The sequence below is a fragment of the Aquarana catesbeiana genome, linkage group LG03, assembly GCF_042186555.1.
Source record: "Aquarana catesbeiana isolate 2022-GZ linkage group LG03, ASM4218655v1, whole genome shotgun sequence".
NCBI lineage: Eukaryota > Metazoa > Chordata > Amphibia > Anura > Ranidae > Aquarana > Aquarana catesbeiana.
The window spans coordinates 372,005,918-372,078,006 of NC_133326.1; the positions used below are offsets into that span (position 1 = coordinate 372,005,918).

The window sequence follows — 72,089 nt, forward strand, 5'->3', positions numbered from 1 at the left end:
ACTGTGAAATGCTTTCACTTTTATCCTTATTAATTTCAATGTGGTAATTTTTGATATATATCTGTATTGCAATTTGTAACAGTGAAGAAAATGAATAAAGAGTATAAAGTTTAAAAAAAATCTTCTGATTATGGTGAGTAAAAAATATGGAATTTTTTGATGAATAAGCTAGAGCTAGATAAGCTAGAGAAAGCAAGCTAGAGTTTAAAGATGTGCCTTTTTTATCCAGTCACGTATTGGAATATATGTATAATGAATGTTTACAGGCCAATACACAGATTGACAGTGCACAAATTACAAAAAAAATAAATAAATAATGTTAGAGAAGAAAAGTTAGTAAGAATATTTAATAAGATGATTATTAATGTTGACATACCTGCCAAATGTTTGTACGCTAAATCAGACAGACTGATAATGTACAGAACACAGGAATACATGAAAATGTGTCCCAAGATTATCTTAATTGTCCAAACTGAGATTTTTTGTAATTACATAGAGGATCCTGAAAAACAAATAGACTCTAAGACAAATGTTTTGTTAATGTTACAGAATGAGAGTAGACAGATTAGTGATAACAAAAGATGGCAAAAAGACTGAGTCCAAGTTAAAGCCACAATTTTTGTATATTCCTGAAAGTTCAGAAAGAGATGTTGATTCTGATGATGAAACAGAGATTAAACATAAAGACTTATTATAAATAACTGCAAAGCTAAAGTCGCAAATACACGATCAACTAATGAAAGTTTTAAAAGACTTTCCTGTTTATGACTTAAAGGCAAATGCATTTTCTAATGGAGATTTATTTGAGCTGTATGTTTTAGTTTAGTTTTACAGTGTCAAATGATCAACGCAATTTCATAATTCAGCTGTGGGTTCCTGTTAATTTTGTTAAACAAATTAAGTCACCTGTTATTGATGATTAAGGTCAGGAATGACATAGTGACATGACAGACAGACTGCGACAATTGCTGCTATGTACGACTGGTAAAGAAATAGCATAGAAGTCCATAGAAATACTAGAATTATTACAGACTACCGCAGAGTCCCTTTTGAGTTTAAAATTCAATTTTGTAAAGCATATAAAATGATATTTGGAGTAGACAATGGGGGAGATCCAGGTATGATAACGGCTTTTGTAAAGAAATTTAGGTACCTTGACCCAACTTCATTAGCCATAGCACAGGAACAACAACATTTGAATTGGTCAAAATTAGATAAGGCACCTCATCCCAATGATTAATTAGAAAAGGGAAGTAGAGGGGATGGGGATTATTGCTGTGCCAAACCGATTCAGTCAAAAAATATTAAAAAAAATCAATTTTATTACATGATATCAACAAACAAATAATATACAAAACAGATATTCAAATAAAAATAAAGGAGCACTTCTAGTTTACAATTGGCCAGAGTGGTATAGGCCTGTGTATTGTTATAGGTCAGGTCTTCCCTACATGTTTCGCCAAGTCATTGGCTTCCTAGGGGGAATAAGGCATGACCGATATTTAAGAACTAGCTCTATGAAAAGAAAAAAGAAGAGATAAGGGACATAGCATAAATTTGGTATTGCATAGATATAAAAAAGAGACATGCTGCGTGACATGGGAATGAAAACAACTTGGCATTAAAATCCAACCCACCCACAGGTAGAAAATCAACATCCCAATACCCAGAAAGATCCCAATACCTACCCCAGTATGCCGGACGGCAGAGTCGCATGGGGTCCGCCCCGAGGGTGGCAACCCGACACCACCGCAATAATCCCCATCCCCTCTACTTCCTTTTTCCAACAAAATTTGAATGATATAGTAAGCTTCATTGATAAAATTAGGAGACAATTGAAATAGAGCGATCTAACGTACGAGGTAGCTATATTTAATGTAACAAAAATAGTCAGGCAACAGACATGTCAGAAACTGTAGGTCTCAGCAAGAATGACAATGACAGGTGCAGGCAAGTGAAACAAGGAGAGTCTATCACGTTTTTACTGTTATCGACTTGGCCATATGAGAAAACATTGCTTTAAATCTAAAAGAGATTCACAAATAAAAAACTATAGATAGGGAGAACGAAAAAGCAGCTTCTCTACAACCTGCCTTGTTCTGTCAAGATAAAAGTTTGACTTCAGTGGCATCGGGCAATTCAGTCAAACAGATCAGTAATTTGACTGTTAACAGCAGTTCAGACAACATGGTGAAAAGTGCTATCACTGACAGAGATGGTTTATTACCATTGCTAAAATTAGAATCACATTGAGATTCATCCCTTATACCATTAAAATATGTTGCTCCAATTATATTGGATGAGAGTGGTAGACCATATATACAAGGTTTGCTAAATGGTAAAAAAAATAATCTTCTCATTGATAGCGGAGCTGAGATTATTCTAACTAGAAAACATATCCGTGAAACCTAATTCTCCTATTTGTAATATAGTGGGTTTTAATAATACAGGTAATTCCACTACTGCATAGGTGTCTAATGTAACATTTGAAGTACCTGGACTAGTAAAAACTAGCATTGACATTTGGTTTTGTCACGGTGCAGAGAATATATTTGGCATTGGTATAATCAATAAACAAAAGTGGGCTATTGATTTGGCTAACAAAAGTATTTGGAAAGATCCATCTAGGCCTAAATCAGTGCTAATTGATCCCTCTGTATACAGAAATGTCGGTTCTATTACTGATATGTCTACAGAATGAAGATGGTCTGATACTGATGGTAATTGTGCTTTAAAGGTAGTGGTACCAATCAATCAATTGCTCCACTTTCTGCCATTATTCAAGACTTACAACTTGGAATTTTAAAGAGAGCAAAATCAGTGGTAAATAACTGTATCGCCTATTTAAAAAGCTGATAATTCATATTCTTTATCAGTTGACTTAAGGACACTGAATAAACATGTCACAAATGACAGAGTCAGTCCTGATAAATCTAACATAAAGTTAAATTTGGATACCAAGGCCAAAGTTTTCTCTGTACTAGAAATCTTTACTAGTCATTTTTCCATCCCTTTAGCTAAAAGTTGTCAGTACAAACTTGCTTTTACATTCAGAAAAGAGACTTATAAGTTCAATCGATTAATATCTGACCTAGGTATTGGTGATGGTGTAGTTCATGAATCAATCTATAGCAAAAATACTGTCAAAGTGTCAGGTCACCTGAGGCCAGGTGACAGATGCACACCGCTGGGGTCAAAAGTGCACCGCTAAGGTATATAGAAAAAAATTCAATCTGGATGGCCGCACTCCAACAACGATTTCTTTATTGGTTAAAAACCATACAGCAAAAAGATGAAATCAACAGCTGACATGTTTCACACCGTAACTACTGGTGCTTACTCATAGCTGACTCTTTAGGCCAGTGGTTCTCAACTCCAGTCCTCAGGACCCACCAACAGGTCAGGTTTGCAAGATAGCTGAAATACACCACAGGTGATATCACTTGCTGCTCAAGTGATTGCAGTATTCTAGTCTGCAACTCCCCAAGGTAATACTTAAAATCTGGCCTGTTGGTGGGTCCCGAGGACTGGAGTTGAGAACCACTGCTTTAGGCAATAGACAGGAATTTATATGCACATGCCAATACAATTTTTACAGAGTGAACGAGATGGGCTTAATTGAATAATTGAAGAGCTGGTGGATTAGTGGATACTCACTACACATGAAAGATTGGCTCTGAATAAATCAATATCAGATCTGCCGACGCCCAGGTCTCACATGGTGTTCCCACTTTGATGCAACTTTAAACGATAAAGCCCAAATCGCTACTACAATATGTATACATTTCATGGTTTTTACCATTGCTAATGACAATTCTATACATCTAAAAACATAGATAGGAAGTAAAAACATAAAAAAAAAGCATGAAAACCAAATACATGTATTAAAATATGTATATAGTTTCATTATTGCTGTAGGAAAAACATGTTTATAGGAACACCTGCAAAAATTGGCATCAACGCCAAAGAATTCAATAGATATATATATATATATATATATATATATATTATATATACCGTATATACTCGAGTATAAGCCGAGTGCCCCCCTCGGCTTATACTCGAGTCAAGAAGCACTTTTCTGGTGCAAAGAATGACATTTTCCGAACCGACTTTGGGGCCCCGTATCTCCGGACCACTTGGTGCTAGGAACCCCAAATTTGGTGTGCCAACTCAGTGGAACTAGCACTACAACATATCCAAGCAGGAGTTCCTAGCACCAAGTGGCCCCGAGATATGAGGCCCCAAATTCGGTTCAGAAAATGTCATTCTCTGCTGCAAAAAAGTGCTTGATATTTTCTGAACTGACTTTGGGGCCCCGTATCTCGGAGGACCCCCAACTTTGGATGTGTTCTAGTGCTAGTTTCACTGGGTTTGCACACCAAATTTGGGGTTCCTAGCACCAAGTGGCCCCAAGATATGGGGCCCCAAAGTTGGTCAACTGTGTCCATCTGCAGCAATGTCATTTCGGGACCCTTTGGGGATATAAATGGTATCCTTTGTCGAACAGGGGGTATGCCAGCTCCCAGACAATTTTACCACCGGTTCCAATGTATGTGGGGCAATCATGGGGCTGGAGCTGGGAGTCTTTGCCTTCGTAGATCCGGAATGTGAACACATATCCAGTGGCTCGATCACATCATTTATTTAATTTCAGCCCATACCTGGCTCTCTTGCTTGGTATATACTGCTTGGAGTGCAGTCGGCCAGTGAAATGTATGAGGGACTCGTCCACACAAATTTTTTGGTCTAGGATAAAAACGTCTCTAAATCGCTGGGAAAAGGAATTGATTAGGGGGCGTATCTTGTACAATTTGTCATGGTTGGGATGATCTCGGGGAGGGCACTGTGAATTGTCACTGAAGTGGAGAAAACGCATAATCATGTCGTATCTTGTCCTGGACATGACAGCGGAATATATGGGCATGTGGTGGATGGGATTGGTGAACAAATATGCATGGACTTCGTTCTTTTTTGTAAGCCCCATATTAAACGTAAGGCCCAAAAACAATTTACATTTGTCCAGTGTTAGGCGTCACCACTGGAACATGCGGGCATAGGAAGAATTGGGGTTGGCAGCAATAAATTGTGATGCATACCGGTTAGTTTGATCCACCATATTCTGGGGGTGAGTTCTTGGGGTTGGGCGTGTGATTCCAGTACTTGTACTGGGCTCCTCTTCCTGGGGTCTGGCGCTGCTGATGGTGGGCAGATCTCCTGATCTTGGTCCTGATCTCGGTCCTGATCTCATTCTATTGGGAGGGACGGTTTCCTCCGAGGACTCAGACTCTGATCCACTATCCTCCACTGGCTCGCATTCCGAACCAGAATCGGATGATGGGAGCTCCCCGCTGCTCTCATCATCCGACATGGTAAGAAGGGCATATGCCTCCTCAGGTGTGTAAACCCTTTGCGACATTATGGTACTGCCTTCTGGCAGGCCTATGTAATGGTACTGCTGGTGGTAGTGGTGGTACCGACGTGGTATTAGTGGCAGGCCTGTGTGGAGGTACCGATGCCAGTACAGGTGGCGGTACGGGTGGTGGTGGTACCGATGACAGTACAGGTAGCGGTACGTGTGGTGGTGGCAGTACCGATGGTGGTACAGGTGGCGGTACTGGTAGCAGGTCTGTGTGGTGGGCCTGTGTGGTGGTATAGATGGTGGGCCTGATGGCGGTACAGATGGCGGGCCTGATGGTGGAAATGGCGGTGGGACCGATGGCGGTGCTGGTAGCCTGTGTGGTGGTACCAATGGCGGTGGGCCTGATGGCGGTACCGATGGTGGGCCTGATGGCAGGACTGGCGGTGGTAATGATGGCGGTACTGGTAGCCTGTGTGTCGGTACCAATGGCGGTACTGATAGTGGTGGGCCTGTGACAGATGATTGACAGATGGGCTGATTGATTGGCTGACTGACAAATGGGCTGATTGACAGATGGGCTGGGCTGTGTGACAGGTCCTCTTTATTGGGGGGGTCGTGTTGTGCACTGTGGTACAGATAACACACATAACAGACAATCTCACTGATCCCTGCTCTCTCCTCACACGATCGGAATTTCATTGGCTGTTTACCTTGATCGGGGAAGCGCTATGTCCAAGGGACACCCGCCTTCCTCGATCCCTGCCCTGCACTTCTCCGGCGGCGTGCACGATGCGCGCCGCTGTGTTTGTTATGAAATGTGATCGGCTGTGACGTTGACACAGCCGATCACGTGGTAAACGGCCATATTCACTGGCTGTTTACTTTGATCAGTGAAGCGCTGTGTCCGCGGGACACATGCCATCCCCGATCGCAGCGATGCGCGCCCCCGCAGGCGCGCGCTAGGGGGTTATCCTGCTGGACGTCATATAACGCCCAGTCAGGATAAAACAACCACCGCTCAGCCGTCATCTGCTATGGGCCGGGTGGGAAGTGGTTAAAGTGTTGAAAAAAAGATTTGCAGAATGCTCCAGGATTAAATACAATAGGCAGTTGTGAATCCCGCCTTTTTTTTAAACTCATGTGTTTGAGAAAGCAATCTCAGTAACGTCTCAATTAAAAGAGGGTAAGGTGAAAATAATTGCCTATTTCTCCAGAATTTTATCGTCAATGGAAAAAACTTTTGAGTCAGGTGTAAAGTAACTGCTTTGGTGTTTATTATGCAATCAAAGCATTAGAGAGCATAATGAAATCAAACAAGATCATTGTATAGACACATGACTGCTCACTAAAAGGTATTCTTGAAGAAGATGATTTAAGAAAATGTCGTGAAAAATCTCCTCAATGGTTTAGAACATTGTCATCCAAACATATTCAGGTAAATGTAACAGCAAGACATTTTCAGGAAAACACACCAGCATGTTTATACAGCTGTATCTGAGAAGTCTTTACCTAATTTTTTCAGCATGAGAACTGAGAAAAGTATTGAACCAGTACTTGTTACTGCAGAATAGTCCAACACTAGAATAAGAGCTTCAACACAGCAAACAGTTACGCATATTTCTAATTTTATAGAGATGAGAACAAAGGCACAGTCCATTGTCATATTTGGGGTGATAAAAAACCTTTCTTTGCTTGTGAAAACAAGGTTTTGTGTCATGACCAAAAGGAGGTGTTGCGTCCTATCATACTAAACTTCACAGTATGTTTGTATTATAGTTTAGGTCATCTTAGACAGGAGAAAGACGGTACATTGTCATTTAGCAGTTTTCTTTGAAGAAAAAGATAAAGTAGTATTATTTTCACAATTAGTTTTACAAATTCATTAAACTATTGTCCCATAATGTTTTAATATTTGTTGAAAAAAAAAGTTACAAGAATAACGTAAATTGTTTATGCCAAAGTATTGATACTGCATTTCTTTTACAGAAATGGCATCTAAAACCAAATAAATATGGAGGATAACAAGCTTCTAAGAAGATCAAAGATAATATCAAGAAATGCCAAGATAAAGAAGAGATCTTCTCGGGAAGTACATTGGACAAAAGTTTTATACTTTATGAATGTTTTATCTTATTCAACAAGGTTTTTCTAACCTATCAGAATTTAATAAAGAAGACATTTCATAGACATTTCATGAAGAAAGGATTCATCAGAAGATGCTATCTATTATTGATAAATAATTTAGGATAGAAACATTGTTATTTGTCCACATATACATTTTTGATTATCCACGTATTCTGATATTAATGCTCATATTAAGTTAGGACTATCATTATTATTATTTATTTTTCCTTTTTCATACATTGAATATTTTTAGGCTAAAACTTCACAATCATTCTAGTTAATAGAATATCTTTTATCAATAAATTAAGAAACATATAACTCTTAAAAAAGAACAACAGAAAGTTATGACACGTTTTACAATGTAAAGTATATTTCCACAGAAAAATATATTAATATAATATTATTATTATTATACTATAAGATTATTTAAACACAAATATGGAAATATAGTATTACATCATTTAGTTATTATTATTATAATATCATCAATATTTTATCCATTATATTTAAAATCTATATTATTATTAGGAATTTGTATAGATAGATACAAAAGAAAGGTGAAAAGGGTTTAGGAGAGTTATTTCTGTCTGGTTCAGTTCTGAATAATATGTCCCAACATTTGATACAAGGCTGTGTGTATGAGATATGAATGATGTTTGAATTAATTAATTAATTTGATTAATCAAAATTCGGGGGGATTTGCTAGATTATTATTCCAAATTCATAATTCTGCACTTATAGGAGTTATATTATATTCATGGCAAGCTTGCAAAATATATTTGGCTTTGTGAATAATCATAAATTAATATATAAATGTGTGAATGACCTTGATCAGGTAATTAGTGATAAAGTTCTTCAGGTGAGGTTGAGCTAGTAAAATATCAAATATTTCTGGTAATGTAACTAGTTGGAGGATGGCATATATATCTTGGTATAGAATGTCATGGAAGACAAGAATAGACAGGATACATGTAATAAGAGGAATAATATACTGTATATTTGTTTAAATACTGGTAGTTAGGATTAGAGTATTATCAGTCATAATTAATAGTATTTGGGGGTATTTATTTAACTGATGTTGTATAAGTTGGTAATATGTTTTACATAAGTAGACTTTTGGTTATAGGACATAAAATGATGAGAGTCATTTTACAGAACAAGAATAGAGTGTTACATGTGGGCTTGCCTATCAAAGTCCATATATGACTTTATGAATTTAGTACCTCCTCTTGTATATAAAATTGCTGAAAGTGGAACTTTAGTCAGAAATTTAAGTCCAGCTAGATTACTTCAGGCTGGCCCCTTTTGCAGGTATAGCTATGTAAAACATTAAAATAAGTGCCTATACTGTTTAAAATACAGTAATACACTGTCTCACCCTGCTCTGCACATGCTCAGTTGATCTGCATTTTTAGGCACTGCCAAGTTTGTAGAGACCGATTTGCTGACAGCCTTAAAGCAGAAATAAACCCTTCTATCCTTTATACAGCCAAGGATGCTGCTTCTGTTTGAACTGCAACTGCCATGGTGCTGCATGTGTGGTCAGTTAGGACACCAGTTATTTGATAGTTTGACTGTTTGAGGACACAATCAAATCAAACTGCTTTTTGAAACTGGTAAGTCAATGGGTTTATTTCCGCTTTATGATTTACAGCTGGGGCTTTGGGCTTTAGCAAAATGGCAGCCTCCAGTAAGAAGAAACAGGAGCAATGCTGGAGGCAATTTACAGCACATACTATTTTGGCAGCATAAATATTAACGTGGAATTTATGTTCCTTGCTAAAGAACATTATTTTTTTATCAAGTTGCTATGGGTAAAGTTCCGCTTGAAGCTAACAGAACTTATGTTTGCCATACAAGGTTCTGAGCTTTTTGGAGTTATGCCTTCTACATGTAGAATAAAAGAACAAGAGATATATACTCAGGAGAAGACAGACATACAAACACACATGAAGGCACATGGAAGGCTATTCATATGCACTTTACATTTTTAGACGTTTTCTCTCAGAAACCTAAGGACGTTATTTCCTGTTTCTTCTTTAACATACTGCTTAGAACAGAAACACACGGTAAGACACACATGCCTGTACAGCCATGGTTCCACGCTTGACACATTTTTTTAAGCATTGCTTTGATTTCTTAAATTTTTGTTTACCTACACTGAACTGTTATACTTTTTACATTGCATTCATGATGCCAATTGGCACTTTTTTTTTACCAAAAATATGTAGCAGTAATAAAATCACACTTTGTTTTTAAGTCAGTCTGGCTATCATTGCTAATCAACCAGAAATGCCTAAAGATACCAAAATATGAATTGTATCTTTGAATATTTAACAAGGTCATACAAAATACTAGATGTAGTAGTTTTTGTTGTGGGGTGTATTCATTTTTGCATCAACTATGAGGCCTCATGGAAGTGGGCATTTTTCTGTGGGGCCACATATATGCGTATCTCCACTTGTGCTGGGAGCGTGCTGCCGGGTCTCGTACTAACGATTGGGACTCGGGACAGTTCTGGGTCACCTGACCGCTGTGATAGCCTCTGGCTATCACAGTGACCAGTCACTATAAGGCCTCATGCACACGAGACGCTGTTAAATGCGCGTTGAGAGGCAGTTGGACACTTTTTTCAACTGCCCCTGAACTCAATCAATGTTATCCTATGTGTCCGTGTACACAGTCTCGATTTTAGGTAATTGTGTTTAACCTCGTTTTTCCAGAAGCAAAAAAGTGGGTTCAGATGCAAAACTTTTCCACGTTTCAGACGTCAAACGCGTACCGCGTTTAGCCGCGTTTGTGTTTATAAGTGTTCTTAAAAGAACCCTTTTGGACCAGAAGACACAGAAATATGATGGTAAACTGCAGCAGAGAATGACATTTTGCGACCCAATTTTGAGGCCCCATATCTCGGGGCTACTTGGTGCTAGGAACCCCAAATTTGGTGTGCAAATGGAACTAGCACTATAACATATCCAAAGTTGGGGTTCCTAGCATCAAGTGGCCCCGAGATATGGGGCCCCAAATTTGGGTCGCAAAATGTCATTCTCTGCTGCAGAAAAGTGCTTGACATTTTCCGACTTGATTTTGGGACTCCGTATCTCAGGGCCACTTAGTGCTAGGAACCCCAACTTTTTGGATATGTTATAGTACTAGTTCCACTGTGTTTGCACACCAAATTTGGGGTTCCTAGCACCAAGTGGCCCCGAGATATGGGGCCCCAAAATCGGGTCGCAAAATGTCATTCCCTGCTGCAGAAAAGTGCTTGGGGAGGGTTTTTATTATTTTAACTAAACGCTTCTAGACACAAACGCGGTAAAACGTCGCTAAACATGGCTAAACGTGGCATGCAAACGCGGCAAAACGGCCGTTTCTAAATGCTGGTTTCAGCTTTTAAAAACATGTGTTCAGCAGAGTTTGCACCGGCGTCTCGTGTGCATGGGGCTTAAACCTGCACCTGTGTTTCTGTCCTCTTCTGAATGAACAGAAAGATACATTGTATCCTCTTCTTGCAGGAGGGGAAAATGTAAACAAGCCAAACTGTAAAAAAAAAAAAAAAAAAAAACTAATAAAAATGAAAAAGAAATAACAAAAAGAAAAAAATAAAGGAAAAAAAAAACAAGATCAAGGTTTGCTAGGGTTAGTGTTAGGGTAAAGATCGGGGTCAAAGGTCACATCAGCATATTTTGGGTAGCATTAAAAATTTTATTTTTTTTTTTTAATTAGTATCAGGGTCAGAGTGTTTTAGGCAGGATAAAAAAAATGCACAACAAGCACCATTGTTTCTGGGCTGTACCACAGGTACAAACAACAACATACACAAATGTGGTATCACTGCAATCGTCAGGAGGAGAATTTATTTTGGGTTGTTCTTTGGTGGTAAATTATAATTTATTAATTGATATAATAGCAAGAAATATACAGCTAAATTAAAAAAAGAAATTACTATTTTGGGCGAATTTTCCCTTGATAATTACAAAAAACCTAGAGATATCCGTTACCATTTACCAAAAGAAAGCCCAATTTGTCCTGAAAAAAAAACAAGCTATAATCCACCTGGATACACAAAGAAGTTGTGACAATATGTACAGTTTTACTAACACATGTCAAAGTTGCAAAATTGTGCTTAGGCATTTAGATTTGTTTTACCCTTAGGCATTAAATACACACACCATGTTTATGTCAAGCCCAGGATGTACTGAAAATATTTGCTAAAGGAATCAGCTGCAACCTGGACAGACTTTTTTTTTTTTTTTAAACTAGAAAAAGGTTGATTAACCTCTTCTTGTCTGCTGTACGTATATAAACGTTCTTGGACGGGAAAGGTGATATCTCACATCCCACTCCGCTAACTCTCCGGGCAGATGCAGAGCTGAGGGCACTGCTTCAGGCCTTACCTACGAGAGCCAACATGGAGTTACTAGCTAACAGGCTAGAAACGCCCCATAGACAAGACATTGCAGTGGTACGCAGTGATATTACCAAGCTGACAGAGGATGGGAGCAGGGGAGGCCAAAGTGTCGTTACTGGAATGGAGGTTACAGCTAGTGGAAGAGGCACAGGCTGCACAAGTGACATCCATACTGTCCCAGCAACTGCGCCTGGAAGAAATGGAAGATCGCAGTCGGGGGAACAATTTGCGACTCCGAGGCATGCCCGAAGCCACTGGGATAGAGGACCTGGCGGCTACAGCACTGGCAATATTCAGGAACGTTGCTGGGGATACACTACCACAGAATGTATCTTTCGATCGGATTCATAGAGCTCTGGGACCGCGATCCGCAGACCCAAATCACCCAAGAGATGTGATATGCAGGATTCACCAATACACGCACAAAGAAACCATTCTGCGAAAGGCATGGGAGATGAGAGATACCGAGTTTGATGGGGCTACAATCCGAATCCTTCCAGATCTGTCACGGGCCACCCTGCAAAGGAGGGCAATGCTAAAACCCATCCTGGAACTCACCCAACACCTCGGCATCACATACAGATGGGGGTACCCCACATCGGTGACTTTTAAGAAACACTCCCAGTCTTACACCCTGCGCTCACCATCGGATCTACCTGCGCTGTTTGCCTTTTTCGACACAGACCCAATTGATGTACCTGATTGGCTGCAAGCTATCACGGGTAACTCTTTCCGCTTGGGTGGCTCAAACTCAAGTTCCAGCCAGAGGAGAACCCGCTCTCCACGACCGCAGAGGAACAACAGAAGATCCCGTATCACATCTCCGGAGGATTCCAGGGAAGCTTAAAAGCAGATGTCATAGCAGTGAGAATATTCACACACGCTAACTGCATACAATGCCTTCGCTCTGTAACTCCTTCAACATGACCTTTCCCCCTCCCCAGGGACCCATCTGACATATCTCCCCCCTGATAAAACTTCCTATACTTATAGCTCTCCAAACTACTGGGTGAACACCTGAACTAAGTAGGGGATTTTAAGAAGCTGTTCTTGGGAAGTGACCCGTTTATAGGGAAAGGGATACTGGACTAGAGAGCTGATTCAAATATATCCCCCCCCCCGGTTTCTGAATGGGCAGAGTGGACAATGGCGGATATTCACTAGGAGTGCCACAGAGAGGACGATCCCTTACCTGCATATGATCTCAAAACTGCCCACATTGGCTCTTTCGATGGGGGGGGGGTCGACAACTTCCTTACTGAGGATGTCTGCAAATACTGTGGGATCCCTATCAGAAGATCAGGACGTGATATTACTCTTTGTTTAACGCTTAGTTTCTCCATACAGGTTGCTGAGATATCTTTACGGATTATTGCCACAGTGGGGGCTGCAGCAAAATGATCTATCAGATACACTCCACTTAGAGATTTTAAAGTGTCTTAATTTTTTCTCTTTATACAATGGCAATCTCCTCCCTGCCTGCACAGGGGGGACCGCTGAAGGCAGACAGCTGTCAATAAATAGAGATCTTCCTTAACTGTGGTCCCTTAAAGGTCCATGACCCCCACCTACCCCCCCACTGTGCGCCATTGGGAAGATGAAGTGTAATGAACAAAGTAATAATGTACTGATATGTTGGGGTTGTTGGGTCTGGTGGAAAGATACTTCTGAAGTACATTTGATAGTATTTAATAACTTAGATACTTTGTAGGGGACACTTTCAGTAAGGTATGGGGAAGACAGGGCAGCTAAGCCAACAGAAGGGTATGACTGGCCCCAGGGGCCACAAAGGATTACACTGTCCTCTCTTGGTGTCCCCCCCCCTTCCGTGGCAAGGGATTGTGGGTAGAGGCCTATATAGTATCAGAAGGGGTCCTATAATATTCAAGGCCATGGACGCAAAGGGCAAACCCGTGACTCAAAACCACCCATCACACAGCGTTTTCTTGATAAGAAACTGCTGGGGGATTGTAAGAGAATGCCAAAGGGTTAAATATACCCGAGAAACGCCGTATGCTACTAAATGACCTTAAGAGGGCCAGAACAGATATAGTGTTTATACAGGAGACCCACTTTAAAACTGGAGCATCGCCATGCCTGAAAAACAAGCTCTTTCCAATTGCTTACCATGCTACAAATCCAAGGAATAAGTCTAAGGGGGTGTCGATACTTCTGGCAAGAGGGGTGCCCCGGACTTACCGCGACTCTAAAATAGACCCTGAAGGTCGATATGTGTTCATCAAAGGACTAATAGGGGATGTTCTGATAACATTAGCCACTGTATATACTCCAAACGATAGACAGGATACCTTTGTACATAATACACTATCCCTACTGATAGACTTCACTGAAGGACGCCTGATTGTAGGAGGAGATTTTAATGTCCCAGTAGCCCCCACGGTTGACACTTCCTCTGGTGCCTCCTCCTTGCGATCCTGTGTTCACAAACGCATCTCAAGAGACTTACATAATGCCCAACTGATTGACATATGGAGACTTCACCACTCGGGAGAAAGGGACTACACGTTCTTCTCGTCCCCCCACAAAACATACTCACGTATCGACTATTTCCTGATACCACATGGACAATTGGAAGAGGCACATGACCCGGGATTAGGGAATATCACTTGGTCTGACCATGCTCCCATCACTTTGCGCTACTCCCTATCACGGACACTGACTTCCCGAACAAAGATCTGGAGGCTGAACGAAAGTCTTCTACAGACTCCTTCCGTGTTGACAGATGTTATGACCGAACTGAACCAATACTTCCAAACAAATGACATCGCGGACTGTGATCCAGGAATATTATGGGAAGCTCATAAATCCGTCATAAGGGGGGTCTTGATCAAACATGGAGCACGTATCAAACGAGAACGGGAAAAACGACTCTCAATATTATTAGACAAAATACAGGATCTAGAATCGAAACACAAAAATAACCTGACACCCTCTCTAGAAACAGAACTTCTGACTGTTAGAAGACAAACCGTAGATCTATTACAGTACAAGGCCAAAGCGGCACTCCAGTTTTGTAGGAAACTCTCCTATGAATCAGGAAATAAGTGCAGGAAATTACTAGCCAAAGCGGTTAAACAACAGAAACTACAGGCTTACATACCCCAAATTATTTCATCTTCAGGACATAGGATGGCCATGCCCACCCAAATTGCACGAGAGTTTCAAGATTACTATTCCTCCCTATACAATCTCCCGAAACAGCAGACCAATGACAATGACATAAGAGATTATCTTAACCTATCAGACATCCCTAAACTTTCGGAGGAAACAGGGGCAGCTCTGGAAGAACCTATCACGTTGATAGAACTTCAGAGCGCCAAAGGGAATGAAACCAGGTAAAGCTCCAGGACCAGACAAATTTACACTACAATACTATCAAACCCTCTTACCAATGCTAGGCCCACATATGGTCAAATTATTCAATCACCTTATGGAAGGAGGGCGTTTACAAAGAGATACCTTAAGAGCCCACATCTCCCTCATTCCTAAGGAAGGGAAGGATCCGGCCGCCTATGGGAGTTATAGACCTATATCCCTTTTGAATATAGATCTTAAACTCTATACTAAAATACTGGCCAATAGACTATCTCAGCATATGACAGATCTTATACACCTGGACCAAGTGGGTTTTGTCCCCTCAAGAGAGACTAGAGACAATACCACCAAAATACTTAACCTAATACATAGAGCCTCAGTGACCAGGACACCAGGGATCTTTCTCAGCACAGATGCTGAGTAGGCTTTTGACCGGGTGAGCTGGGAATTTATGTTTGCTGTTCTTAAACATATCAGTTTAGGAAATAACATGTTACAATGGATTTATAACATTTACTCTATACCGACCGCTCAAATTAAAGCCAATAGAGTCATTTCTACACCCTTTACCATCTCTAACGGTACAAGGCAAGGCTGTCCGCTCTCTCCCCTTCTATTCGCCCTAGCTCTAGAGCCATTTTTATGCACAATACGGAAGAACCCAAATATAACAGGCATTACTATAGACCAAAGCCAATACAAGATCTCGGCGTATGCATATGATCTTTTGTTCTCCCTCACTAATCCTGTAGTTTCCCTACCAAATCTAATTAAAGAATTTAGGAGATATGGGAATTTGTCTAATCTGAAAATAAACTTTGATAAGTCCGCAGCCATCGGCATTAATATGACACCCGACGAACTGTCTCCTTTGAAAGATAAATTTAGATTCAAATGGGCAGATATTCATTTAAAATATTTGGGGACATTTATCCCAAATGATTTGACACGCACTTTTGAACTTAACTTCCCTCCAATGCTGACAAAAGCCAGAGAGCTGCTAGAAGAGTGGAACAAGGGACTCCACTCATGGTTCGGTAGATGTAATCTCATCAAACTGTGCATCCTCCCGAAATTTCTCTACCTGTTTCAAGCACTGCCAATCAAGATCCCATCCCTCTACTTTAGACAAGTACACTCCCTTTTTACCAAATTTGTATGGTCACATAAGAAACCAAGACTACGCACAAGACTCTTGACATTACCGAAACAACATGGAGGTCTGGCCCTCCCAGATATAAAAAATTACTATCAAGCAGTACATTTAGGGAGAATCATTGACTGGAACAGACACAGACAGACCAAATTGTGGACGCAGATAGAATACAACCAGGAACATATTCCTCTAAATGGAGCGATATGGTGCTATGACCAACTCCCCTCAGACATGAAAACACACCCCATCAAAGGGGCCACATTATGCGTGGGTTCAAAAATGATCAACATGACCTCTCTGACATCAAAAAACTCCCCTTTATTTCCAATCCTTGGCAACATGGCGTTTACGCCTGGCTTGAACCGAGCGGAATATGAGACACTCTGGACAGAGGGTAAGGACCGCGCATTACACTACGTGGACAGAGATCGATGGACATCGATCCAATCATTGACGGATGGTACTGGTAACTTTCAACTTTCTTTTTTGGTCAGCTATTCGACTACAACATTTCATCCACTCAATACCAAACCCAGTACAATTTTCACACGACTTGACAACATTTATAGAATACTGCAGGGATGACGGCGTACTACCTCAAGTATTAACAAAAACGTATGCCCTACTTAACACTCCATCAGAACAACCAGACCTAGGGTTTTTTACAAAAATGGGAAAAAGACCTGAAACAGACCTTTACTGACGTTCAAACACAAAACATCCTCAGATTCTCTCTAAAATCGTCCATTTGCAGGAGAATACAAGAAACAAACTACAAGATTCTTACAAGGTGGTACTATACACCGCAATTACTACACAAACTCTTTCCTACCACGACAGACAAATGCTGGAGGTGTCAATCAGACAGGGGAACACTCCTTGACATCTTTTGGACCTGCCCATTATTGCTACACTACTGGACGACAATAGAGACGATCGTACAAAAATTCACAGATCATAGGATTCAAAAAGATCCAGCATTCTTTCTGCTGCACGCTACCACAATCCCAGCACAATTATACTAAAAATCCATTGTGCGACACTTGCTCAATGCAGCAAAATCTTGCATCCCAGCTACTTGGAAACAAAACACACCGCCATCCATTGGATTGTGGTTGCGTAAAGTGGAGGATCTTAAGAAACTAGAGGATTTGGTGCATATGGCCCAAAACAAACAAGAAAAACACTCTAAAGTCTGGAGGTCATGGAACTTATACATAATCTCTGATGAAGGACAATCCTTATTAAATTCATGAAAGTTCTCCCAGGGCGGGTCAAGTGTGGAGGACACTGTTGAGGTAACCATCACCTTTGTGCTGAACAATAAACTCTTCCCCTACCCTTCACCCCCCCACCTCCCCTCTTGCTCTGCCTTTTTGATCTTTCTTCTTTAAACTGTTGGTCCTAAGTCCAGACGATAGGGAGATGTGCATTTGGTTTGAGATACAGTCTCTCTAACTAAACACGCAATTTGGCGATCAAGATGACACCATATATACTAGCAAATAAGACCAAGAAAGTTATTCACAATCTGTATTAAAGCAATATTGCTGTATCCATCAATTGCGACAGTATTATAGATTTTACATTGCAGATAGCAAAGGGACTCTTACCAGAATACCCACATGTAACATTATATTGTCTATCATGACCGCAGTTGTTAAGTACCCTCCTTGTATTTCTATGTTGAAAAACTTAATAAAACCAATATTTAAAAAAAAAAAAAAATATTTGTTTGGATAGTAAAAACAAGTACAGCAACTTTACAGGGACTAATCTTAAATCCAGTGATAGTTCCCAGTCAATCTTTCTCTTTCTCTCCAGGTGAGCAACCAATTGAGTCCTTGAGCCTTTTTTTTTCCTAATAACCCCTTGAGTCACAGATGGTTTTTTTTTTTGTTTTTTTTTATTGGTTTTTCAAATCAGTCTCCGACCCACACCACTTTAGTACAACACTATAGACAAAAGATATCTACAGCACGGCTCTCCAGTTCTGGGAGGGTGTACATGAACCCTGATCCCTGGGGCACGCACTGTGACCGATGTATCCTTTGGACATGGCTGATTGCTGTAAAGGGACAATCACATGTCCCTTTAGCAGGTGATCAGCTGTGTCCAATCACAGCTGATCACATTCAAAACAGACTTGCCGGTTATCGGCAGTGCTTTCCTCATGCGCTGTCTGTATGAGGAAAGGAAAGCCGATAACCGTCAAGGCTCTCTGTACATTCTTTACACTGATCATCAGTGCCCTAACCAACAGTGCACGTCACTGAAGAAAAATGACTTATTTGCAAAATTTGAACAGAAACTAAGAAAACATTTTTTTTTTTAATTTTCTGTCTTTTTTTGTTTGTTCAGCAAAAAATTAAAAATGCAGTGGCGTTTAACCACTTAAGCCCCTAAAGGTTTTATCCCCTTAATGACCAGGCCATTTTTTGTGATACGGCATTGCGTTACTTTAACGAATTCTGTGCGACGCTGTACCCAAATAAAATGTATGTCATTTTTTTCCTACAAATATTATTGTTATTATTCAGGATTTATATGGCACCAACAGTTTACGCAGCTCTTTACAACATGGGGGCAAGACAGTACAGTTACAATACAAAAAAAAAAAAAAAAAAGAAGAGGGTTTTAGAGCTTTCTTTTGGTGGTGTTTGATAACCTCGGCGGGTTTTATTTTTTGCACTATAAAGAAAAAAGAGCGACAATTTTTTAAAAAATATATTTTTTACTTTCTGCTATAAACACATCGAATAAAAAAAAATTAAAAATCTAATTTCTAATCTAAGTAATAGTGTTGATCAGCAATTTTTAGTGGGACTTCGACATGGCAACGGACAAGCCTGACACTTTTTTGGGAACCAGTGACATTATTAGTGCTAAAAATATGCAGTTACTGTACTAATGAGACTGGCAGTGAAAGGGTTAACATCATGGGTGATCAGAGGGTTAAGCGAGTCCCTAGGGGGTGCTTGCTGTGTGGGGGGTGGTCTGACTGGGTGAAAACAGAGATCCGTGTTCCTACTTATACCCCTTTCATACTGAGCCGCCCCAGGCGTCGGCGGTAAAGCGGCGCTATTCGGTCGCTAGCAGGGTGGTTTTAACCCCCGCTAGCGGACAAAAAAGGGGTTAAATCCACCAGCAAAATGCAGCTGCAGCGGCGCTTTGCCGGCGGTATTGTGTCGCTGCCCCATTGTTTTCAATGGGCAGGAGCGGTGTATTCACCACTCCTACACCGCTGCAAAGAAGCTGCTGGCAGCACTTTTTATGAGGCCCTGCCAGCGCAGCGCCCCTGTGTGAAACCACTCGGGCTTTCACACTGGGTTTGCAGCAGAGGCTTTTTTCAGGTGCCTGAAAAACGCCTCAGTGTGAAAGGAGTCTTAGCAGAAACACAAGATCTCTATCTTCTCCCCTGTCAGAACAGCAATCTGCCTTTTCTATGTTCTGCCTCTCTGGGGAACGATCGCAGGTAGCCGTCAGACATCGGCTCCGCTGATTGGCTCGCCCTCTCTCCAATCAGTGCGTGCGCTTGCCCCCAGTGTCTATTGCACAACATGACATACAGGTACGTCGTTTCGCGCAATAGAGCCGACCTGTCGCAGTACATCTGCGGTAGGCGGTTGGGAATAGGTTAAATACCATCAAAAAAAAAAAAGCTGCCTAAAAAAAAAATGATAAAAATTTCATATGGGTAGCATTGCATAAACGTGCAATTGTCATTCAAAGTGCGACAGCCAGAAAATTACCTGAACAGGAAGGGGGTTTGAGTGCCAGGTACTGAAGTGATTAAACCAGAGCATTTATGGTCTATCGTAAAATAATATACTTTTTTTTTTTTTTTTCTTTTATATATAGATAAGGCTCGAATATGGTTGCAAAAAAATATTGGATGCGTATATTTTTTATAGGAGGAAATTGTGAAAATGTGTGAAGATTTAAACAAAATATAAGCCAAAAACCTTAGTAAAAAGCCATCTAAAAAAAAGTTCACTTTTTGCAAAAAAATAATCAATGCACATTTTTTGTGCAGGTAAAAAAGGTGCATTTATTATTTTTGGAGCCTGTAAAGCATTGCACCAGCGATCACCAGATTGCTGGTGCGATACAGGTCTCCAGAAGATCTGCTTGGGTAGCTGCTTGCCCATACAGGTAAGCAGATACAATCGGACAGGAAGAATAAATGAACTACCACAGTGCTCCACAGCACCATGGTAGTTCATTGAAAACTACAAGCTGACAGCTGCAATGGCTTCTGGACCTTGTATTTTTCCATTCCCAGAGCCCTATCAATCAGTGGCACAGCCAGGCAGGGCCCGTTGGGCCACGGGTTTTTATTTAATTGTGACAGCTATTGGGTGGAAAAGAACCCCACTAGCTGTTACAGTGGGGATCAGGGAGTTTGTCCGTTTGTAACATGTTGCACCCATATTTGGGTAAAACATGTTACAAAGCATAAACTTATCCTTTACATTTTCCCTAATGCAACTTTGCTAAAGTTTGGTTAGCACAATTGCTTATGTGCCCCATTGTAACAGAAAACAACTGCTTCCTATGTGCCTAATACACACTGCAACACAGCCTATGGCTGCGCTAAAATGCAGACATGCTGCATTTTATAGCAATAAACGGTACGGCAGTGCATCTCACTGCTGTACAGGATCATGAATGTAGTGTACATTTTGTACACTTAAATAAAAAATTTGTACAAAAAAACAAAAAAAGGTGGTGCAACATATGATGTGCTGAATCGCCTACCACGGCCGGGAGCTGGATGAATAAAGCACTCTGACAGCTGCGCGAGTTTCAGGGTGAGCGCAGCCTCGCAGTACATTAGCGTGTTGAGGGCAGCATTCTAAACGAATGGCACAATAACAAGCATTAGGGTACATGACATCGCAAAAGCGCATTACGAAAGCTGAAAGAAAACTACTAATAAAAAAAAGGAACTCGAGTGCTAAACTTTCTCCCGTTTCCCTTAAGCCCTACTCATTGTTCCTAAACCTGATATAGAAACCAGCTCTGGTAAAGGAAAATGCTTCACAGCAAAATATATATATATATATATATATATATATATATATAAAACATCTCAATACACGGCGCTCTTCCTGCACGTGGCCTTGAGCTCCCACATGCACCCCGTACATCTACCAACTATAGAACTCGCACAGTACCCTACTTCTATACTTCGTAAGAACATAGAGCTCCCTACACTGCACACATAACCAGCCCTGATTTAGAAGACTTCGCTCCATTACTCGCGTCACACGGCAACTCTATCTACACTGACTGAATACGTCAAGCCAGGATGGGCGGGGCTACCTAAATACGAGCCGGTATTGGTGCAGAGGGTCGGAAGAGCTGCGCATGCGTGGCATTGTGTGCATCCCGTGATCCGGAAGCGATCGGAGCTGGGCTTTGGTTTGACACGTAGCTGCGGAAGTGTGTTGAAGTGATAGCGGTTCGGTAAGTTGGTGCGTCTGTGCTGGTGGAGGCTGCCAGCTGCTGTTGTGTTGGGCGTCTGCTTTCTCTGTCATCCATGACTTCTGAGGGTAGAATCCTTTTTTTTTTTAATTGCACAGCCGTAGTCACTTCCTTGTCACTTGTGTCCTCGTCTGGAGGTGTCACCATGTTTGCTGAATAAGAAGAGATCCTATTCCTAGATCATTATTTTATTTAGTGTTAAGAATAATGTAGCGTTCAATTTTAATTTGCTTTAGCATGCGTGGGAATTCCTCCATAAGATAAACAGCTTAGAGAGAGCTGATGGGTGCCACCATCTTGGATGTGATTAGGGGGACACAGGTGTCACCCCTTCCTTCAAGTGAAGGGCTGCTGCTCAGTCCTCGTCACTGCTGGCAGGATGACAGTGTGAGCAGTGGAATGTCTGGACCGTCTCCTGATCTAGCTGCCCAAAGGTAGAAGCCATAAGATAACCACTGCTCTGTGTATGCGATTAGTCTGATCACATCTTTAAAATTAAAGCGGAGTTCCACCCAAAAGTAGAACTTCCACTTTAAGCACTCCTCACCCCCTTACCTGCCACATTTGGCATGTCATTTATTTTTATTTTTTTTGGTGGGGGGTACGTGGTCTTAGGTACTTTCTGTCCCACTTCCCCCTTCTGGACACCTAGGCAGCGACTCCTCACTCCCTAGGGGTCCCCTCCCTCTCTGAAATCTTCTGGGACTCGTCACAGGTCCCAGAAGATTGCCTGGCCACTAGGAGAGCGCAGTACGCACACTGGCTGTAAAGCCACAAGCGTTGCAATGACGGCACCGCAGAGAGGAGCGAGGCTTCGTGTGGCCACATCGCTGGATCGTGGGACAGGTAAGTGTTTGTTTATTAAAAGTCAGCAGCTACAGTTTTTTTTTTTTTACTTTTAATAAACTGAAAAAGACTGGGACTGTACTTTAATATGCGAGGTGGTTTTCTTCTTAAGTTATTTAAAGCGGAGTTCCACACAAAAATGGAACTTCCGCTTTTCGGAACCCTCCGGTGTCACATTTGGCACCTTTCAGGGGGGAGGGGGGTGCAGATACCTGTCTAAGACAGGTATCTGCACCCACTTCCGGCATAGACTCCCATGGGAGTCTATGCCTCTTCCCGTCCCCACCGCGCTGTCTGCTGGGAACACACAGCTCTCAGGAGAGAGCAGGGACCACTTGGGACGCGCAGCGCGACTCGCGCATGCGCAGTAGGGAACCGGGAAGTGAAGCCGCAACGCTTCACTTCCTGATTCCCTCACCTAGGATGGCGGCGGCAGCTGCCGAGAACCGAGCGGGTTCTCGGTGTCCCCTGCTGACATCGCTGGACCCTGGGACAGGTAAGTGGCCATGTATTAAAAGTCAGCAGCTGCAGTATTTGTAGCTGCTGGCTTTTAATATTTTTTTTTTTTTTGGGCGGTGTGGGTGGACCCCCGCTTTAAAGGCGAAGTCTACCTTTTGCAGAAACATAATACATTTACCTATATTGGCAGAAAAAAAAATATATATATTGCAAATGAGCCTGCAAAGCATTGCAAGTGCTCTCAGTGGATCAGGTGAAATATGCAGGCTCCTGCAGAGCAACTTTTACACTAGAGGTGCCCTGTGAGGAGCATTCAGCAGTGGATCACACTTCAAAGGGCATTTGACAGGTGGTGAGAAGGTGTTTTGTTGCCTCCCCACCACCTGTTTTAACCCCTTTAAAAAAAAAAAAAAAAAAAAACACACCAAAATATCACAACCATTGCATTACACATAGTTGCAGAGCAGCCACATTCAGGTAAATGGGTTGTGTTTGGTGGAGGGTATTGCCCCTCCACCCCCAGTAATACCGGTTTCATACATTCTGCGCTCATTTTCCTTTACATGTTGTCGTACCTTCAGAACCCTATTACTGCAAAGTAAAGGGCAACATCTCTGCAAAGGGGCCTCCTGTCTTTCTTATACTCATTTTACCAGTGCTCCCTGTTCCCCTGAAGCCAGAGAAACTACCCAGAACTTCCAGGCATACAAAAGCACGTGAGCTTCTCCTTTCTGTCAATTGCGGGATGCAAGCTCTGTCACGTGACTGTGGTGGAGAAATAAGCAGCAATATAGTGCTGGTAATGTCACAATAGGTGGATTCTGGGGAATGGGCGAGGTTATCGTGTTACTTAAAGGTACATTTGTTATATTTCTGTGTCATCTATTTTAATTTTTTTAGAGCTGCTACAATGTCTAATTTTGAAAACTTCAATCAAGATTTCTACCAAACCAGCTATAGCATTGATGATCAATCTCAGGGGTTCAATTACAATCCTAGCGGAGGACAACCTAAGTAAGACTTTTTGCTTTTATCCTTGGTATGGATTGCACATTAAAAGAAAAACCCTTTCTATGTTGTGTTGGATGTGTTTTTAACGTTTCTTCTTCTTTAAACTTGGTGATCCTGCCAGTAACTCAATTCCTGTGACAATGCTCACTCGTTGTGCTGTATTTACAAAGGAGCAGCGTTGCCCCTAGGAAGGAAGTGTTAGAACAACTCCCCTTCTACTCCTCTTCCTCTTCATAATGTGGGAGCAGGTGTTCTCTAGTTCACCAAGGTAACTTGAGAAATGATACATCAATGTCTTCTGGGAGTGTCAATCTTGGTGATCCTGCCAGTAACTCAGTTCCTGTTACAACGCTCACTGGTACTGAAGTTAGTGTATGAAAAGCTAAAAGCTTTTTGTTCAGTATTAAATTACCGTATATACTTGAGTATAAGCCGATGCACCTAATTTTACCACAAAAAACTGGGAAAACGTATTGACTCGAGTATAAGCCTAGGGTGGAAAATGCAGCAGCTACTGGGTAAACTGTGCCCATCTGCAGCCTCACTGTGCCCACCTGTATCATCAGTGCCCATCTGCAGCCTCATTGTGTCCACCTGTATCATCGGTGCCCATCCGCAGCCTCACTGTGCCTATCTGCAGCTGTACCTTTTGATAGCTAAAACAGCGGGTGTCTCCTGCTATGTCGTGCAGTCTGTTTGGCGACCGTCCATTGTAACAAAGCCCCACCTCCTTCTCGTCCGTGATAGACGGAACACTGATACAGTTTCCCAGCGTTGTATCAGTGTTCCGTCTATCATGGACGAGGAGGAGGCAGGGCTTTGTTATAATGGACGGCCGCTGAACAGACTGCACACACAGCGGGAGACACCCGCTGTTTTAGTTATCAAAGGTACGGCTGCAGATGGGCGCAGTGAGGCTGCACCCTCACTCGGGGGGGGGGGGGGGGGGTTTCAGCTTAAAAAATGTGCTGACAAACTCGGCTTATAATGGAGTTTAACCCTTTCATGACTAAGCCTATTTTTGAAATTTGGTGTTTACAAGGTAAAATCCGTATTTTTTGCTAGAAAATTACTTAGAACCCCCAAACATTATATATATTTTTTAGCAGAGAATCTAGAGAATAAAATGGAGATTGTTGCAATATTTTATATCACATGGTATTTGTGCAGCGGTGTTTTAAACGCAAATTTTTGGGAAAAGGGACACTTTCATGAATTTTAAAAAATCCAAACAGTAAAGTTACCCCAATTTTTTTGTATAATGTGAAAGATGATGTTACTCCGAGTAAATGGATACCAAACATGTCACGCTTTATAGTTGCACACACTCGTGGAATGGCGACAAACTACGGTACCTAAGAATTTCCATAGGTGACGCTTTAAACCAGGTTAGAGTTACAGAGGAGGTCTAGTGCTAGAATTATTGCTCTCGCTCTGACAATCGCTGCGATACCTAACGTGTGATTTGAACACAGTCTATATATGCGGGCGCGACTTCCGTATGCGTTTTCTTTGCTGCGCGAGCTCTTTAAATTTTTTTTTTCTTATTTATTTTATTTATTTTTTATATTTAAAAATTGTGTTTAAAAAAAAAAAAAATTTTTGATGACTTTTATTGCTGTCACAAGGAATGTAAACATCCCTTGTGACAGTAATAGGTGGTGACAGGTACTCTTTTATGGAGGGATCGGGGGTCTAAAAGACTCCCGATCCCTCCTTTGCACTTCAAAGTATTCAGATCGCCGAAATCGTCGATTCTGAATACTGTGTATTTTTTTAAAACCGGCGACATTGGCAGCTGAGTAAATGGGAAGTGATGTCATGACGTCGCTTCCGCGTTTACGATTAGGAGGCTGGAACGAAGCCCGCCCACATCGGCAGCCGATTGTTCACCGGGCATTCCGATGGCATGGGAGGCCCAGTAAGAGCGGCGGGAGGGGGGGACATCCCCTCCCACTCCTCCGGTATAACAGCCGAGCGGCTTTTAGCCGCATCGGTTGTTATACTCGGGTAGCCGATTGCCCGCTGTAAAAAACGGTACCAGGATGATGCCTGCAGCTGCGGGCATCATCCCGGTATAACCCCGAAAAGCCGAGTACGCACATCTGCGTACGCTCGGCGGGGATATACAGTAAATGCAGAGGAGTTAAATCCTCTTATTATTTTTTTTTTTTTTTTGTAGACTTTTTCCCTGCAGGGGAGATTCACCCGCTATACTTTTTCTGATGACTGTTGTCACCAAAACAAAGTTGAGGTGAAGACCTTTCCTGTGTAGTAAATAAAAACTACAAAGGTTATACTTATAAAGCAGCGAGTGTGATTTTCACACTGCATTTCAGCTGCAAGAATCAGCAGCTTCTTTCAGCTGGCATGACAGGTGTATGCGAATACTGATGGCTGCTCAGACTGTACAAAGTAGCCATCACAAGACAGCAGCCTTCCCGTGCATATGTCAGATGATTCCATGCTCGGACATCTGTCCCTAACAGCAGGTTCCCACTTGGGAGCAATGGCTGCTGATTCTTGCCATTGGAATCAAGCGTGTAGGGGGTAAACACCCGTGTGAGAATATTTTACTAGTGGTGAATCAGTCACTGTCATTTAAAACACATGGATCTGGAAGAATTACCTGCAGTGGATGTTTGGTAAATATCACATTCACTGCCTTACATCTGTTTTAAGTTTATACTTTTTCAAACTGTTTTTATTTTTTTACACTCTGTATACAAAATCTATCTTGCAAATACATATTTAGAACATGACAAAATCGTTTCCACGGCATTGTGGGTTAAATAAAGCAAGAGCATAGCAAATGCAGTCTGCCTTTTGGCTTACTTTGACTGAAACAGTGCCATCACTTCTCTGTCAAAGGAGAGAGGAAATATGAAAAGGACCTAGATTGTAACTGCTAACTGGATTGAACTCTATGTAACCTGCAATATTTGATATGAACAAGACTGTGCAAGTCTGTAGTGGGCTTTTACTTTGCTTTGTATTTACATGGCCAGAACAGTTTAATCGCCAAGATTAAAAATGAAAAGGAGTGGGCAGTAGGTTTTCTGTATGTTTAGGATTTTTATGTTCCCCAATCTATAATATTTATAGATTTATAATAAACGTTTCTGTATCTATAGGCAAAATATGAGATTTTGATACATTGTTTTACTTGGATAACTTTTGCTTATTGGACTTCTATTTTTATGTACAGACAATATTATGACTATGGGCAACAAGGTGGTTTCATACCTCCAGATATGATGAATCAGCAGCAACCCTACACAGGACAGATCTATCAGCCAACACAAACCTACACTCCAACTTCCACAGAATCTGTGTATGGAAGTTCTTTTGATGACGAACCACCTTTACTAGAAGGTAAAATCTTTGGTTATTACATTCTGTATATTGCTGCAGTGTGGTCAGCAGACATACTTACTGTACATGTAAGCCTTTACTTTGAAAATGATTATGTAGCAGTCACACATTTATATCAAATTGTTTTTGAGGAAGGAAGCTGTAACCTAATTCATTCATTACATGTTTGGAGAGACTGTGGGCAGTACATAAGCAGCATGTGCTGCTTGCTTATGTTGTTTGATTTGTCTGCTTGTTTTGGTCCTTTCCACCTACACATGTTTTAGTCTAGATAAAATCCTGGGTGCAAACATATTTGGAGTTATTAACAAGGTGCTTCAGGAAGATTTTTACTTTAAAGGGTTTTGTTACCATCTTGGACCGCAAATGCTGGCTGTACATGGAGCCTTGATATCTGCCCATATTGAGCTTAAGCTTACTGATGCTATGCCTCAACCCATTCAGTTTAACTGTGAAATCCCAGATCTACTATTGCCCGCTGAAATTCTAGAAATTGACTGTTAAATGTCAGAGGGTAAAGCTTAACGTGATTGTACAGTCTAGTTTGTTACTTTTAGAGAAAAAAAAAAAAACATGTTTTACTTGCTCTGTTGCAGTGGATTTGCACAGAGCAGCCCGGATCCTCCTCTTCTCAGGTCTCTCTTCTGTGATCCTGGCCCCTCCCTCCTGTTGAGTGCCCCCCACAGCAAGCAGCTTGCTATGGGGGCACCCGAGCCAAGTCACAGCTCCCTGTGTTCAATCAGACACTGAGCCCTGATCCAGACCCATCTTTCTGATTGGCTGACTGACTTTGACAGCAGCGGGAGCCAATCAGGAGGAGTGGCCAAAGCACTCATGAACATCACTGGAGAGAAATGAGGTTCAGGTAAGTATTAGGGGGTGCTGGGGCGGCTGCTGCACACAGAAGATTTTTTGTCTTGATGCATTAAGATAAAACCTTTTGCCTTTACAACCCCTTTAATTCTGACGTGAGCAACGTTGTGACTCCATGTAAGCCTCTGCCTAGCATCCAAGGGGTTTTACAGGAATAGATTTAACCAACTTGCAGGCATCACTTTGCCTGGAACATTTGAAGTACAACAAAGTCACAACCATGCTAGTCGGGTTCATTGTAATCCAAAGATCATGTTTAGCTCAAGGTAATTTTAAAAATGATGTATATTTTAATCTGTACTATACTAGCTAACCTATCAAAGATAAACATCTTGTTGATATCATCTACAATTGTAATCATTATTGTGTATATTCTAAGAAGCCAAAGCATGATTTATTTTATCCCTCTTTAGATCATATGTGCTCTCATTCCCTTTTTAAAATATATGTGCACTTTAAAGTGCACTTTATTTGTTTTGCCTGACCTAACCTAATCCACCCTCCCCCACCTCCAAAAATGCATAGTTACCCTGATCGAACAGCTACAGTGTCTGGTGTTTGTTTACATCCAGTGCTGCAAGTTATCTCTATCCTGGCCCCATCATCATAGACCTCTGTAGAGCCATCACCTTAGTCTCTGGCCTCTGGAGATGAAGAGAAGACCTGGGACACAAAATATAAATAAACATCAGAGGATGCAGCTGTTGGAAGAGGTACGAATGTGTGTCTGTGGGAAAGAGGGGACCGGGTTAGGTCAAGACAGGGCAAAGGGGACGACACAAATAAGTGCAATTTGTCTGAAAGTGCCTTTATCCTTTTTAATATTCCTGCAATACCCAGTTAAACACCTGCCGCCAAATCACGTACCTGGTACGTAATTTGACTTCAAATGGTTGTACCGGGGTGATTGCTGCAGCTCGCTTGGTCTCTCCTGTCCCACCAGGAGACCCGAGCTACTAGCCGGCACGTCTGCCCGCTAGTCGGCATCCCGAAGAAAGCCGGAGTCAGCTTTGATCTGGTCTCTACTATGGTAACTTGGAAGCGAAGACGTGACATCGCTTCCAGTTTACTGTCATCTTAACAGCGCCATTTTTTTGAAAATCGGACCATTCAGAAATGCTGATCTTTGCGTTTTTGAATGTTTTCAAGTGCAAAGGAGGTATTTGGGGTCTTATAGACCCCAGATCCCTCCATAAAGAGTACCTGTCGCGTGCCTATTGCTGTCACAAGGATGTTTACATTCCTTGTGACACCAATAACAGTGATCCAAAAAAACATTAAAACAGTGTAAAACTAAATAAAGTACCGGGATCCCCACCGCGCAAATGTGAACGTGTGCGTCGGTCCTGCAAACCGCGAATGGCAGATCATGAGCAGCAATTCTAGCACTAGACCTACGTTTAAAGTGGTAACCTGTAAAGGTTTTTATAGACTCGCCTATGGATAGTAAAATTTGTTTGCCGCTGTTTTGCAGGCGTGCACAATTTTAAAGCGGTACATGTTTGGTATCTATTTAATTGGCGTGACATCATCTTTTATATTTAACAAAAAAATTGGGTTATGTATTGTAAAAAAATGCATGTTTTTCCAAAAGTTGAAAAACCGCTGCGCAAATACCGTGTGACATAAAAAAATTGCAAAACCCACCAATTTTATTCTCTAGGGCCTCTGCTTTAAAAGAAATATATGATGTTTGGGTGTTCTAATTTTTTAGCAAAAAAAACCCCAGATTTTCACATGTAAACAAAAAGTGACAGAAAATGTCTGGTCTTCAAGTGGTTTAAAACCGTGCCAGTTGAGTACATTTTTATACACAAGTGCATTTTTACTACACCCTTCTTTAGAAAGTTTAAGTAGGGAATTAGGATATACTTGTATTGTGTACTGTAAATCTGCACTTCATTCTTGTGCTATTTAAGCAGGTGTGTTATTGAGAATATAGTGCTAATATAATGTAGTCATTTCTAGTCATTGTATAAGGTTTATTTACTTTATTAATTTATGTATTACAGGTACTTGTTTAGCGCTGAAAATTTATGCAGCACTTTACACATATATATTGTAGATTCACTTCAGTCCCTGCCCTCAAGGTGCTTACAATCGAAGGTCCCAAACTCACATTCATACATACACATACTAGGACTAATTTAGACAGGAGCCAATTAACCTACTAACATGTCTTTGGAGTGTGGGAGGCAACCAGAGTACCCAGAGGAAATCCATGCAGGCACAGGGAGAACATGCAAACTCCACACAGTGCTGTGGTTGTGATTAAAACTGACAACTCCAGTGCTGCTGGGCGGAAGTGTTAACCATTTAGCCACTGTGCTGCATTTATATGGCAGTTGAAAATTCTACAGTGCTTTTGTGTGTGTATATGTTATGCAGATCTGTTCCGGCTTCCATAGGGGTTACAGTTTGTTCGTTCTAACCACAGTCTGGCAGCCATACCCACACATAACATATTGTAGGATCCTAGTACTGTATAGCAGGAGTGCTAAACTTTAGCCATGGTGCACGCTCTAATTCATGTTAACATTGCCAAGCACCACAAGGTATGGTTGCAGAGTGAAATCAAGTGTGTGATATTCTCAGAGTTTATGGCTTGAAAACATTGCATCTGGGGAGACAGAGTTAACTCACAAGTGAAATCTCACTGTTAAAAAAAAAAAAAAAAAAAAAAAAAAAAAAATTCCCCTTTTTGGTTTTATGTTGCTATTAACAATTGGTAGGCTATTTAGCAATATTTTGCCACAAGGACTTACATTTGCCCAAAATTTGTACAGCCTGTTCTGTCTTTGCAGCACTTTCCCAAACCTCTGGATCAGGGAGCATACAGTGTTCATCTAATGAAACAATTAGGTTACCTCCTTCGTCAGGACAACCTTTCCCATTATTCCTTGCACCCAGCTCATAATGAGCATGCTTGCCCACTCTCGTAGAGCTTCAGCTGTTCCCTCCTCACACCTTTGTAAGCCAGGAGCGTACACATCTTGGGTGGCTACAATGGGGCTCCATTTGAGGATGCCCCACAAATGCTTAAGAGAGTATAGGTCTGGAGACATGCTTGACTAGTTCATTACCTTTACCCTCAGCTTCTTTAGCAAGGCAGTGGTCCTCTTGGAGTTGTGTTTGGGGTCATTATCATATTGGAATACTGCCCTGTGGCCCAGTCTCCGAAGGGAGGGGATCATGCTCTGCTTCAGTATGTCACAGTACATGTTGGCATTCACGGTTCCCTCAATGAACTGTAGATCCCCAGTGCTGGCAGCACTCATGCAGCCCTAGACCATGACACCCCCACCACCATGCTTGACGGTAGGCAAGACTTGTCTTTGTACTTCTCACCTGGTTGACACCACACATGCTTGACACCGTCTGAACCAAATAAGTTTTTATCATGGTCTCATCAAACAGGATATGGTTCCAGTAATTCATGAATCAAAAAATAAGAGAATGAGATTCTCTTAAGAGGGCAAAATTAGACCACAAAATATGATTCAAACAAGCTTTATTTAAATAGAGATAATCACAACAAATTGTAAAGAAAAAAAGGGGTGACAGATTGATCGTGTACACACAGATTGATTAAAAAAGACAACGTTGTCAAATAATTAAAAATGGGGAACCGCAGCTGCGCATATCATATACACACCCCAGTCACCACTTTCAAGCATTAATGTTGTTAGGCATATTCTTTTAGCTACAGAATCAGGGTCAGAGTGAAATAATCTGTAGGGAACTCCTATTAATAAATATGCTCAGTCACATGGCAAACGTGGAATATGCTGGGTGGATGTAGGAGAGAATTGCTATCCTGGTGTGACTGAGGGCATCAAAATTTAGAAAAAAAGTCCATGATTAGATAGTAGAGAAAACCCTCAAAGTGTCCAATTAGTGACCAGAAAGGATTGCACTAGATAAGCCAGATAATGTAGTGAAACATGATACAAACGTTTCCAGATCAAAAATAAATACTGCAGATAAGTCTCCTGGGGGTATCCGCAGGGGAGGTAATACAGGAACATACTGGGCGCATCCATATACAAGTACAACAGGTGTGTTAAATATACTCTCATCAGGGGTGTGACCAGGACCGGCATGTGAGAAGAAGTGTTTCTCACAGCTCCACTCCAGCACATTGAACCGATCCTTTCCCAGCAGCGATCCGGTGCCAAAAAACGGCGTTCCAGCTGGCTACCGACCCGCTCACCCTCCCGGACCATCCACCGGCCCTTTGCACAAGGGGGAAAGCAAAGAAAAAGGAGGAAATCATGACCTCCGAAATCCAAGATGGCGCCGCGGCCCTGCACAGCGCACACCGAGGGGAAGTGAAAAACATAGAGGCGGCTAATAAGAAGGCACAGAAGCTACAGGGTAAGGAATACCCGCGAGACATGGTGTATTATACCCAAAAGCTAGGGGGCACCGGGCACAAGAAGCAGGGGGGTCTGCTTCACTGTCCCAGGAAGAGGCACATGAGATGGGAGAGCTGGACACATTGTACACTGATATGCAGGGAGAGGCAGACGCTGCAGCAGAGCGGCCCCCCCCCCCCCCCCTCTCCACACAGACACAGACAGTGAAGATACTGAACAGCCAACCTTAGCTGATATACTTTAAGGCTGTGCACGTTTGCACAGCTTCTGTGAACACTCTTAAAGAGCAATTTGAAGGGCTGAGAGAGGATGTATCCCTGTTGAGACAGGACCTGCAGAAGATTAGAGAGCGTACGACTGCAGTGGAAAGCAGAGTGAGTGACATTGGCCAGTGGCTCGAGAGGCACATGCGGCCGATCAACTTGCTAAAGATACCAATAACAGAGCAGATGATATGGAAAATCGCTTAAGACTCAACAACATCCGCATTGTAGGACTGCCAGAGAAAATGGAGGGAAGAGATGCCACCACGTTTGTAGAGACCTGGCTGGTGGAGACATTTGGAAGAGAAGCCTTTTCCCCATTCTTTACAGTGGAGAGGGCACACCGCACACCAGGTCGCCCACCACAACCAGGAGCCCCCCCAACCCGCCCCCCCCCCCCCCCAAGGCCCGTCCTTGCCCGGCTTATGCATTACAGAGACAGAGAAGCGGTTCTGAGGAATGCACGGGAAAAGGCTAATGTCCAGGTGAACGCGGTCCGAGTGTCATTCTACCCCGACTTTTCCTCAGAGGTACAAAAACGCAGGGCCAAGTTCTCAGATGTGAAACGGCGCCTACGGGCTCTGCAGCTTCCATATGCCATGCTGTACCCGGCTAAGCTGAGAGTCACCGCTGACAGACAGGCCCATTTCTTTGAATCAGCCCAAGACGCAATCATGTGGCTAAATCATAACGAACAGGCCTTAAGACACCGAGACAGAGAAGATGGAGACAGACCCGCCTGACATGCATAGTCTTGATAACTTCTGGAGTCCCACAATACTGCATTACAGTGGACTTGTTTGTTGCTCACTTATTCCCCTTCAGATGGTGCTGATATTCCCCTCTGGATCCTACAGTTTTTATTACCCACACTTTTTTACTTTGGGGAATGTTTTTCCTTTATGCTGCTGGGAACCTCGATATTGCTACGTGAACAGTGAGCTATCTTCTGAAGTAGGCAAGAGAAAATGCGCTCTTTCCACGTGAGAGATAAAGCGAGCAAGCCACGTTGGCTTTGGTTTCAACTTCATTTCTATGGGCGTGTCCCGTTGGCAGCCTGGTTTTTTGTATTTTCCTTATATTTCTTTTACTTATACCAAGGAATACACTACCGAAGAATTCTTTATTGGAAATGCTGCATTATACCAATTCTTATTCTTATTACCGATGTCATTGACTTGAGAAGCAAGTTTGAACTCCCTGACCGGAAGCGGTATGTGCTGTCAAAGACCCCCACTTCCACTTTGCCTTGCAGACTCCGGTTCAGGAGCTTTATGGAAATGAACCTTATACTGCATTGCTCCTTAAAGCCATGCAACGTTTTGCCCAATGGTTGAACTGCCAATAATCTCTTGGAATGTTAGAGGCTTGGGTTCCCCACTTAAGCGTATGATGATATCTGCTTGTTTGAAAAAGTATCATCCTATGATTTTGTGTATGCAAGAGACCCATCTAACGGCTGAAACTAAATGTTGTCTTAGGTATGCCTGCGTGGGGAAAGCGTATCACTCCACCCACACCTCATATTCAAGGGGTGTGAGTGTAATGATCCATGGTTCTGTGGATTTTCAAGAATTTGATGTATGCATAGATAATGAAGGAAGATACGTTTTCTTGCGTTGTAGAGTTGGAAAGTTGAACTGTATACTGGCATGTGTGTATGTGCATCCGCCGTTTACGGCGGCGGTACTCCGGTTACTGATGACTTACCTAGCGAGTCGACCGGATCTGCCGTTGCTGATAGTGGGGGACTTTAAGTGCTGGTTGAGTCCTTCCTTCTCTGTCACGCTGAGGGATTCTCCATTGTTTAGATTGCTTAATGAGGTTGGTTGGGTGGATATATGGAGACAAAGGAACCCGGGCGAAAAACAATTCTCATCAATTCTTCTCCAAGACTCATGGGACGTTGTCCAGAATTGATTTAGCTGTGGGCAACCGGGCCATGCTCCCATCCGTCTCGGAAGTGCTGTATAAGCCACGTAGTGTTTTAGATCACTCACATTTAGTGATTAGCTTGATCATATCCCCGAAATCCGGGCTACCTAGAGCCCCATGGAAATTTAATGCCTTCTGGCTAAAATTATTTCTATCCCACAGTGAGATGGAATGGAGCATGGGAGAGTTTCTGAACGCTCGGGAATTCCTGCAGTCCCCGATGGAACAATGGGATGCTTTTAAGGCCTATTTGAGAGGCTTGCTTATTTCAGAGATAGGCAAGGTTAAAAAGAATTCATCAGAACATAAGGAGGAACTTGAGAGGCAGGTGGTGGCTTTGGAGGAGACTTATGTACGAACCCCGACTGACTCCGCTAGGGAGGCATGGCAGTCAGCTCAGTCTGCTTATGAGCGGCTGCTATCCTCTACGACGGAGAAAAAGCTATTCTTCTCCAGGTTGGCATTTTACGAGGAGGGAGAAAGTACTGGGCGCCTTCTGGCCAAGATAGCTAACTCTTAACAGCGCTCCCCCGTAATTGAAGCCATTAAAACATCGGAGGGTAGGTTGGTAAGCTCCCCTGACCTCATATTGATGGAACTGGCCATGTTCTATGAGACTCTCTATCTTCCAACGGGGCGATATACCCCGGAGGAACTGGCAGATTATTTGCAGGATATTGACTTCCCACAACTCACAAAGGGCCAAAAAGAGGGTCTAGATGCTCCCCTCACCTTGGACGAATTACAAACGGCACTAGCGGCATTCCCCAACTGTAAGGCCCCCGGGACAGATGGGATACCCATAGAGGTTTATAAGCAATACGCTGACATACTTTTACCCAAGTTACTTATGGTGTTTAACGCTTCCAGGGAAAAAAGAGGTTTACCCCCCTCTATGAACACAGCGTGGGTGCGTCTACTGTACCACAACCAGCAGGCAGCTATCCGGGCATCTGGGGTTATGTCGCACACTTTCAATTTGGGAAGAGGCACGATGCAGGGGTGTCCTTTGTCACCCCTGCTTTTCGCACTAGCCATAGAACCCCTGGCCATTAAAGTAAGAGCCAACCCTAATATTGTTGGATTTCGATATGGAGACAAGCAGGAGAAATTGATGCTATACGCTGATGATACCATGATCCTGCTTGGAGACGTAGACTAATCTCTGAAGTTTGCAAGTATGCCACGTGATTTACAAAGGGGGATAAGAATGCATTAACCACTTGACCACTGGGCACTTAAACCCCCTTAATAACCAGACCAATTTTCAGCTTTTGGTGCTCTCACATTTTGAATGACAATTACTCAGTCATGCAACACTGTATCTCTATGAATTTTTTGTCCTTTTTTTCACACAAATAGAGCTTTCTTTTGGTGGTATTTAATCACCGCTGGGTTCTTTATTTTTTGCGCTATAAAAGAAAAAAGACCGAAAAATCTGTAAAAAAATAAATTTTTCTTCGTTTCTGTTATAAAATTTTGAAAATTAGTAATTTTTCTTCATGTATTTTGGCCAAAATTTATACCGCTACATATCTTTGGTAAAAATAACCCAAATTAGTGTATATTATTTGGTCTTTGTGAAAGTTATAGCGTCCACAAGCTATGGTACCAATATCTGAAAATTGATCACACCTGAAGTACTGACGGCCTATCTCATTTCTTGAGACCCTAACATGCCAGAAAAGTACAAATACCCCCCAAATGACCCCTTTTTGGAAAGAAGACATTTCAAGGTATTTAGAAAGATGCATGATGAGTTTTTTGAAGTTGTCATTTTTTCCCACAATACTTTGCAAAATCAAGTTTTTTTTTTTTTCACAAAATTGTCATATTAGCAGGTTATTTCTCACACACAGCATATGCATACCACAAATTACACCCCAAAACACATTCTGCTATTACTCCCGAGTATGGCGATACCACATGTGTGAGACTTTTACACAGCGTGGCCACATACAGAGGCCCAACATGCAGGGGAGCACCTTCAGGCGTTCTGGAGCAGCCAGGCCAATTCTGACATTTCTCTCCTACATGTAAAAATCATCATTTATTTGCTAGAAAATTACATAGAACTCCAAAACATTATATATGTTTTTTTAGCAAAGACCCTAGAGAATACAATAGCGGTCATTGCAACTTTTTATCTCGCACGATATTTGCACAGCAATTTTTGGAACGCGTTTTTTTTTGGAAAAAAAAATGTTTTTTGCTTTAAAAAAAAACAAAACAGTAAGGTTAGCCCAATGTTTTTGCATAATATGAAAGATGAAGTTACGCCGAGTTAATAGATACCTAACATGTCACCTTTCAAAATTGCACACGCTTGTGGAATGGCGCCAAACTTCACCACTTAAAAATCCCCATAGGCGACGCTTTAAAATTTTTTACTGGTTACAAATTTTGAGTTACAGAGGAGGTCTAGGGCCAAAATTATTGCTATCGCTCTACCGATCGCAGCGATACCTCACATGTGTGGTTTGAACACCGATTTCATATGTGGGCGGGACTTACGTATGCGTTCGCTTCTGCATGCGAGCACACGGACAGGGGCGCTTTAAAAAATTTTTATTTTTTTTTTATTGTTCATTTTACTTTATTTATTTTAGTTTGACACTTTTTTCCAAAAAAAAAAAATTTTTGATCACTTTTATTCCTATTACAAGGAATGTAAACATCCCTTGTAATAGGAATATGGCATGACAGGTCCTCTTTACAGTGAGATATGGGGTCAATAAGACCCCACATCTCACCTCTAGGCTGTTCCTGAAATAAAAAAAAAAAAAAAAGATCCTGGCTTCGATCATAGCGGTGAGTCGGTAGAAGCACCGGAGGGCGGCGGGAGGGGGGGGCGTCCCCTCTCGCCTCCCGTAAGAACAATCAAGCAGTGTAACAGCCGCTACGATCATTCTTATGGTGTAGGGAATCGCCGGCTGAAAAAGATGATATCTGAATGATGCCTGTAGCTGCACCCATCATTCAGATATCCCCGCACAAAGTCAAGGACGTCGTATGACGGAAGGCGGGAAGTGGTTAAAACGCTTTTTTTTTTTTAACACAAAGTTGTCCATTTATACAATATTTCTAACACATAGCATGTATATACCAAAAATGACCCCCCCAAAATAGATTCTCCTACTATTCCTGAGTACGGCGATACCACATGTGTGAGACTTCCACAGCCTGGCCACATACAGAGGCTGGGTACGGCTGAGCATGGCTGGGTATTGCAGAGTATCGCCGAGTATGACTGGGTATGGCAGAGTATGGCTGGGTATCACCGAGTATTGCAGAGTATGGCTGGGTATTGCAGAGTATGGCTGGGTATTGCAGAGTATGGCTGGGTATTGCAGAGTATGGCTGGGTATTGCAGAGTATGGCTGGGTATTGCAGAGTATGGCTGGGTATTGCAGAGTATGGCTGGGTATTGCAGAGTATGGCTGGGTATTGCGGGATATTTCAGGGTATTGCAGGGTATGGCAGAGTATTGCGGTGTATGGCAGAGTATTGCGGGGTATTGCAGGGTATGGCAGAGTATTGCGGGGTATTGCGGGGTATGGCAGAGTATTGCGGGGTATGGCAGAGTATTGCGGGGTATTGCAGGGTATGGCAGAGTATTGCGGGGTATTGCAGGGTATGGCAGAGTATTGCGGGGTATTGCAGGGTATGGCAGAGTATTGCAGGGTATGGCAGAGTATTGCGGGGTATGGCAGAGTATTGCGGGGTATTGCGGGGTATGGCAGAGTATTGCGGGGTATGGCAGAGTATTGCGGGGTATGGCAGGGTATGGCAGGGTATTGCGGGGTATGGCAGAGTATTGCGGGGTATGGCAGAGTATTGCGGGGTATGGCGGGGTATTGCAGGGTATGGCAGAGTATTGCGGGGTATGGCAGAGTATTGCGGGGTATGGCAGAGTATTGCGGGGTATGGCAGAGTATTGCGGGGTATGGCAGAGTATTGCGGGGTATGGCAGAGTATTGCGGGGTATGGCAGAGTATTGCGGGGTATGGCAGAGTATTGCGGGGTATGGCAGAGTATTGCGGGGTATGGGAGAGTATTGCGGGGTATGGCAGAGTATTGCGGGGTATTGCAGGGTATGGCAGAGTATTGCGGGGTATTGCAGGGTATGGCAGAGTATTGCGGGGTATTGCAGAGGGAATTGCAGAGTATTGCACAGCATTGCAGGGCATGCAGAGTAGTAGGGATGGCTGAGCATGGATGGATGGATGGCTGGATGTCTCTGTGCAGCGCTGTGGGCACTGCAGATGCAGCCCACAACGCTGCAGCCATCCATCCATCCGCCTCTTCGGTCACTGTGTACCGATCGGTACACAGGAGGGGAGGAGAGAGGGAGGAGAGGAACCGGCGTCATCAGATGACGCCGGTTTGTTTACATGTGATCGCTCCGTCATTTGACGGAGCGATCACATGGTAAACGGCCGCGATCAGCGGCCATTTACCGGGATCTGTGATGCGCCGGGTCCTGTGGACCCGGCGATCACGGATGCTCTCGAGTGCGCGCCCTAGGGGGCGCGCGAGAGCAGAATTCTGGGAGGACGTCCCTGGACGTCCTCCCACAGTTAAACAACCGCCCTGTAGCCGTCATTTGGCTATGGGCCGGTTGTTAAGTGGTTAATGGGTACCATCATCCTGAATGTAAATAAGACCGGGAAGTAAGGTTGAAAGAGAGACCAAAGCAAGGACCTCTCCAATCGGGTCCTGCCTCTTTCACAAGAAAAAAAGGACTATTGCGGTACCATAAAGAAAAACCTTGTTTAAAAAATGTATAAGTTTATTTCAAAAAGTAATAAAAAAGTCCTACAGGGGACATATATTGTACATGTTCATGATTTAACATATATAGACAATAGTGATTGTTTACAGCATTGTTGATACTAAGTTGGTACAGCCCATGCCCACACAGGTACATGGACAGAGGTTAAATAGTATGATACTTGCAGACGTGACCTCTACGGTTTCGCGGTCACAGCCGCTTCTTCAGGAGGCGTCTGATAGTATGGTCTATAAGGATGAAAAGCAATATAGTATCAACATAACAAACAAAGTACATAAATAGTGTTAAGAAGGTACATAATTGATATTGGAGAACATATTTTAGAATTTAAAGTTTAAAAATTGCACTTACCAAACTATAACCTGTGAAGGTTCTCTGGAGCGATACAGTGAGACGCCCTCGAGAGGCGTTCCCCCGGGGGCGGGCCAGGGAGGCAAATTGGGGTAGTACTATTATAAAAAATTCGAAAGAATAAGGTTTTAAAGAGTTCAAACGGTATGTTCTATTAGAGAATCACCCGGGAGTGCCAAGGTTTGTGTGAAGGAAAGTGAAAATGGAGAAGGTGCCAAGGAATGCTCAGAGGAAGGGATAGGACAGAGGGAGGGGGAGGGGGGGGGGGGGGAGGAAAAAGGGGGCGGGAAAAAAAGGGGGGGAGAAAAGGGGGGGAAAGGGAAGGAAAAGAGAGGGAGGGAAAAAGAACCAAGAAAGGAGGGGAGGAAAGAGAGAGAACCAAGGTTGGATCGAAGGGAATGGGACAGAATGGGGAAGTGGGGGAGGGAAAGAAGGGGAGGGGAAAGAAGGGGAGGGGAAAGAAGACGGGGGAAGGGAAAGAAGGGGGATTGGGGAAAGGGGAGGGAAGGAAAGGAAGGGAAAGAGGAAAGGAAGGAAGGAAAGGGGGGGGGGAAGGGGGAAAAGGGGAGGGGAAGAGAGGAGGGGGGGAGGGGGAAAAGGGGAGGGGAAGAGAGGAGGAGGGGAGGGGGGGGGGGAACGGAAAAAACGGGAGTGAGGTGGGGGGGGAAGGGAAAAGAGGGGAGTGGAATGTGGCAGATATCCCTAAATGCCTGATAAGAAAATAAAAGCACACAAGACTGGCAGAGGGAGAAATGATAATGGCAAGAAAATTATTACCTATCGTTGCTGTAATGAAAAACCCAGACTTGAAGAGCTGCTAGTACCCAGAATGACGTGACTGTTTGCAGTCAGTGGCCAAAAACGCCACACCATACCGTCACATGGAGTCACTGTAAATGATGTAGATCAATAAGGGACGTATTAGAATATGATTTGAGAAATAAACAAAAGTCGCCAGATATTCTAAGCCCGTCAGGAGGGGGGACACCATACAAGAGTAATGGAAGTCCCCGTCCCGCAAGGAGGGCATGGCATGAGTACTCACAAGGGCTCCAGATGGTGTCGGCGCAGTGCTGTGTAGACCGTCTGAGACGGTGAGCAGCTAAGTCTGGGCATCTTAAATGCCTCCAACCCGGAAGTTTGACGGCGGAGGCGACCGCCGTGTAAACTTCCGGGTCCGGTCCTCCACTGTTGCGCAGGCGCGAGAGAATCACCCGGCGCAGGCGCACAGCTCAAAAAATGATCAATGCCTAAGCATTGGTCAGAACGAAGCAGCAGCTGAGCTCCACATAGCCCCACCTGCCGCCGGAGGAGCGCAAGCCCGCCACGGGGGGGAGAATTAACTTCTCACATCCCCCCAGAGCAGAGTGGCTGGTGCAATTTTGATAGTAACTCAATGTACAAATAATATTAATCGGAGAGTAAACTGGGAGGGGGGAACGATGCATGGTCTCCGGCGGCGGGAGCACCAAGGGACCCACAGCTCAGGAGGCATGCATCGTGGCCCGTCCCAGGGCAATATAAAAAGATTTTTTATGAATACATAACTTTAATTAATAAAGCAAGTAATCTACTGGAATTTGAGTCAGCCACAAAAAAGAAACATTGAAAAATAACAGGTTTTTTAATACAGTGAAACCACTATATATAAAAAGAGTCCACTAGTATACAGTCATAGGGAAGAGATCTGAAGTCTAGTAGAGTGCAGTCCAAAGGTTTTATGAGTATGATATTTGGTGTGATTTTTCATGGTTTTCTATGTGGTTGGAATACGGCAGAGGCGGGGGGGGGGGGGGGGGGGGGGGGGGGGATTTGTAACAGAATTATTCAAGGAAGTACTTATATGAGTGTGCCTCATTAATGCCGGGAGGAACGCATGCATTGAGTCGTTCAATCCAAAGGGATTCACGTTTTAAAATTTCGCGGTCCCAATTGCCCCCACGGGGGTCTTCAGGGACAACGTCTAACACAGTAAACCTTATATAATCCAGATTGAAGCGATGGTGAATGCCAATATGGCGGCCTACGGTGGTAAGCTTGCCGTTTGTAGAGGCGTATAGGTGGTCCCCCAGTCTCTGCCGTAATTCTCTGATTGTTTTCCCCACATAAAAGGCGCTGCAGGTACAAGTCATGAGGTAAATTACTCCACGTGTACCACAATGGGCTGAATGTTTGGGGAAAAACATTTCACCATTGGGGAGTAAGACGTGTTGTCCTTCTTGAATCCAGGGGCAATGTGGACAGTTGCCACATTTTGTATGTGCCCCTAGGTTCCGGCGGGCCGGAGGAAGGAATCCTATAATGACTGTGTGTTAATCTATCCCTTAGAGAGGTAGCCCTTCTAAAGACCAAGTCGGGGGTGGGTTTAATGTATTTTTTGAGGGTGTGGTGGTCAGTCAGGATATGCCAGTGGTTGGACAGTGGTTGGTGATTCTCTAATAGAACATACCGTTTGAACTCTTTAAAACCTTATTCTTTCGAATTTTTTATAATAGTACTACCCCAATTTGCCTCCCTGGCCCGCCCCCGGGGGAACGCCTCTCGAGGGCGTCTCACTGTATCGCTCCAGAGAACCTTCACAGGTTATAGTTTGGAGAGTGCAATTTTTAAACTTTAAATTCTAAAATATGTTCTCCAATATCAATTATGTACCTTCTTAACACTATTTATGTACTTTGTTTGTTATGTTGATACTATATTGCTTTTCATCCTTATAGACCATACTATCAGACGCCTCCTGAAGAAGCGGCTGTGACCGCGAAACCGTAGAGGTCACGTCTGCAAGTATCATACTATTTAACCTCTGTCCATGTACCTGTGTGGGCATGGGCTGTACCAACTTAGTATCAACAATGCTGTAAACAATCACTATTGTCTATATATGTTAAATCATGAACATGTACAATATATGTCCCCTGTAGGACTTTTTTATTACTTTTTGAAATAAACTTATACATTTTTTAAACAAGGTTTTTCTTTATGGTACCGCAATAGTCCTTTTTTTCTTGTGAAAGAGGCAGGACCCGATTGGAGAGGTCCTTGCTTTGGTCTCTCTTTCAACCTTACTTCCCGGTAGACTAATCTCTCACAGAAGCTATGTCCACCTTAGTGGAGTTTGGAAGATACTCGGGACTCCAGATTAACTGGACCAAATCCTCCCTGATGCTTATTGATGAAGGGGGTACTCCTCCCAATAACAGTGCAGTGCCTATAGCCACCTCCTTTAGATACTTGGGTATTCAGGTGACGCCTAGAATCAGAGACTACGGTAGATTAAATATATCCCCGTTGCTACAAAAATTTAGAGAACGGATTAAAACATGGAATTCAATCTGTCTGTCGGTAACAGGCAGGGTGAATTTGATTAAAATGATTCTTATGCCCCAACTGTTATATGTACTTCATAATACACCCATGGTAGTGACTCTAAAGACATTTAGAATTATCAATTCCCTATTTAGACTACTTATATGGAGGGGGCGCTCTCCACAGATTAAACTCGAACATCTCCAGCGTCCTAAGGATGAGGAAGGGCTCGCCCTTCCCAATCCCTGGCTCTACTATATAGCTGCGCAGCTGCAGCAACTGATAGGTACAATGCACACTGGCGCAGAGAAAGAGAGACCTATATGCAGTTCCTTAGAACTAGTAATGTTGCACACAGTTAAAGACTTGGTTCCGACAGCCCTGGAGGCGTTAGATTTTGGTAAATCAAATAAGAAATAACCGACCTATGACCTAATCCAAAAAATATGGTCCAAAACTAAATATATGCAGGGTGTGACGGGTTTCACGGACTACAGTCCAATATGGTTCAATGAAACATACCCAGAATTAGCCAAGATACAGCATGTAGCGATATGGAGGAGATATGGGGTGATATATATCAGGCAGATTTTCCAAAACGGGAAACTGCATACATTTGAGAACTTGCAGAGGCTATTTGAGTTACCCCAATCCATGCGGTTTTACTACATGCAATTAAAACATGCAGTGGTGGCACAGAGTAAGTCCTCGGATTGAGTCGCTTCAACCCCCGTGTTTAATGTGATTGCAGGGGCTAACAATACTAAGGGTTTTATATCACAGTGTTACAGTATGTTACTACAAAACTTTCTAAATAAACATCCTCTAGGGATGCTGGCCAAATGGGAGAGGGATGTTGGCCCGATGGACGGGGATCAGTGGGAAGAGGTGTTGCAGGCTGTGCCCACATGCTCCCTAAACGTTATGCAAAGATTGACACAACTGTATATCATATTACGAGTATATTATACCCCTCACCGATTATATGCTATGGGTCTTTGACCCACCCCACTTTGTACCAGATGCAAAAGGAAACATGGGGACCTGATCCACCTGCTGTGGAGGTGCCCAAAGCTTCACCCCTACTGGAGTGAGGTGGTGGACACTGTTAATAGGGTATTTCAGGTCACGCTACCTACAGACCCCAAACACTGTCTGCTCAATGTGTTAGATGAGCTGGGGTGGGATGAAAATACTAAAGTGGCAGTTACTAAAGCTATTTTCGTGGCATGTAAACTAATCATGACGCATTGGATTTCAGAAGAGCCTCCTGCTCTTAAAGAATGGATTAATGCTATGGGGGAAATGTTACGAAAGGATAAAGTAATTTACCAACATAGAGGCTGCCCGCAGAAGTTCGAGAAACTCTGGGGACCATGGCTTAATGTTCCTGGGCTCGCCCCGATGGATTTGGTTGTAGGCAGATTGCTGGGTTTGGGGGTATGAGGTACTAAATGTCAAGCAGATTGAGCCTCTTCGGTATAGTCCCTTGCTTGGTTTACTTATTCCCTTTGTTTATGCTGATGCTGGGGTCTACAAATGGATTATAATATGTCAGTGAAATAAACAGTCTGACAATGTCTGGTTAAGTCGGTGACTTAAGAAATGTTGGTTAAATAATACAGTCTGCAGTGTATACAAATGTGATATATCTCATGGTAGAATGTATTACTGATTACAATTGTGACGTCGGTATGTGTATGTTTTTACATGTTTTTTCTTTTCTTTGGATAAAAAAAAAATAATATACTCTCATCACATTGACGGTTGCGGTTGCGGTCGTACTTCTGATCATATCCCACGTGTCTTCAACTCGGAGACTACCTCGGTATTAGCTTGTTACTGCGTGATCGGGATGAGGCTCCACACACGTGTAGTTGCTGCCCCACCGACAGAACGGATACTGGCTGGAACTAACGAATGGCTTGTGGGATCCTGTGCAGTTCACTCAGTGATCGGGATGAAGCTCCACGTTCGTATAGTTGCTGCCACACCGAAGGGACCGATACAGGCCAGAAATAACGAACGGCTTGTGAAGTCCAGTGCAGTTCACTCGGACAGCTAACAAACGGTTCCACAGTGACGTAGTGACGTCATGCTGACACATTTCACCAGCCAATGGACGCTGGTTTCTTCAGAGCCAGTAATCCATGTCCTTAGTCTGCTTGTCTTCAGCAAACTGTTTGCGTGCTTTCTTGTGAATCATCCTTAGGAGAGGATTCCTTCTGGGACAACAGCCATGCAGACCAATTTGATGCTGTGTGCGGCATATGGTCTGAGCACTGACAGACTCTGCAGCAATGCTGGCAAAATTCATATGTCTTTCCCAAAGACAACCTCTGGATATGACGCTGAGCACATGCACTCAACCTCTTTGGTCGACCCATGGCGAGGCCTGTTCTGAGTGGAACCTGTCCTGTTAAACCGCTGTATGGTCTTGGCCACCGTGCTGCAGCTCAGTTCCAGGGTCTTGGCAATCTTCTTATAGCCTAGGCCATCATTTATTTAGAGCAACAATTCTTTTTTTTTTTTTTTTTTTTTTGAGATCCTCAGATCCTCTTTGCCATGAGGTGCCATGTTGAACTTCCAGTGACCAGTATGAAAGAGTGAGAGCGATAACACCAAATTTAACACACCTACTCCCAGTTCACACCTGAGACACTTGTAACACTTATGAGTCGCATGACATCGGGGAGGGAAAATGGCTAATTGGGCCAAATTTGGACATTTTCACTTAGGGGTGTACTCACTTGTGTTGCCAGTGATTTAGACATTAATGGCTGTGTGTTGAGTTATTTTGAGGGGACAGCAAATTTACACTGTTATACAAGCTGTACACTCACATTGTAGCAGTGTCATTTCTTCAGTGTTATCACATGAAAAGATATAATAAAATATTTACAAAAATCGTGTTCGGCCGGCAGTCCCTCCTCCCGCCACGCTCCAGTGCCCTTCCGCCACTTACCGGAGCTGTCGGCAGCGCCGGAGGCGATCTGGTCTTCTCTGTGGCTGGGCATGGAGACGAGTGAGGGGAAGCTGGCCCCCACCCATCTCCATGACATTACAGGGGCGGAAGCGATGTCAAAACGTCACTTCCGCCCATAGCTCTTAAAGGGTCTTTTTTTTTTTTTTTTTATTATTATTATTATTATTATTATTGCATTTTAGTGTAAATATGAGATCTGAGGTCTTTTTTCTGTTACAAGGGATGTTTACATTCCTTGTAATGGAAATAAAAGTGACACAATTTTTTTTTTTTTTTTTTTTTTTAAACCGTGTAAAAATAAAAGATAAAATAAATAAGGGGAAAAAAATTACGTTTTTAAATGAGCCCCTGTCCCGCCGAGCTCGCATGCAGAAACTAACGCATATGTGAGTAGCGCCCGCATATGAAAATGGTGTTCAAACTACACCTGTGAGCTATCGCCGCGATCGGTACAGCGAGAACAATAATTCTAGCCCTAGACCTCCTCTGTAACTCAATACATGCAACCTGTAGAATTTTTTAAACGTCGCCTATGGAGATTTTAAGGGTAAAAGTTTGGCTCCATTCCACGAGCGGGCGCAATTTTGAAGCGTGACATGTTGGGTATCAATTTAACATTATCTTTCACAATATAAATGTTGTTGTTTTTTTTTTTTTGTTTTTTCAAAAAAAAAAGTGCGCTTGTAAGACTGCTGCGCAAATACTGTGTGACAGAAAGTATTGCAACAACCACCATTTTATTCCCTAGGGTGTTATGAAATGAAGAAAATTTATAATTTTTGGGGGTTCTAAGTAAATTTCTAGCAAAAAAAATTGTTTTTAACTTGTAAACAACACATCTAAAAAAGAGGCTTGCTCCGTAAGTGGTTAAATAGCTGTTTTCTTGTATTGCATTCTTAACTATTTGTATTTATTCCACAGAGCTTGGAATCAACTTTGATCACATATGGCAGAAAACGTTAACTGTGCTCCACCCATTAAAAGTAGCAGATGGCAGCATCATGAATGAGACAGATCTGGCAGGTCCAATGGTTTTCTGCCTTGCTTTTGGAGCTACACTACTGCTGGTATGCCTATTGTCTTTTGGTGTATAATGTAAATTACTTGTATTATTATGTATTTGCTTTTATTTCAAGATGTTTTTTTTTTTGCTTCCATGAGTATAAAACTAATCTTTTCGCAGTATATCAACCTCTCGCTCTCCAGTATATACTTAGACCCTGTATTTTAAGGCATAGTCATTGCAATTTTTTTACTTTTTATTCTACAGAGCCTCTGCTTTCAGATAATGTACAATCTTCTCAGCCTTTTGGCTAAGATCAAGTGTAGTATCTGTTCTTATCAGTCTCCAGAGGAGGCGCTGTGCTACTCTCGTTGGGGAAGGCCAGCAATTCCAATGGTGTTATAGTGCCTGGAAGGGTGGTTTCCAGCAGGGACTATGCCGAGTTGCCTGACAGATACTGGGGACCGGCCAATGGTTGAGTCTGAGCCGTCTGGAAGGGTGCTCCTGGTGAGGATGGGTGCTGAATCTGGGTCTGGCTGGAGGGTCGGGTCCCTGGCCTTTTGGCCTAGATTGTGGTAGCTCTAGCTACAGACAGTTTTTCGGAACAGAACACTGGCTCCTCTCTAGCAGGGGGGGAGGAGCGGTTAGTAATTCCGAATGTAATTAGGAAGGAGTGATGGGAGCGACGGTGGAGCCTGATAGCAAAGGGCTCTCACCAAGCTCCCTGAACTTCATGCCTTTCTGCCTGGAGTGGGGGCGGCTGTGGTCTGGGTCGTTGGTCAGGGTTGGTCCTGAAAGCCTATGGAGTATGTGCCCCTGGAGTGGCAGTCCAGGGGTGCCAAAAAATCACTGAGTGGCAGTCTCTTTGATTTGAGGCACCACAGTCACTGCACCATAGAACACGCTTTTTTTAGCACCTGACTCTTGGGCCGGGCCTTTTGGCTGGGACCAGAGGAATTTTTTATTCCCGGCCCTAGGGCCTGGTCATTGTTTCACACAATGGCCACCTTTTCACTCTCCTCTTCACTTATTCCTTCCCCGCTTTATTTTATTTATTAAGCCTATGTTTGTCACTTTTTGTATTTTTTGTTTGTGCACGGTTTGTTGCACTGTGTGAGTAGGGTTGCGGGTCCTCGAGCCAGCCCTGAATGTCTTGGGAAGGGGTGGACATGGCCTTTTGGCTTAGTTTGCCCTTTCTCATGGGGTCTCCCTTCAGTGGAGCCTCACCTAGTACTTGGGTGGGTCTGTTTCAGCAGGCCCTCCAGAGAACGGGGTCCGTCTGGTTTCGGCCAGATGGACCATTATAAGTACCCTTGTCCCCGTCTGGAGCCTAACGCCCCGGGGGATTCAGGGAAAGGCACTCTTGTGTACCCGTTTGCTCTTTTTTGTGTTTCACTCTTTGTGTGTGCACATTTTTTTGGCACCGGGTGAAGTTTTTGGGTGTGTTTATGCACGCCACAGGCTTTCAAAAAAAAATATTAAAGTGTGTGTGTGTGTGTGTGTGTATGCTTTAGCCAAAAATGCAGATTTTAACAAGTGTGAAAAATTTGCTCCAGAGGGAACTTATTAATATGGGTTATAAAGAATGACTGACATGGACGCTGAAGCCTGTAGAGCATGAATGAGGCTGGATATGCATGCAGGCGGTGTGCATTCGGGGCCATCCTGCATGTTTGTCGTACTCTGATCTGCAGCTGTGTCCATATAGCCGCTCTATCTCCATTCACTCACGTAGGCTGCAGGCATGTAGCTCTAGACTTTTTTTAAAGGCCTTGTGCAGGCCTTAGACCCTTAAGTGGTTTGCTTTATGTTATTACTTATAATAAACTATACCAATACATGTACTGCAGTTTCTTTCCTGTATATAATTACCTTTTTATAAAAGAGTAAGAGGGATACATAACCTCTGGTGAGAGACCATTCTAGTGATTCCTCTGTTGCAGACCAAAACTGCCATTGATATCTAACATTTTGTGGATTTGTGCGAAGCCACGTATCTTACTACACACAATCATTTCACCTATGTGCCCAAACATCACTACTGTGTATTGCAGTGAAGTAGCTGCCAGATAGTGGAACCGCAGCGTGCAGTGGTAGACGCAGCATCCAAAACTACCCACAAGTATTGGATGCCAGTGGTGGCTGGAGCTCTGCAACAAAGCAAAGATTGGAGTCACCACCTGAGACAGGGGTACATATTCATCCCTTTTTGCAGTGTACTTATACAGCAATTTATTTTTCTAACTATAAGGTAGCGTTAATGCGGATTTCCAGCAGAGGTAAGACATGTTTTTCTTGCTGTGTGGTCTGTTACCCCCTACAAGCAGATTACTCTCTTTACCCCCAGATGGGGCCCTACAGGCGTGGCTTGGCAAGCTTCCTGATCCCTCCCTGTGGAGTAAATTCTCCTCCTTTTTCTATGGCAAATCTGCCATGGTGGGGTGACATGGAAATGTTGCAAATGATAAGTAAATGATGTTGGTGTTGGCAAACAAAAATCTGAAAGACAGATTTCATAGCATTTGAGGAAATCTACACAGATAGCTTTAGTGTCATTTCCAAGTATTACCATTCTTTGGAGACCAGGTTGTGTTATATTGGTTTTAATTTCCTTTTAATCTTTCTGTTCTGACAGGCGGGAAAGATCCAGTTTGGTTATGTTTATGGGATCAGTGCAATCGGCTGTCTGGGGATGTTTTGCCTTCTCAACTTGATGAGTATGACCGGCGTTTCCTTTGGCTGTGTTTCAAGTGTCCTGGGCTACTGTCTCCTGCCTATGATTATCCTGTCTGGTTTTGCTGTAGTCTTATCTTTGCAGTAAGTAACACAGAGACTTTTCCTCACCCTCTTTTAGAAAAGGTGTTTTTCCTGTAGCAACATCAAATGTTCGCTTCAGTTTTCTAGTATGTACCCAGAAATTGAGCATCAATTCTAAAGTAGCATCTAACCGTGTAATGCAAGCATAGGAGCAGTGATCACAGGGAATTTTCAGGTGCTATTACATAGCGTACAACATGAATATCCAAGTGTTTGTATAAAAAATACTTCTATTTGCAATATTGTCCCATTGACAAAAATGAGCCAATTCATCTTTGTAGTGGCCCACTGCAAGGGAAGAATTTTAGGTTTCCTGGAGTTTGACTTTAAGCCAAAAGCTTTGTATATGTACTTATTTTGAAGAGTAGGGACTGGGCAAAGCCTTGGCCTTTTTATCTTCTGCTATCCATGTCATATTAGGGAGAGTTCCCTTCAAATTTGCAGTTGTCACACATACAGGATTGGAGGGAAAATGACATAAAATGAATTGTTTTTTCCTCCCTTTCAGTGCACAATGACAGTGGTAACAAGGGGAAAATAGAAATGATGAATCATCTTAATGGTGACAGGGTTCTCAACCTTCACCACTCTATCCAAAAACTAAAAAAAAAAAAAAAAAAATGTTTTTGCTTTAGATGCACTTTAACCCCCCACCCCCCTTTTTTCTTTCATTAAACTGATGTTTGGAAGCCAGATTTATTCAGATTGCTATTATCCCCATTTTATACAAGCTAACACTCATATCCGGCCTACTCCTCTTTGCTCACGTTACCTACTGTAATGGAACTTAATGTAATTTGCTGTCTTGGTAACTGTTCTTGGTTAGAACTCCCTACTGTTCACCTGTCAAGGCTGCACTTTATTTTATCATATCACATGCTGTTGTACTGTATCTGTAATAACTGACTACATAAATATGTTCTTTATTCTTTTTGGATAGCAATAAGATATGTGAATAACAAACCTATATTGAACAAGATACAGAACGCAAAATACTAAATACTGAAAGACATTTACAGATGTGCATTATACTTTTCTCCATGCCCCTAAACCTGAAATTTTTAGGTTTAAACTTATACAAACCTATTTTTGTCTGGCTATTGTGAACAAACATAGGTAACCTAGACAAAGTAGACATTATAATAATTTCATTTTAAGTTGGAAGTCATTTTTCTAAGTTTTTTGTTAAGTAAACAAGCATGTTTGTAGAAGACAATGTTCATGTTAGGTATTATTCTAGTTCATAACAATGAATGTGTAAGGCTTCATTTAGACTTGCGGTTGTGGGGGGGAGGGGGGGGGGAGCAAAGATGCGCTGTTGAGACGAGTTTTTGCTTCCCACCAATAGCCCCCCCTTAAGCCGCAACCAGCAGCGAACAAGTATGTTTACATGGCGTGGCCTCAATGCTTTGCCCCGAGGCAAAGTTGACCCAACATGAAGCGATCGGCATGCAGCAAGCTTGCCAAATGCTACACATTCAAGTAAATGGGGAAGTGCCACAAACTCCCTGCAACCATGTGCAATGCATGCAGCTGCGGTTTTTTTTTCTGCAAAAATTGCAATAAAACAGGCAGTGAGGACGTGTCGCATCTCTTCCTCAGTGCTGGTCAGTAGCCTCTGGAGCATGATCTGAATGTGGATCGGGCTTCCGGCGAAGGAAATGTAGGTGCGCGTTTAAATCTACCCTAAAATTTAAAGGTGTATAAATTCGAGAAGAAGAATGTCCATAAATTTATTTTTTTTGGCCTATTTTTATTTTAACAGGTGATCCAGCTTTTGTAACACACCTCCCGTACTAGGGTGACAATGCATTCAAACCTTATTGTATCTGTGGAGGAATAGCATTGTCCCCGTAGGTCAGGACTGCAGAACCAGTCCCCTCCTTCTATTCTTTATACTAATAGGTAGGAATTTTTCTAAAGTACTCAGCTGGGAATAATGTAGCTAATAACCGTCAACACAGGAAGTTATTTTTGGCAGGGTCAACAGGTTTTTTGTTTTTTGTTTTTTGCAGTTATTTAAACCGATTATAGGATAACACTTCTAATGGTTTTTTGTTTGGCATAGCTGCTGCTGTATTAGAGAGCAGAGTCTGGAAGTGCCTGGGACTTTAGCTATAGCTGTACTCCCAAAGCTGCAAGAAAAACTGGCGGATGCCACCTTGAGTAAATGCATAGCATGCCAGCACATTTTCAAAGTGGCTAAATTCCTGGAGTTCAGCCCCAAAGCAGTTGTATATTACCTATTGTGCAATTTGCATGCAAAACTGTAATACTAATAATCCTTCTGTTATTGTAATCCTTCACAACAAAGAGTTAGTTGTGAGTAACGACGCTGCCAAATAACTCCATGTCTGTTTTCTCAAATGTGCCCCAACTGCGAGCACTATTTTAACAATGAGATTCAGCCTCAGAACTCAATACTAAGGGGCATTTTTTAAACATGCGCAGATAGGTTCATTTTCAGAGAGGGTAATTTTTAATATGCAATTTCATCAAAGTAACTAAATCTGTTTTGACATATATCCCTCATTGTGCCGCCAACCTGCACTGGATATACACTAACCATCATCTGGAAGCCCAGTGTTGGCATTTGTCTGACAGAGCATTACAATTTATTTGGGTACTAGAGAATACTTCAATGTGTAAAGCTGTCATTAAGACATGTTTGTTTTTCTTTTCTCAGAGGGATTGTCGGTGTTCTTCTCACAGCTTTGATCATTGGTTGGTGTAGCTTTTCCGCCTCAAAAATCTTCATTTCTGCTTTAGCCATGGAGGGACAGCAATTCCTGGTCGCTTATCCTTGTGCTTTACTTTATGGAGTGTTTGCTCTTATTTCTGTGTTTTGAACTGAATATTCCAGTTGGACTACAATGGGCCAAACACATCCTGAAGACAATTTCTCCTGTTTTTAAGGATTCGTGAACTCCTGTTATGCACATACTCGGGGAACAGTGGAAAAATTACACAAATCCAATGTTCGTTTTTTATACAGAACTTTTAAATACTAAATGGACTCAGAATAGCTTTCATTCTACTAAGAGCTTGCGTTTAGAAGTTAGATCATTTTTCAGGTTGTTTACGAGGGATAAGAATATATTCAATATTCTTATTCTTAATTCAATAAGAATTCTGGGGTGACATTTGGTGAATAGTCACAGTATGGAAGTGGAGTAATTGGTAATAAAGGAGTTTCCGAGTTTAACATGCTATATATTTTATAATGCTAAGTGCATGTTGACATCACCAGTTATTTGGCTATAAACAAGAATGTAAGTCAAGCTATTTTGTTTTTTTCTTTTAAAAAATGAATTTATTTTCTTCAAAAAAAAAAAAAATACCCATTTAAGTTATGCTACCAAATTTCTTTAAATTAAAAAAAGGTTTGTTCCACTTCCTTAAGGTGCATAGCATTGGTTTATATTTCTTTTTTACTTGGTTACTTTTATCATGTCAAATGTGGTAAACTTTACAGCTTATTAGAATTTATTTATTGTGTCTTGAAGAAAATTTTGTTTTGTTCAGACTGTGCCCGTCCAGTCCTCACCATTGAAAGGCTAAAGTCAACTTACATTACACAGTCTGTTGGAAACCAGTGTAAACCATGCACAGACGTCACTACAATTGGCATATCAGAAAACATGTCCCAAATACTTTATGTTCTGTTAATGAACACTATTCCTGGACCATGTGTGTTTTTTTTTTTTTTTTTTTTTTAAATTCCAGTGTAAAGCAAATACCGTCTTACTGCTCTTTCCAGTGATAAAGGGAAGAGAGATGTGGTGTTGTATTGTTCTGCAATTATGTGTCATTAAATGAATAAGGAAAAAAAAAAAAACTTTTCAGAATTTCTTCAGTTATAAAATGTACACCTCTGCAAAAACTGAAATGTAAGCCCTGGGTTGCATACAGTGCCTTGCAAAAGTATTCTATGAGGCAACAAAAACACGAAAAATGCCACGGGGGTCCCTTGGCATTTTTTGTGATTTTGTTGCTTCATAACCTGGAATTAACATGGATTGTTTGAGGATTTGCATAATTTAATTTACAGAACATGCCCACAACTTTGAAGATATTTTTTTTTTTTTTTTTTAATTGTGAAGCAAACAACAAATAGGACAAAATAACAGAAAAAGTCAATATGCATAACTATTCACCCCCCTAAAGTCAATACTTTGTACAGCCACCTTTTGCGGCTATCACAGCTCCAAGTCGCTTTGGATAAGTCTCTATGAGCTTGCCACATCTTACCACTGGGATTTTTGCCCACTACTTGCAAAACTGCTCAAGCTCCTTCAAGTTGGATGGTTTGCGCTTGTGAATAGCAATCTTTAAGTCTGACCACAGATTTTCTATTGGATTGAGGTCTGGGCTTTGACTAGGCCATTCCAACACATTTACATGTTTCCCCTTAAACCACTCAAGTGTTGCTTTAGCAGTGTGTTTGGGGTCATTGTCCTGCTGGAAGGTGAACCTCCATCCTAGCCTCAAATCACACACACAGTGATACAAGTTTTTGCTCAATAATATCCTTGTATTTAGCACCATCCATCTTTCCCTCAACCAGTTTCCTAGTCTCGACTGCTAAAAAACATCCCCACAGCATGATGCTGCCACCACCATGTTTCCCTGTGGGAATGGTGTTCTTTGGGTGATGTGATTTATTGGGTTTTCACCAGACATAGCGTTTTCTTTGGCCATAAAATTCAGTTTTAGTCTCATTAGACCAGAGCACCTTCCTCCATACATTTTGGGAGTCTCCCACATGCCCTTTCGCAAACTTAAAATGTGCCATTTTGTTTTTTGCTGAAAGTAATGGCTTTCTTCTGACCACTCTGCCATAAAGCCAAACTCTATGGAGCTTATTGTCATCCTATGTACAGATACTCCAGTCTCTGCTGTGGAACTCTGCAGCTCTTCCAGGGTTACCTTAGGTCTCTGTGCTTCATCTCTGATTAATGACATCCTTGCCCGGTTTGTGAGTTTTGGTGTGCGGCCGTCTCTCGGCAGGTTTGCTGTTTTGCCATGTTCTTTCCATTTGGTTAAGATAGATTTGATGGTGCTCCTAGGGATCATCAAAGATTTGGATATTTTTTTTTATAACCTAACCCTGACTTGTACTTCTCATCAACATTGTCCCTTACTTGTTTGGAGAGTTCCTTGGTCTTCGTGGCAGTGTTTGGTTAGTGGTGCCTCTTGCTTAGGTGTTGCAGCCTCTGGGGCCTTTCAAAAAGGTGTGTGTGTATATGTAATTAAAGTTCGTGTGACACTTAGATTGCACACAGGTGTACATCATTTCACTAATGATGTGACTTCTGAAGGTAATTGGTTGCACCAGAGCCTTTTAGGGGGTGAATACATACGCATATGCCAATTATCAGTTTTCTAGTTCTGAAAAATTGTTTTATGTATATATTTTTCTAATTTCACTTCACCAACTTAGACTATTGTGTTCTGATCCATCGCATATAATTCAGATAAAAAAAAACCCATTGAACTAAAGGCTGTAATGTAACAAAATAGGTAAAAAGCCAAGGGGGATGAATACTTTTGCAGGGCACTGTATGGGGATCTCTTCAGTACTTTATTATATGGGCATTACAACAATCTGGTAATCTTAGAGCCAGGGGAGGATTTGGATCACTTAGCTTGCAGAACAAATGCAGTGCAGTGTGAAATAATGAATGTACAGCATAGTGTACAAAATGCATAGGTGTCAAAAATGGAATGGGCCGTGCATCTTACAGGATGAAAATAGTGTGAAATAGGAAATGTACAGAAAAGAATGAGGTTATGTTGAAGCGGTATTGTACAAAATGAAGTAGTGTAGAATAGGAAATGCGCAGAGTGTGGAATAGGGGATGTACCACACATTGTACAGAAAGGGACTGTGAAATGGGGAATTTATAGAATGGTGTGAAAAAAAGCACAGAACAGCAGCGAGTACAGAATGAGCTGTTGTGGAGCCTGGAATGTTCAGTACAGCTTATAGAATGGGATTGTGTAGAGAAAAATGAATGTTACGGCACCCAGAATTAGGCCATGTGAAATGGGGCATGTACACAACTGCAGAATGGGGCAGCTTGAAAAGGGAGTGTACTGCATAACAGGCAAAATGAAGCCGTGTGGAATAGTAATGCACAGTGTAAAAAAACTGGTGTGGACTAGAGAATAAAGAGCATGGTGTACAGAATGAGGCTGTGTAAAAAAAAAAAAAAAAAAAAAAAGGAATGAACCCAAATAGCGTGAACATTAACCCGCTCAGATGGAATGAGAGTATGCAAAACACACACACACACACATATGAACTACATAAATTGTTTATAGTTTCCTTTTTATCTTCTATATTTATGCACCTGCATCTTTTCAAACCAGAAAGAAAAAAATGTTTGCAGGTGCTTGTTTTTAATTTGTTTTGATGGAAAGGCATTACAAATATTCAATACAATTGTAGCAAAAAAAAAAAAAGCCCAATCATCCATATTTGATTTTTCCTTTTTTGCTCAATAAAATGCAATTTAGAATTTATAAATTAAATCTACATACAACTAGGCTTCAGTATTCATTGAAACCTGTTCTGTGAAAGGCCCTAAAAACTATGGTTTAGTTAACAATTCCCTGAATGCAGAATACATCTGATACACATGCAAGTAGAAATGCTAAGTGCTGCAGCCTTTCTTGGAACACCTAGTTTCACTACTGAAAGACAGTGCAGCTATAACATGATGTGGATCTCCTTGAGTAGTATAGCTCTACATAATATAAATGTATCTGGCCCAGATATCGCTAAGATACATTTGAAAGTATTTTTTTTCTGACTGGAGAAACCTGTGGGGATTTGTGCCTTTTTTTTTTTTTTTTTTTTTTTTTTTTTGACTGGCTAAAAAATTGGAAATGTTAAGCACAGTTGTGCTCTTTGCTTTAAAGTAAATCTATTGGTAAAATAAAATTACAAACTAACAGCAGCAGCAGGTGGCTGAGGATAAAGTAAAATAACAATGCTAAAAACAGCCTTGGGTAGCTATCCATATATGCTGTACATGTCTCTGGTTGCAGCTGGACCCTTCCTGAAGCAGCCATGCAGATATTTATTGTCTCAAACTTGCTGTTTGCATAAGTAAAGCTGCTTTTTTCATTTTGCAACACACTGGTCTGTTGATAGGTCACTCATTCAGCAGACAGTACATTTTTGGGTATGCCTTAACTTGGCTGCGTGGTAGCGGAGAAAAACGTTTGTGGCTCCAGGCGATGCTGGACTGAAAGATACTGGAGTCTACCTCCATTCCCCAGTTCCTGCACAGGCAGCATTTAGGTTTCCAAAGAGAAAAATTATTTCATTATTCTCAGCTGTAGCTTTCTCGCTTACTGTGTTTTTCTTTCAGTGGAGCTAATTTAATTATAAACAAACTGCAGGTAAGTTTTAAGGCAGAAGAGACTATGTATGTCTCTTCTGCCATAAAGCCTCTCACATTTTTCCCAATCCCACAATGCCTGCCACGCATATGCAGTACAGTGTACATCCCCAGTATCTGTCTTGACACCCAGAACATACTCCTTTGTATTTTACAAAGTAACTCCCGTGTCCATGTGCAGGAGTTGCATCATCCGTGGATAAGCCAAAGACTCTAGACCTGAAAATAGATCAGAATAAGATGTTAGGGACAGAGTAACAAGAAGAAGCACAAATGTAGCATTGCTAGTGGAGGTCACGGAAGTAAGTGTGCAGTGCATACTTGTACATTATGGCAAAAACCAATTTGGTTCCACTTTAAAAACTGTAGAAAAAGTTAAGGATTGTGCCTTTTAATTGCAATTTTTGTCAATGATTCACTTAACCTTCCAACTCAGTACTTCACGGTGACAATAAATTTAAATACAAATACATTTTTTATACCACAATTTCTGTAGCAACCCCCTTGGCCAACCTTATTCGAAAAATTGTTAAACTGTATTGGCTCTTTTTCATTGTGACAAGACAAATCATGGCATGTGTTCTGTACTCTCCACCATAGCCATGTTAGTGCTTTCACAGAAAACATCTTCAAAGAGACCTTGTCAGCACAGGGTCATTTGAATTAAAAACGAACCTGCTAAAAGAAGAGAGATTATACCGTACTTACTTTTATTGGCTGGGGAGCAGTAAGTCACCAAGAAGTTATTTGACCAGTTGGATGGATGAATATCTGTTTTCCCCCCCACTGCATGCTGTTTTTCTCCTGCTGGTTCATATGTCCTGTAATGGTGGATAAGCTGGTGGGAGAAATCGGTGTGCATTATTCCATACAACCAGATGTTTCAACAAATAGGCCACTGGAAAGGAAAGTATATTTGCATGCTAGTGACCCTGTGCTGTCTTTTATTTTTTCCCCATGATTTATTGTATTATATTAAAATGGACCTAAAGGTACTATCTGCAAAACTGCTAAAATAAAGGCAAATACTGTCAGAAAGGGGTAAAATACATTCTCAAGAGACTCTACGCCTGCAAGAGTTTATACTTTAATAACAAAGTGCCAGCACACACCTGCAGGGGCCTTTCCAAACCTTGTTGTCACTACCCAATCTTGTCCAATTCTGCAAGCCAAAATGCTGACTCTTCTGGGTGGTGATGATGCTTACAGTTAAGCACCACTCCTGCACATTCATTAAGGCCAACCAGTATGATGGCTAGATTTGAGGTGGCCGCTGGTTTAAGGAATTATACCTGCAACAGATTTTAATTATTTAGGGCTTCTACAAGAAATGACAGCATACAGAAAAAGAGAAAGTACTGTGTATTATGAAATTAAAAAGTTAAGGAAAGTATAGCTTGATAGGATACTGTCACCATGTGTCAGAAACCATGAATCAGACCGAGACAGAAGTACAGTTAATCACACTTGTTTAATAATAATAAAAAGGTAAACAGAGTAAGCATAGTCAATACATAACCAGAGTTCAGTAACCAGATCGGGTAGTCAGCCAATTTCAGAGAGCCAGAGATCAATGTAGTAGTACAGCAAGCAGGATCAGGAGCCAGAAGGGACGTCAGCTGAGCAAGTCTTCAACAGGAATGCAGGAGAAAGTCTCTGAGATGTGACCAAAGGCAGAGGCAGAGATGAAGTGAGCTGGACGGCTTTAAGTAGCCAGGAGTGACAAGCAGATCATCAATAGCTGAGTCACTGTGGAGAGAAAGGAGCTGGCAATTAGTGGACAGCTCAGAGAAGGAAGGGCTGAGCCCAGCCCTGACACCATGTACTAAGTCTAAATTCACACCTCAGTTTTGTAGATTAAAAAGGGGGCACAATATGGGCCCACTTTCCTGAGAGTGTGGCCACCCCACCCCTGGGCTAGTTAGTTTAGTTAGGTAAGCTGTAGGATATAAGGTGGAGAATACTGCCCCTTTAAGGATAGGAGAAGCAGGTTGCTAGTAGGAACCAATTGGTAGTCTGGGAAGGTTCGGGATTTCTGGAGAGAGGCTGTATAAGGTATGCAGGGGATTTCTCCCCTTCTTCCGGTGACCAGAGAAGAAGACAGGAGCCCTTACCGTAATGGAGTCCCTTGTCAGGCAGCTCTTGGAAAAGGCAGGCAGTGAAGGTGGAGAGGCTTGGCTTCGCCACTGCCTGGAGCTGATGGACGGCAGAGAGGGGCAGCTGGTCAGCGGTGGAGTGAGCGGTATAGTGGAGGTTGGAGCGAGGACGCAGCTGCGGAGTTCGGGGTTGAGGGGACAAGCGCCCGCACAGCACGGGCGATTTAGGAGAAGCATGCCTCCAGATCAGGGCTGACAGGCTACGGAAGAAGCCAAAGAGATGCGAGAGCCAGGAAGAGCCGGTGAACATGTGGGCGGCATTGCAAGCCAGAGCCGCTGAGCTGGGAAGAAGAGGCAGACTTTTTCCCCTTCGCCTGTAACAAGGGGAGGTCGGCGGGACCAGAGGAAGCAGCCAGCTGGCACAGCAGCAAGGGGGCAACCACCCATTTGGCAGCATGAAGCAGCAATGTTTCAGCATGGCACTCCTCATGCAAAGGTGTCTCACAGTATGAAGGTTGAGCCAGACTCCATGGCGCTGCTGGAGGAGAATCAGCAAGCTGTGGTTCACCCTCCAGCAGTGGGTGAGTTATCACAGCTAAACGTTTTATCTGGTTTGGTGGGGTCACTGTCCTCTTTAGTACAAGCTTTCTGGCATGTCTGTCCCTGCTGTCTCTTCTAATATATCTGTTTACCCTCCTGCTGCTGCTATTACTGTTTCACTTGTTGTTTAGGCTAATACACAAGGGATTCAAAATGCTTCCTTCAGTCCTGAGTCATTAACCCCAGCTTCGCCTGTCAGGGCTCCTGTCCCTGAGGTTTGTGTGAAAGATGCTATGCCATGTGAAGTGTCTCCCCTAGGTTTCCATTTAAATTTATCTGTAAAGGAGAAAATATGGAAAGGGGAATTTATAGATATCCTGTCACTTTTACCTTTGCATAAAGAATTCATGGGTAGGACTGACAGAAGGGGAGAGGAGAGGGGTGAGGAAGACAGGCGCAGACCTATACCACAGTCCTTTAATAATTGGCTCCAGGCCTTCTGTATCTATGTGGGAGTGTTGGCAGAGAAGCACCCAGGTTTGTGCGGGGGGCTTGTTTCAACACGTGGACCACATTTTGGAGGCTTACAAAAACTTTGGTGGGCGGGGGGGGGGGTTCTATTACGATGAGTCCTTTAGACAAAAATTGTCCATTCACCCTGCGCTAAGCTGGGGAATGAAAGACGTTGGGCTTTGACTCAATCTGATACTGCTACAGAATCAATTAACAAATAAAGAGGAAAGGGGAGAAAGGGTTGAAAACAACCCCAGGACTTTTAAGGTGCTTGTACTTCAAGGTAGATAGAGTAGATATACATGTACAACTTATCCATAAAAAAAATATTTTTGTTACAATTAAAATAAATTACACAACTTAGTTTTAAAAAATGTATATATCTCAATATCTTCATCCAATGATGGACAAACAGTAGAGAAGATACCACTTGAATAAATACCACTCAACATGTTTTGCTCATTTGGAGCTTCCTCAGGAGTTTTGGCATAGATTATGGTATACTAAAAATAGTAAAAGGAACATGGATGAGATATACTGTTACATAGTAGAATTTACAATTGGGAGCACCAGAGGTGTTAGTCCCAGCGATGGTCTTGTTGTGGATAGTATAATTACATATATATATTCTAAATGTGCCATCTTCAAATTGATTTATACATTGTGTTAGCACTATTTTATTTTTTCCTTTCTAATGGCGCTGTCAGCTCCGCCTTATAAAGGAATCTGTTTGCCCTATCTCACTGTGCCCTGTCTTTTGTCCCTTTTCCAAGATGGAACTTTAGGCTTCCGCTGTCTCAATGACGCGCTTGGTATTCTCCTTCATTCGGCGCATGCGCACTGTTAGCTAATGGCGGGGCCAGTGTCACGCTACGATGCCGCCACCCTCTTAGTCCACCTACCCTCCTGGGCTTCCTCATCACATGTCCGCATACCGGTGGTGACGTCAGACGCCACCGGGATGGAAGGACTATAAGAATGCGGTTACCGCAATCCTCTGTCGTAGGCTCTCCATCCTGGGGAGAGGTTGTTTCTCTCCAACCCTATGCCTGTCCGAATCATGTTAGTAGGTAAGTGTCCTATATGCAGCTTTGTTTGATTCTTACATGGGCTACATATATAGATTTCTTTTGATCAGTATTCCTTTGTTTTATAGTTGTACCCTTACATATCCACCTTCTGGGATACTATTAAAGTTCTTCACGACCCCTTGATTGCTGACTACGGATTTCCATAGCATACCGATTCAATACTGCAGTCTAAACTTGCAGTGAGGAGTTTCTACCTCTAGCAAAAGAGTTTGATTCTATTAAAGGTAACCTCCACGTTAATTTGATGCCCCTTCTTTTAACATTAATTATTGGATATCCCAGTTTATCCCTTTATACTTCCCTTTTTCCTTTTCATTAAGGAGACACAAATTCTATGTCCTTCTGTGGCCACTCAGGACGGGAACCTTTGGTGTGAGAGACCTATCTGATGTTTCTGTATCGCTGATGTTATTCATCTGCAATTTTTATCAAATATAATTCACTTTCAATCTTTGGCAGCCTGGTAAGATCACAAATTTTGATTAATTTCTTGATTGTTACCTGAATTTTTGATTTATGCAGCTGATCTTAGTTTATGTATGATATATTATCCATATATATTTATATATTTTCACAGCAAATTGTAAATTCTACTATGTAACAATATATCTCATCCATGTTCCTTTTATTATTTTTAGTATACCATAATCTATGCCAAAACTCCTGAGGAAGCTCCAAATGAGCAAAACATGTTGAGTGGTATTTATTCAAGTGGTATCTTCTCTGTTTGCCCATCATTGGATGAGGATATTGAGATATATACATTTTTTAAAACTATGTTGTGTAATTTATTTTAATTGTAACAAATAAAAATAATTTATTTATGGATAAGTTGTAGATGTTTATCTACTCTATCTACCTTGAAGTACAAGCACCTTAAAAGTCCCGGGGTTGTTTTCAACCCTTTCTCCCCTTTCCTCTTTATTTGTCAAAATTTATGGGATGCGGTCCTAAAATGTTGCTTGTCTCTGCCCTTATCATTGTTTTAGAAGCAATTAACAATTAAGCTGCCCACGGTTAGCATTTAGGAAGGGCTGCTGTTTTGCCTTTAATGACGGTCAATGCCGTTGGAATGCATCGTGCAATTACAGGCACGAATGCTCCATTTGTGCGGTAGCGCATCCAGCGGCGAAATGTTTTAAGAAACGGGATTGTGGGAGCAAGTCAAGCACAAAGGGATATTTTTCCCAAAGGCCTGCACGCCTGTGAGGCTGGAAAGAATGTGCCCCTGGCTTTGACAATTACCCAAACAAGGAGAGAGCTTGTTTTCTCCTTGTAAGTTTTGCAAATTGGTTTTCATTGCCTTCCTTCTCGGGAGAGGGGTGCACAGTGGTTAGTAATTTAAAATCTGTGGAGTTGTTTTCTCAAGTGGTTAGGGATAAGTTACTAGAGCTGGCAGAAGGTAGGATTGAAGGACCATTTGAGTGTTCTCCCTTCAAGAATTTTTGTATTTCCTCTCTGGGGAAAAAGCAGGAACCGATTTAAATCCTCATCATTCATTACTTGTCCTTCCCAAAGGGCAATTCATTGAACGATGATATTGATGGGGCGTTATGCTTGGTTTCATATGCAATGTTTGAAGATGCAATAAGTAAGATCAGGTCCTTTGGTCCAGGGGCATTGTTAGCTAAAGCCGATGTAAAGTCGGCTTTTCGCTTGCTGCCTATTTCCCCAGCAGCTTTCAATTCGTTGGGTTTTTATTTTGACGATTATTTCTTTTTTGACAAAAGTCTCCCTATGGGATATTCACTGTCCTGTTCATATTTTGAGGCTTTTGCCACCTTTTTGCATTGGGCACTTTGTTTTAAAGCTGGTTCAGATAGTGTGATTCACTATCTGGATGATTTTTTGCTTGTAGGGCCACCTGATTCTCTGCTCTGTTTTGATTTGTTGCGTGACTTCAGGGCTATGTCTCAGTATTTTGGTGTTCCATTAGCTGAGGAGAAAACATGTTTGCCGTCATTGGAATTCTTGGGTATTCAAATAGACACTTGTGCCATGGAATTTCGGTTGCCAGATGCAAAGTTGACTAAATTTAAGTTATTGTCTCTTGTGTTAGGCAAATAGAAAATATGGGCAAAAGAGATGCAGTCTCTTTTAGGTATGCTTGCTTTTGCGTGTCGGGTTATGCCGGTTGGCAGGATCTTTTCCCGGCGGCTTTACCTGTCTATCTCTGGGATAAAATCGCCTTTTGCTCATATTAGGCTCACCAGTTCCCTTAAGGAGGACCTTTTGGTTTGGGACAGGTTTCTTGGTTGATACATTGGGAGGTCACTTTTTCAGGTTGAATTTATTTTTGCGCCGGATTTTCATTTTTCCACGGATGCTGCGGGTTCTAAAGGCTTTGGCTCGATTTGGCAGTCGCATTGGTGCTGTGCAGCCTGGCCGGAGTCCTGGGTGCAGAAGCAGGCTACCAAGAATGTGGTTCTGCTGGAATTATTTCCTATCTTGGTAGCGTTGGTTATCTGGGGTCCTCAGTTTGCAAACAGGAGAATTTTGGTAATAACGGATAATGGGCGTGTTGTACGCCATGAATTGCCTCTCGTCTAGTTCATTATGGGTTATCAGAGTGTTAAGACAGGTTGTTTTGCTATGTCTAAAATGTAACATTTGGCTTAAAGCTAAATATAAGCCTGAGATTTTGAATAATGTAGCCGACCCATTATCTCGGTTTCAGATGGACCGTTTTCGAAGTTTGCTTCCGGAGACGGACGAGGTGGGCATTCCATGCCCAGAGCATTTGTGGCAGGTGATCTGACGTTGGCAGACGACATTCGGGGTTCAGTCGCCCCCAATACGTGGTCCAGATATCTGGCAGCCTGGAGGAGTTGGGTTTCATTTGCCGAGACTGAAGGTTTTAGCTACAATATTACATCAGAAGCAACTATCTTGGCTTTCTTATCTGTTTTAATGCAGCAGCAGTTTTCTAGTCATTACGTGATGAAAATTCTTGCTGGCATTTCCTTTTTCTTCAGGTTACGGGGGTTACAGCCTTGTCCTGGTTATATTTCAGTTAGACAGGCACTAAAGGTTATAGGAGAAGGTAGTAAGTCCTGGATAGTAGAAGACCAATATCTTTGGACATACTTGGGGGGTCTCTGTAGGACTACTAAGTTGGTTTGTTTTTCAGAATATGAAGCCTTGCTCTTCAACACAACCTTCTCTTTTGCCTTTTTTGGTGCTTTCCGTATTTTGGAGTTAGTGCCTACAAACAATCGGGATTTGTCGGGCATTTGGTATGATCAAGTGGTAGTCGACCATTTGGGTGTACATATTTGGCTGCAGCGTTCCAAAATGGATCAGTTCGGCAGAGGCTGTTTGGTCAATTTACAGGCTCAAGAGAACGTGCCGGTGTGCCCGGTAGCCTCAGTCCAGCATTTCTAGGCCACATGTGGGTGGTCAATTCTTTAATCATGCTAACTTAGAGCCTCTCACCAAGTATCAATTTGATTCAATCCTCCGGAAATGTTTAAATCAGTTGGGTTTGCGGAAGTTTAGGTTCCCCTCCCACTCCTTTAGGATAGGCGCAGCGTCAGAGGCAGCCCGAAAGGGGTTATCAGAAATGGCCATTATGGAGATGGGGAGGTGGAAGTCTAAATGTTTCAAATTATGTCAGACCTAACTTGTTCATTTAATTCCCTTAGGTGTACAGCACACGGTTTGGACAATCGTTTATATATTGGGCACGTAAGAGAGCGGTGCACCGCTGTTACTCAGCCAATTTGTCCTTGCAGCCTGAGCAATTTAAGTTGTTTTGAAAGTTAATAAGAGGCCTTCAATGGCATCAACTGTATTTTCACTTATCTAGGTTTTACCAAGTTTGGCCCCCACCTTTTATTTTGGTGGTTCATTTAGGGGGTAATGATTTAGGGAATGTTAGAACTCTGGACTTGCTGGCCGACCCGTTTTTAGTATGTCTTCCGCGGGCACTGCTATAGTCTTTTCAGAAGTGGTTCCTCGTCTCTCTTGGTTGTCCTCGTGTCAGAGGAAGGCTATGGAGAAAATGAAGAAAAGGGTCAATAGGGGGCTGGAGAAGTTTATGCCCCTGATCGGGGGTTTGTCTTATCGACACGTGGATCTCGAAGGTGGTTTTCCGAGCTTGTACAGGTTGGATGGAGTTCACCTTTCTGATGTGGGTCTCGATATTTTTAACTTAGGCCTGCAGTATGGCATCAAGATGGCCACGGTGGTGCTGGGGGGGGCGGTCTTGATACTCAAGACCGGCTTGTGGGGACTGGTTATTGATATTATATATGTGGATGGCTGCTCAAGTTCGGAAAACTGAGCAGTTTATAAACTGATATTTGTTGATCGATGATGTTATTGTTTTTTAATAAAAGTGTGAAAATAATATATGTGTTTAAACCAATAAAGGTGCCAAGGCCAATTTTTGCCATATTTAATGTTTGGTATATTACTTATGGTGGTTTGTTTGGGTAAGTTATGTATTTGGATTGGTTGTGGCCTACAGTCTCATAAAAAAAGGGGGCACAATATGGGCCCACTTGCCTGAGAGTGTGGCCACCCCACCCCTGGGCTAGTTAGTTTAGTTAGGTAAGCTGTAGGATATAAGGTGGAGGATACTGCCCCTTTAAGGATAGGAGAAGCAGGTTGCTAGTAGGAACCAATTGGAAGTCTGGGAAGGTTCGGGAATTCTGGAGAGAGGCTATATAAGGAAGGTATGCAGGGGATTTCTCCCTCTTTCCGGTGACCAGAGAAGAAGATAGGAGCCCCCTCCCGCCAGCCCTAGTCGCAAGCACTTTTATGTGGTAGGGTCACCCTGGATGTTTGGGCGGACTGGTTATTAATATTATATATGTGGATGGCTGCTCGAGTTCTGAAAACTGAGCAGTTTATAAACTGATATTTGTTGATCGATGATATTATTGTTTGTTAATAAGAGTGAAAATAATATATGTGTTTAAACCAATAAAGGTGTTGTGGCCAATTTTTGCAATATTTAATGTTTCGTGTATCACTTATGGTGGTTTGTATAGGTAAGTTATGTATTTGGGTGGGTGTGGCCTACAGTCTCATGAAGCTCGAAGCTCCAACATTCTGGAAAAAAAAGATCAATTATTCTCTATGGAGATGGTTCACATCTCCACCACAAGTCCTCTGAAGCCAAATGCCTGAAGCTCCAAAAAGTGCTGGAGCTTTTTTTGTAGCTCGAATTGGGCAGATTGTGTTTTTGAAGCCTTTTTTTGTCACATGAAAATGCATGTAGATGCTTGATTTGAGCGTTTTAGTGAGTTTTTCTGCTCAAATGCAAAAATGAAATAAATAAATGACAAAAGTAAAATAAATTAAAATAAACCCTAACTTCAACCCCTTACCCTAGTATTAAACTCTAACCATAATATTAACCCCTACCCCTGAACACTAATATTAACCCCTAATCCTAAACCTGATTATCAACCCTTAACCAAACAAGTATAAATAATTTGAACCCTAACCCTTAACCCCTTACAATAAAATAAATAGGAGTGGATGAAAAAAAAAGCTGAAAAACATTGATGAAACAGATTATATTTTTCTCGATTGGCTACTTAAAAAAATGCCAAAGCTCAAACACGTAGTACACAAATGCTCAAGAACACCGCTAAGTTGTGAATACAGCCTAAAGCACGGTTCCTCAACTAGGGTTCCTGAAGAGGTTGCTAGAGGTTCCTTGAGGCATCTCAGATAGGTTCCCACTGACACCATTGATCATTTTAACTATCTGTAAGTGGGTAATACTTTTCAATGACCACAAGCGTAAGGAGCACTTGTATCATTGACCATCTCACTAAAGTATCATGAGTTGTAGATTTAGTCATTTTTAGCAGGGGTTCTCCGAGACCTGAAAGTTAATTCAAGGGTTCCTCTGTGTTGAAAAGGTTGAGAAAGGCAGGTCTAAAGATTGTATTTGCAAACAGCATATATATTGCATTCTATTATATTTCTACAAGTATATTTTTCGTAAATCTTTTTTAGTTGATGGGGGGGAGATATTCTGACAGAAAAGCAGAAAATAAAATCAGACTCTAGTCCCTGGGGGTTTTGAGAACAAATTAGCCATTACACATAACAGCATTTTATCTGCAACAGACGCCGTCGCCATTTGGGAAATCTGCATATCTGTTGGGAAGTAAAATAACATTTAGCTACATATTAAAAATCCACGTGAACATATAATGACGTAAAAGTCAGTATATATAGTCAGTCTTTTTAATCGTGACAGATTACAGGAACATTTCTAAGATATATATCTTACAGGAACATTTCTAAGATGTCCAACAGCTGAAAATGTGTACTATAGCTGATAGTCATCTTTAGTGGAGAACAGTTACCAAAATCTTCAAAAGCCTTAACATTTTAAATTTATAGGCAGTTCATGGTGGTTGTGTTGCCAAATTTATACGACCATGTTCAGAAATATGTGAGTTGCATATTTTCAAGCCATTTCACCATTTTATCAAATCTGTTGTATATAATGGGTGGTTAGAAAAAGGTCATGTAGTCCTGAAACAATAATTTCTCCACATTTGAATTTAGACAGACAATACGTCAAAACTGTTTTAACTATAGCTTCACTTGCCAATTCTGCTAGCAGATTTAACTCACTGCTCTGTTTTAACTTTTATGAATATAAAAAGCGTACACCTGCCCCAGAGCACAAAGTTCTTATACTGTTTAATGAACAAATGATCTGCTAATGGAGCACAATGTCCTGTGTTTATGCAAGTAAATTAAAATGATTACCTGCTGAAACGAGAACTAATTAAATTCACAATTGTTCCCCTAATATATCTAAAAGCTCAGATTGTTTATTTTGCACATTCACTTTACAAATAGGGATATTGCTTTTTTTTTATTGCCGGTATAATTAGTTTACTTTGCACATATAACTTGTTATAATTTTTTTTAACACATATTCTAAAAGCAAAACATGTAAATTCAACAAAATAAACAATGAGACTTAACTCCCCGTGTGCACATTCAAATATAAGTATATGCACTTCAAATCTTTCTTTCAAAACTTTGTTTCACGTGTTGTCCTCTGATCATCATCAGCACAGTCGTTTCTTCTTCAAATCATAATAGATACAAATAAGCTGCTGAGATCGCAAAACCCCATAAAAACAATATTACAATAACTTTGATCAAATCTATAGTAGAATCCAAGAAAATTGGATAGCACAATATGCTACAGCCTGCTGCACTTGGGTGGTCAAGCAGCTATTGGTAAACAGGAGAATGCTTCTTTTTATGTTTGCAATAGTACCCTAAAGTGTGGGAGTCTCTGATTTGTTAAAGTGATTCTAAAGGTTAATTTTTTTAAATAACACATAAAGTTGTGTGAAAAGGTATTTGCCCTTCTGATTTTTTTTTTTTTTGCATATTTGTCACACTTAAATGACTCAGATTATCAAACAAACTTTATTATTACATAAAGATAACCCGAGTAAATACAAAATGCAGTTTCTAAATGATGGTTTAATTTATTAAGGAAAAAAAGCTGTCCAAATCTGCCTGGCTTTATGTGAAAAAGCAATTGCCCCCTAAACCTATTACCTGGTTGTGCCACCCAAACGCTTGATTGCAGCTGCAACAACTGCAGTCAAGCGTTTGCTTCACAGCAATGTAAAAGATTCATTGCCAGTTATCACAATTTTGGCCCACTCTTCTTTGGAGAATTGTTTTAATTTAGCCACATTGGAAGGTTTTCCAGCATGAACGGCCTGTGTAAGGTCATGATACAGAATCTCAATTGGATTTAAGTCCGGGTTTTGACTAGACCACTCCAAAACCTAAATTTTGCTTTGTTTGAACCATTTGGAGGTGGACTTGCTGTTGTGTTTTCGGATCATTGTCTTGCTGCATAACCCAAGTGCACTTGAGCTTGATGTCACAAACTGATGGCCGGACATTAACCTTTAGGATTTTCTGGTAGAGCTCAGAATTCATAGTTCCATCAATTATGGTAAGTCACCCAGGTCCTGAAGCTGCAAAGCAGCCCCAGACCATCACGCTACTACCACCATGTCTGACTGTTGTTATGATGCTCTTGTTATGAAATGCTGTATTAGTTTTATGCCAGATGTAACGGAACGCACACCTTCCAAAAAGTTACATTTTTGTCTTAGTTCACAGAATATTTGTCTAAAAGTCTTGGGGATTATAAAGATGTTTTTTGGTAAATGTGAGATGAGCCTTTGTGTTGTTTTTGGTCAGCAGTGGCTTTGGCCTTGGAACTCTCCCATGGATGCCATTTTTGCCCAGTTTCTTTCTTATTGTTGAATCATGAACACTGATCTTACCTGAGGCAAGTGAGGCCTGCAGTTCTTTAGATGTTGTTCTGGGTTATTTTATGACCCACTGGATGACTCGTCGTCATGCTCTTGGAGTAATATTTGTAGGCCGGCCACTCCTGGGAAGGTTCACCACTGTTCCAAGTCATCTCCATTTGTAGATAATGGCTCTCCCTGTCGTTCACTGGAGTTCCAAAGCTTTAGAAATGGCTTTGAAATCCTTCCTAGACCAATACATGTACATTACTTTGTTTCTAATCTGTTGAATTTTTTTTAGATTGTGGCATGATGTGTGCCTTTTTGTGATCTGTTAGAAGCTGTCTGACAAAGTGAAGCACGATATTTATGTGATTTCATGATTCAACAGGTCTGGTAGTAATCGGGCCTGGGTGTGGCAAGTGAAATTTAACTCAGCAGGGGGGTGGAGCCGGCGGCCAGAGCAGATGGCAGTGTGAGAGATTTGCTCTGACACAACGGGCGTAATACCGCGGCTCACAGCTATCAGAGGCACCTGAATTTAGTATCCTCAACAAGGGGAGACTCAGGGGAACAATTGGAGCAAGATGTCGAAACAAAAGGAGAAAAAGGGCTCGCAGAAAATCACGAAGTTCTTCCCTGCTGTAAAGGGTGGAAGGTTCCAAGATGGCGCCGGCGCTGAAAACGGCTTTCCCGCAGCCTCACGAGACAATCACATCCATCCTCCTCCATCCGAGGGTGAGTTGCCTAACACAGGTAAACCACTACCTCCATCAGCTTTTAACAGCCCAGTAAAGCAAAAACGAAGTCTGGGGGTGGAGGAGAATGAACAGGCTGACATGGGAGCAGAGGAGGAGGAAATGGAGGAGACAGCCTCATACACACAGCGGCTGGATGCAATCCCCTCCACAGGGCAGACCATATCAGACACGGCCATGAAGGAGATCTTATTAACACTGAGAGGGGCCATCCAACAGGATATGTCCTCCTTCATGAAATCTACTCGCAAAGAGATAACAGCAGTTAGCAGCAGAGTGGAGTATGTAGAAAGAAAAATGGAGGAATTTACCCTGGCACACAATGAGCTGGTGGATGCACACTTTGATGTGGAAAAAGAAATCAAAAACATACGCCTCAAAATGGCGGATACCGAGGACAGGGCACGCAGGAACCACGTCAAGTTCAGGGGGATCCCTGAGTCCGTTAAGCAAGCTGACCTGCATTCGTACCTCCAAAAACTCATGATGACAGCTCTCCCATCTTTAGGGCCTGCTGACATTATTATAGATAGAGCTAACAGGCTACCAAAACCGTCCTACCTCCCTGAAAAAACTCCTAGAGATGTGATTGCAAGGATTCATTTCTACCATGTGAAGGACCAACTAATGTGTTACTCCAGACAACACCCTACACTCCCAGGCCCTTTTGCGGGAGTTGCATTATACGCTGACCTGTCACAAGCTACCATTACAGCAAGGCACAACCTGGTACCAATTACAAAAATTCTGCAAAACCATAAAATTTTCTACAAGTGGGGTTGCCCGGCTAAACTGCTAGTGGAAATGCACAACGAGTCGCACTCCATCATATCGCTGGAAGAAGGCATGGAGCTTTTACAGAAATGCGGCTACTCCCCACGAATGACAACTCTGCAGAACCTGAACCGTTCCTGGAACAGCGTCAACTTCATCGCCATAACAGGAGGGGTAGATAATTTTTCACCATTCAGAGCGTTTACTGCTCGCACCCAAGCCTTATTATCCTCCTCAGGGTCATGATCCTGAAGCCTGTCTGGCTTTTCGTGTGCTTCTGTGACACCTATTCAATTGCCCGATGTTCGGCTGATGTAAGTACTGTTAATTTCCCCACTTTCAATTACATGATGATTC

At 42.1% G+C, this 72,089-nt stretch overlaps 1 protein-coding gene and 1 pseudogene across 3 annotated transcripts; both read left to right on the forward strand.

Annotated features, from left to right (window-relative positions):
* The first annotated feature begins 21,710 nt into the window (after positions 1–21,710).
* YIPF5 (Yip1 domain family member 5) lies at positions 21,711–55,951 on the forward strand. 3 transcript variants are annotated; one of them, XM_073620632.1, is made up of 6 exons: positions 21,711–21,861; positions 24,085–24,198; positions 27,404–27,570; positions 47,380–47,525; positions 50,097–50,278; positions 52,965–55,951. In XM_073620632.1, exons 2-6 carry the CDS (start codon positions 24,095–24,097, stop codon positions 53,125–53,127), a joined length of 762 nt encoding a protein of 253 aa, XP_073476733.1. In that variant the 5' UTR covers positions 21,711–21,861; positions 24,085–24,094; the 3' UTR covers positions 53,128–55,951. The 3 variants fall into 3 exon arrangements, with proteins under 3 accessions (XP_073476733.1, XP_073476737.1, XP_073476736.1); XM_073620635.1 differs by having other exon boundaries at positions 21,821–21,947; XM_073620636.1 differs by lacking the exon at positions 24,085–24,198 and having other exon boundaries at positions 21,760–21,861.
* On the forward strand, positions 47,752–47,832 carry LOC141135852 (U2 spliceosomal RNA; annotated as a pseudogene).
* Positions 55,952–72,089: the final 16,138 nt, after the last annotated feature.

Bases quoted from the DNA above. Each gene is read 5' to 3' on its own strand.
- YIPF5 (XM_073620632.1), top strand. From the start codon at position 24,095: ATGTCTAATTTTGAAAACTTCAATCAAGATTTCTACCAAACCAGCTAT. The intron at 24,199-27,403 runs GTAAGACTTTTT...TTTTATGTACAG, and splicing joins CCTAGCGGAGGACAACCTAA to ACAATATTATGACTATGGGC. The intron at 27,571-47,379 runs GTAAAATCTTTG...TTTATTCCACAG, and splicing joins CGAACCACCTTTACTAGAAG to AGCTTGGAATCAACTTTGAT.